The 61815-nt window shown below is 34.8% G+C and overlaps 2 protein-coding genes and 1 long non-coding RNA gene across 3 annotated transcripts; 1 reads left to right on the forward strand and 2 right to left on the reverse strand.

Annotated features, from left to right (window-relative positions):
• Positions 1–11676: 11676 nt before the first annotated feature.
• LOC139430301 (jerky protein homolog-like) lies at positions 11677–13724 on the reverse strand. Its single transcript, XM_071197099.1, has one exon. The coding sequence runs from the start codon at positions 13484–13486 to the stop codon at positions 11900–11902; it is 1587 nt and encodes a 528-aa protein (XP_071053200.1). The 5' UTR covers positions 13487–13724; the 3' UTR covers positions 11677–11899.
• Positions 13725–13806: 82 nt separating this feature from the next.
• LOC111417196 (neuralized E3 ubiquitin protein ligase 4) lies at positions 13807–40191 on the reverse strand. Its single transcript, XM_023049411.2, has 7 exons — positions 39759–40191; positions 34407–35022; positions 33456–34344; positions 16120–16746; positions 14621–16065; positions 14444–14569; positions 13807–14388 (listed from the first exon to the last, which is right to left on the reverse strand). The coding sequence occupies exons 1-7, from the start codon at positions 40095–40097 to the stop codon at positions 14147–14149; spliced, it is 4284 nt and encodes a 1427-aa protein (XP_022905179.2). The 5' UTR covers positions 40098–40191; the 3' UTR covers positions 13807–14146.
• LOC139430302 (uncharacterized) lies at positions 27004–28572 on the forward strand. The gene is made up of 2 exons (XR_011640771.1): positions 27004–28370; positions 28428–28572. It is a non-coding gene; the product is annotated as an uncharacterized lncRNA (long non-coding RNA).
• Positions 40192–61815: the final 21624 nt, after the last annotated feature.

Below are 61815 nucleotides of genomic sequence, written 5' to 3' on the forward strand. Positions count from 1 at the left end.
GACAAAAAAAAATGAATTAATACGATACCTTTTAACATCCATAAAATAGCAATCCCTAATATCACCTAACACTTAGCATAAATATAGCACGCATTTATCACTTAATTCAAATAATAAGTTTTATTTTTCTAAACTACTTTATCACCCTTAAATGCCCGCATATCAACTAAAATGCGTTATTAGCGATCAACTTCCAAACATCCCCTCCTTAATTTATTGTGGGAAGAAGGAATACTGGAGGTGAATAAACAAAAAATGTAAAGACGTCGGGCCGAAGCGGTTTTAAATCGTTTTTTGGTTTTAAAACTCAAACTTTCAATAAAAAAATTACTCGTTTTCTCGAAACATTTCAAATAAAACTTACGTCATTTTACTAAAATAAAACGCACTAATCGAATTTCAATGTCCTGCAAAAGAAAGTCTATCCCCCAATATAAAAAAATTAATTTAAACTAAATCGACTATAATTAGAGAACGGTTTGAGTGATTTTAATGTTTTATATCTCAATCGAAAGTTTGGGGGCTAGACTTCCAGTCGGCAGATTCACGGGATCATTTCAATAGCCGTACGCAGGAATTAGCAAATTTTGAAATCGGGCATTTCCACCTTCGCATTCATTGAAGCTCATACTTTTGATCGAGATGTTGATGACTAAAATTGGTTAATTAGTTAAGGAGATAATTGATGTGTTTGATTAATTCGTTTTTTGTGTTTTCATTAAAATCCCTAAATATTTAGAATCGGGCATTTCGACAACCGCATTCAGCCAGACACAAACTTTTAATTGAGATATAAAACATTAAAATCCGTCAAACCGTTCTCTAATTATCGCCTATTTAGTTTAAATTATTTTTTTTATATTGGGGGCTAGACTTTCGGGCGTTCACACGTGCATAACCAACGAGCCGAACACGGTGTCAATCCGAGGGCTGTACAAGGTTAATGAGAGCGAATTGAAATCGGGCATTTTGTGATTTCGATAGAAGACACTATGACGAATCGAATGACGTATAGATCATGATCATCGCGTACATCGTTTACGAGTTATCACCACTTAAAAAAGGTCATTTTTGTGTTATTTTCGCGTACCTTCGCATTATGTGGGCGTTTTAGCAAAATTCGAAAGAGATTTCGAATCGGGCATTTCCACTTTCGTATTGGTCAAAGATTAAGCTTTCGAATGAGACATTGTTTATCGAAATCGGTTGACTGGTTCTCTTGTTATAATCAAAATACTATACATGTAAAATCCTATCTAATTGGGGGCTAGAAAAAATGGAGGCTAACTTCGCATAGGTGTACAAATAGATTAACATCTCTCATCTTATCCATTTTACAAACGACAGCGGTAGGCAGCGCTAGTTAGCATAAGATATCACTATGTTGCATATTTTTATTGCACTAAGGGTCGGTTCTTCAGTCCCTAGATAAACTCCAGTTAAATAAATCTCGGTATAACTTGAAAAGTCAATTCTCGTCAGTTTAAAGGTCGATATATAGAGAACTGTCCGATAAAAGAAATTGCGGTTAGCTTTATTGTATTCACTGAACATTTGTACGTAACATATCGTCTGTGAAGTTCTAATACCTTGTAACCCTAAAAACTTTTTTTTTCAGTAGACATAAAAGACGTTTTTATATTAAACTGGGAAAGTATTTGTTTGTTTGTTTTGAAACTGTCAGTTACACAAGGGCTTAGATACAAACATATGATTTTGAATTTTTTAGTAAATATTGTATATTAAAATTTGCAGTGGTTTACGAGTGATTAGCGTTAGATTTTGTCAAATTTGTGGGTTAGGATATATTATATTATTTTTACAGAAATAAAACACTATTTAGGAAAAACTACTTTTATTACGAATCAATAAATTCTCTAAAAAATTTTACTCTGAATCATGTTTTAAGCTGTCATAAAAACTATGACAGTCAGTAGGTATTACTGACTTTAACAGCTGCAAATGTTGCCATTTTTGAAATTTTATTATTCGTTTCTCTTTATACATTTGTGGCCATTCTACCATTTGAGAAACAGGTTTTTGTCGTTGTGGGAGTTCTCGCCATTCATCATCAAAATCCAATTTGTAATAAATGTTTCCATTCGGCAAATATTGGAGAGCTCTAATATCGGTGACCACAGGATCATTTGTGACCTTAAAGGGAAAATGACAGGCAGTTATAAAGAATGTTTCATAGTATTACTAATTTTTACCTTTCCAGGTCTAATAGATGCATATCTTTGATATTTCTTAATTGAGTAATCTTTAAAATTAAAATATTGCATACATTTAACTTCATATGGAAAGGGCTTCATTCTTGCTTCCTTTGTTATTCGTAGATAATCACTAGGTAAATGAATGTCTCGTCCTTTTAATTTCCTTTCGATGCAGCTGTGAACTGACTCGCATTCCATTTGTGTGTGTCCAACTTCGAGAAATTTTTGAATAATTTCTATGTTATTATTTACAGAATAGTTTAATAATGCATTTGCTATAATATTATTTCTATTTTGGTAAGTACATCCATCACTGTAAATTATAATTGGTCCAGATTCATTCTGACAGTCTGTTGTTAGGTATTCCATAATGCAAGAAGCAAAAGTCGATGCAGTCATATCTGCTTCAGTTTCACTAAACCAAAAACACTTTGCCTCATGCGTTACTACATTATAAACTGTAAAATTGTGGCAACACAGTTTTAACTTAAAAAATATTGTGCTGGCTTGGACATACGGACACACTTTTACAGCTTGTAAATCCATTGTTAAAACCCGACCTTTTTTGTTCATTTTTGCTTCTTCCTTATCTCTCTTTTTTTCTTCACGAGCCCTTTCTTTTTTACGTCTGTGCGTATTTCATTCTTTGTCTGATAATTGACCAACTTCATGTTTTGTGCACAAATCACATTTATCCTTTTTAATGGGGTGAATTGACAAGTTCATAGAATAAAACATTTTGCTAAAAATTGTTCTCGACAGGGTTACTTTGTTTTCTTCTTTGCACTTAATTTCGTATAACTTAAATAATTGATTTAGGCTCCGGATTACCGTTTCTAAATACAATTTACTTGAATTTGAACGTCCATAATGTGGAGGCAACTTTGGTAAACAATCAAAAAATTCTTTTAGTAACCTCTTATCTTCCACCTTGTCCTGTCGAGTGGTTCGTTTGTTTGATTTGTAGGTCAAATCGAAGCTAGAAGTCATATCGTAACATCTCAGCAAGTGTTTGAAGAAACATTTGTTTACAAACTTGCACTTTGTTCATATTTATTGTGAGAAAATATTTTAAGGAATATTTTCGCCTACTCTCAAAGTTTTTAGTATACGTTCTTTTTGTGACAGTTTTTTCTATGTGATTGATTACAAACACTTTTCGTTGATCCCAATTCATTTCACTCCAGAATTTAGTAAATATGGCATTGCGCTGAACGTCATTAATTTCTGAACAATTCCTGGATTTTACTCTAAGGCACTCTTTTGATTTGCAAGAAGAACCCATTTTTCTTGCTTCTTTTGGGACATTCTGTTTTACTTTACCTTCTTTAGTTCTGCTGTACCCCATGTACGCTTTTCCTTCCATTCGGCTCCTTTTTGCAGAATTTTTTGCCCATTTATCAGGTTGAGCAGTAATACTTCTTTTCCTTCCTTCCGTTATATTGCCATGATTCATATCATTTTCTGTTAATGTCTCATCCTGTTTTGTTTTTTCATCTTTTTCAGCATTATTTCCTTGCTCTTCGTCGCTATCTGATGTACCATTTTCCTTTTTAGGTTCGTAGTCATCGTCATTAAAATCATTGTTAACACATTCTTCGTCTTTTCGTGCATCTAGCTCCAACATTTGAATATCTCTTAAATCCTCAATTATAATATTTTCAACAGGTTGCAGATGGCTTATATCCTTCAGCTCCTCTAGCTTCAAATTCGTAATTACATTCAAATTAATTAAAACGCAAACAATGTTAGTATAGTAATGCAAAATAAATAAGTGCAAATATTTTTTGTTAAATATAATAGACTTCGTTATTATACATAATAATTCAATATACTTACCGTAACTATTTCCATCACTCAGTAAATTTATAGATATCAAGTACTAGTTTAAACACACTTTTGACACAGAAATCCACACCAATATCAATTATTTTAATAAAACAATAACATTAGTTATAGCGGACACAGCTTACTACAACATTAGTTTATTTTAACAATGCCTACTTTTTAATTATTTTTAAACCAAATTACCAAAATTGTTTCTGTAAACAATATTTATTCATTTTTTATTGATTCAATTAAAAAAAAAACATAAAAAACAATGTATTTTTAAAAAAATACTATTTACAGTATTACAAATCGATTATTTTTTAAATAAATACCTTGTATACCACAGTTTGACTTATACCAAATGTTGCTTAAGAGGTATTCAAATTTTCATTGTGGTGTACGAGGTATTATTTTCTTGTTGAGGTGCATTTGGGATACGTGATGAAAGAAATCCCTTTTATCTAAGTAAATGCGTATTTGTGGATTACTAGGTGTTACTAGTACTATGTATAATTCTGTAGATTTCATAAAAATATAATAACACAATTTTAGATTTTTTGTGGGTTACAAGGCATTAGAATTTCACAGACGATATGTGAATTTGAAAATTTTTGATTCCGCGGTTTTCCTAAAATCGCGAGTTAAATGAAAGAAGTAGCCTATTTTTGACGGTGCCGGCAACTTTGTCCAGTTTGCGATTTTTTTTCCCAAAAACTATCCGACGAAAAAAATTCAAATATCAACAGGTGGTATCCTGATGTGTTCTTAATGGTGTGCATATTTAATTTTTTCGATATTCCATAATATAGTTTCGCTGAAAATCGCGGTTTAGTAAGATGCGGTATAGTCGAAAACGGCTGGTTGGATTTTAATACGGTTTTAACCAAAATTAATTTAGCAAATAATTGTGTTTGTCGAATCCTGTTGTGGGTTTTTCAAAGTTTTGTCTCTTTAATTTATTTAGAACAATTTACGCGAGCTATAAATTAAAAAGAAACAGAAATAATTCGTTCAGTTGGAAAAGATGGTGTTGGTGTGTGTTCCAGACTGGTTTCGACGTGGCGTACTGAAGTCTAGTCTGAAGGGATTCCGGTAGTTCCGTTTCAGAATGTAACAGACGCTCAAGACGCATTCCGCGCCCTGGAATATTTTTGGACAGAATTTATTTCTGGAATTTTGCAATTTTCGCCGATTAAGTTTTAAAAATTCGTATAAAATTCAGTTCTTGGAATATGAGTATGAAAATTTCCCAGAGTGTTAATAAAAGTGTCTTCTTTCCAATGAACCAACCCGTTTTGAAAAACAGCTTTTAGTTTTTGAGAAAACAATACTTGAAGTTTTGATAAAATATTCTATGTTGCAATTTTTATCGATAACTTCAAAATTCGCTATAAAATTCATTTCGTGAAGGATCCTTATGGAAATATTACCAATTATTAATTAAAATATCCCCTTTTTAATGCAACAAGCTGTTTTCAAAAATCGCTTTTAGTTTTTGAGAAATAAATTTTTGAAATGATCGACAATTTTTTCGAATTTTGCAATTTTCGCCGATTAAAATTTAAAAATTCGTATAAAATGCATTTCTTGAAATATGAGTATGAAAATTTCCCAAAGTGTTAATAAGACTGTCCTCTTTCCAATGAACCAATACGTTTTGAAAAACAACCTTTAGTTTTTGGGAAGACAATATTTGAAGTTTTGATAAAATTTTCGATGTTTGTAATTTTCATCGATAATTCTCAAAATTCTGATAGGAATTTTTTCTTTTGCAGCTTCAGAAATTGCAACGAATTCCGCCTCAGCAGATGATGTAGCTACCGTTCTTTGTTCTCTGGATTTCCAAGATACTTCCGCCCAACGAGAAACCATAACCTGAATGGGATTTCCTATCTAGCACATCATTAACCCCATCAGCACCTACAAAGCCTTTTAACTTATCTCTTTTCTTTGTAAATATTAATCCAACATTTTGAGTTCCCTTTAAATAACGTAGAACTCTGTTTGCTGCCGTCCAATGCTCATTATTGTGGTAATCATTAAATTGTGCCAAAACACTAACAGAATGAGCTTTATCAGGTCTTGTAGTTATTGCTAAAAATAATAAAGCACCAATTAATTCTTTATATAGTTTGGAAGAAGTTCCATTTGATTTCTGCAGTTTGGTACCATTAATCATCGGTGAAGATACTACATTTACATCTGACATTTTATATTTTTCCAGTAAACTTTTAATATATTGCCTTTGGATTAAAATAATTTTATCTTCTCTCTTAATAAATTCAATTCCTAAACAATACGAAGCTTTTCCCATATCCTTAATTTCAAAATTTGTGCTAAGATAATCCAAAAGTTGTTTAATCCTTTCTTGATTTTTACAGCATATTAGAATATCATCAACATAAACGAATATTAAAAGCATTCTTTCTTCTTCTTTGTCATAATTAGATTGTTACAATCCAAATACCAATAGTTTTTCCTTAAGTTTTAAAAATCATTGTCTACCTGACTGTTTTAACCCGTATAACGATTTCTTCAAAGAGCGTACCTTATTCCCATCTTTTAATTTCCTTTTCATTTTTATAGCTTCTTGCTTTATTTTCGTATCTAAACTATTTTCGCAAAGATAATTTAAACCCTTGTCAAAATAGTCTGGTAAACTCATAAATATCTCTTCATATAAAGTTCTGTTTAAATATGCTGTGGTAACATCGATTTGATGAATTTCCATATTACGTATAGCAGCTAATGATACCAGAACTCATATAGATTCATTCCATTTTTACAACTGGGGAATAAGTCTCTAATAAATCTATCCCTGGTTGCTGAGAAAAACCTCTTGCCACAATTCTTGCTTTCTTTTTCTCAATAGTTCCATCCTTACCTCGTTTTACGGTTAATATAAAACGACTACTAACCATTTTACGATTATTTGGTTTATCCAAATATATCAATTTCTGAAGCCATTGCTTCATGCCATTGCATATCACCTTCTCCTTCTATAGCATCTTTAATCATTATTTCTGCAGAAAAGCAAGATTCTAAATATGTTAGATTAGATTCATCCTCATTATTAATTACCGTAGATTTTCCATGATAAGATTTCCTTGGTCTTCCCGGTAATCCATTTCTTAAAATTTTGGGGCGACCACGACTTTTCTTATCTTGGTTTTCCAATTGTTCTAAATTCCTTTCTTCTTCTATATCTTTTTCGAGTTCAGTAAATTCTTCAGATTCTTTTCTTTCATCATTATCTATGTTTCGATGAACATTATTATTCTTGGAATTAACAATCCATATGTCATCAAATTCATTTTCATATCTTTTTTATTAAAATCTACTTCATTTTGTCTACCATCATTTAAATGTTTTGTAAATTTTGCATTTCTTACTATTGTTATTTTCTTTTGCTTTTCTAACCATATTTTATATCCTTTAATTCCTTCACAATATTCAATAAATATACATTTTTCACCTTTCTCTCGAAATTTGGATATTTGTGGATCAGTTCTTAGAGAGTATCCAAATTCTCGAAAATAATTAAATGAAAGTATTTTCTTATAAAATAATTCAAATGGTCTAATATTTTAGTGGGTCATCTGTTTCGAATATAATTTGCAGTATTTATAGCTTCTGCCCAAAAATATGTTGGTAGATTTGCTTGTAATAACAAACACCTCGACTATATCAAAAAATGTATTGGCGTGCTTTCTCATGTCATTCTCATCTTCCAGTTTCTTCAATATCAATTGCTTTAGTAACGTTGCCTTCCTTGCTGGCCCTTTTAACCGATAAATCTTCTTTAATTTTATCCAAACATCTTTCGCAGTTTTACAATGTATGATTTGTTTTAATTCAGAAGGCGTTTTTAAAAATTCGCATAAAATCCATTTCTTGGAACATGAGTATGAAAACTTCTCAAAGTATTAATAAGAGTGTCCTCTGTCCAATTAACCAACCCGTTTTGAAAAATAACTATTAGTTTTTGAGAAAACAATGTTTGAAGTTTTGATAAAATTTTCGATCCTGCAATTTTCATCGATAACTTTCAAAATTCGTTATAAAATTAATTTCTTGAAGGATTCTTGTGGAAATATCGCCATTTATTAATCAAAGTATCCTCTTTTTAATGCAAAAAGCCATTTTGAAAAATCGCTTTTAGTTCTTGAGAAATAAATTTTTGAAATGATCGACAATTTTTTCAAATTTTGCAATTTTCACCGATTAAGTTTTAAAAATTCGTATAAAATCCAGTTCTTGGAATATGAGTATAAAAATTTCCCAAAGTGTTAATAAGACTGTTCTCTTTCCAATAGGGGCTTTCACACGTACACACTTTCACGCAGTCTTGGAATGGCCCGTTCCAGTCGCGCAGGTTTGAACTTGCTTATGAACACATTTTGCGCGCGCATGCTAGGAACGCGTGATACAGCAGTCGTGTTTGGGACGCTTTTATCGCGGAGTTTTGTCTCTTTTGAAAAATACTTTCACGCGGTCTAAAGTGTGGGTTTGTTTTGCAAGTACTTGACATAAAAATAACTTATTATGACTAATACGCGATATTGGTCAAAAGATTTCATGATCAACTTCATAGAGGAATATAAATCTAATCCGTGCTTATGGAAAATAAGATCTAAAGAGTACATAAACAAAAATTTAAAAAACGATGCATACGAAAAGTTGGTGAAACTTTGCCAAAGCATATATCCAGAGGCAAATCGCGATTTTGTGGTTAAAAAGATTCAGAGCTTGCGAGGAACTTTCCGAAAGGAACTCAAGAAAGTAGAGTCGTCAAAGAGAAGTGGATCATCAACTGATGATGTTTATGTACCATCTTTGTGGTATTTCGACTTGCTATTATTCACGAAGGATCAGGAACTACCCACTGCTAGTATAAGTAACATTCCTAACACCGAGGATAATCAGATTCTTGAGGAGGATGATTTGGAGCAGGATCAGGAAGCATCGGTCGGATTTTCTGAAGAACTTGTCAGCACTCAAGGAAAATATTGAAAACACCGAGGTAAGTTTATCTCACATGTTATTTTATTACACAGGTAATAGGCATTCGTACAACTGGAGACCCTTTCAAGTAATGATAGATAAAGGTACTTATTTAATTAACAAAAAGTTTATGCTTTTCCTTTTCGAAGCATTTCATCTTGAAAGTCTATTTTTCCATCTCCATTGAAATAATGCATATAAGCTTCACGAACCATTTTTGCTGATGAACTAGCATTTCTCTTTGTGATACATGGCTGTAGATTGACCATATCTACACTATTATTTCTCCAGTCCCCAATTTGAATACATCCATCGGCATTATACTGATCGAAAGTTGAACTGGATGCATATGGTGTTTTTAGTTTTAACAAAAAAATGTGTAATGCACAAATAGCTAATACTACATATTTTATTTTTGTGGGAGCTGTGTGGAGAATTCTGAATTTAGCTGCTATTTGACCAAAAGCATTGTCTGTTACGTTCCTTGCCCTGGACAATCTATAATTAAAGATTCGTTTTGCATAATCAACTTCCTTTTGTGGAAATGGTTTTAAAAAATGTTCATGTAAATTGTAGACTAAACGCTTCGTCCCCAAGGAACACATAGTTTAAATTATTAACAGTTTCGAAGTTATCTGGTAAATTGAGTTCTGACTTCATTAATTTATCGTAAAAGTCCGTGTACTCGATAACATCACCATCTAATAGTCTTCCATTTTTTCCCACATCCACAAAAATAAATTCGTAATTGGAATTCACTAGCGCCATCAAAACTATTGAATAAAAGTTTTTATAATTGTAGTATTGCGCTCCTGAATGAGGAGGAGGCACTATTCTGATGTGTTTACCATCCAAAGCTCCTCCACAGTTTATGAAATGCCATCTGTCTTGAAATCCCTTAGAAATATTAAGCCATTCTTCTTTAGAAGTTGGAAACTGCAAAGAAAAAAATCAATTAATGATTTTGTTCCAGGCTAAGAAGACCACGTCGAGTGTCGTGACACCAGTTTCAAAAAAAAGGATCATTTCCAAAGAGACAAAAAAAGGCCAAATACTTCCACAGAAACCAGAGAATTCATTGAATTGTGTAAAACCGTATTGGAGCCTCAGAAAAGCGTTACGGATCTCACTGAATTTGATGCGGCAGGTGTGAGTGTAGCGAAAAAGCTGCAAAGGATGCCTCCAAGCCAAGCCATATACGCTGAAAGCCTTATCAATCAAGTACTGGCAAGAGGACTTTTCAACAATTTATCTAGTGAAACCAAATTGTGTGATGGATCCAGCAGAAGACCCCTCAACTCTTACACCAGTAGTGGTTCACGATCATCTACTGTATTATCGCCATTATCCTATCATTCTATTAATATTTCTGAGTCATCAGTAGGGCAGGCACAGTACTCAGCAAGTGCTGCATCCAATGATTCGCAGAATCAGATGAATCAATTACCCCAATCAAGTCACGATTCAAATGATACTGCTTTATCGTTTTACGAGAATTCGTTTAGTTTTTTGGATAAGAACGATTAATCGACATTTAAACTGAAAAAGAGTAATTATTATCATAAAGGGTAGTTTTTGATACGTTTGGTTGCCGAAACAGTTACCGGAAATAAAGTTTTGTTTTGAAGTATTTGCCTACTTTTTAAATCCTTTTCTTTAAATTTTCTACTGCTAAATGATTAATGAAAGTTATAAAAATGCTGATCCACTGACATTGGATGGAATTTGTACAATTAAGTATTATTTGTATTATTTGTAGGTTACTTTCTTTCATGTATTCTCCTTTCAAAGACTCAAACATGGCCTTACAAGTTTCCGGGATCAAATCACAAAGAGTTGATGTACCAATGCCTGTGGTGAAACTCAAATCTTGAAGTGATCGACCCGTTGCCGTTAATCTTTCCTCCTGACTAATACTCTGTCTCATTACAATATCTTGCTTCACAATTTTGGGACCAACAAGTTCTAATAATTTATCAAATGTGCTCGAATCCATTCTTAAGTAATTCTTATAGTCGTCTGGGTAATTTTCTCTCAATTGACGTAGAAGTGGCATATGTCCGTATACCTCACGATCTTGTTTCCATTGTTTGACCCATTCCGTTCTGTTTCGCTGTTTAGACTTTTCCAATATTTTTTTATAAGTATATATGGCAGCAACTGCAATAATCTGATTATTCCTTCGACTTTTAGGCATATTTAACCATCTAAAAAGTAAAAATTATTCAAAAATTTATCAACTCTAGACAAAAATTTCAAACTTACCTGAAATTCCAAACGCCACACTAATCGCGAATGATACCGGAAATTTTTACGTTCACACACACGAGATCGGCGCTTACAGTTTTCAACCGTAATGAAGAATGCGAGATAAAATTGTGTCTGTTTCTACTGCAACAGTCTTGGCAAGATTGCGTGAAAAAGTGTACGTATGAAAGCCCCTAATGAACTAACACGTTGTGAAAAATAACTTTTAGTTTTTGAGAAAACAATATTTGAAGCTTTGATAAAATTTTCGATGTTGCAATTTTCATCGATAATTTTCAAAATTCGCTACAAAATTAATTTCTTGAAGGATCTTTGTGGAAATATAATATAATAAAATATCCTCTTTTTAATGCAACAAGCCGTTTTGAAAAACCACTTTCAGTTCTTGAGAAATTAATTTTTTAAATAATCGACAATTTTTTCGAATTTCGCAATTTCCACCGATTACTTTACAACCTTTCTTCTACATGTAAATCACTAAAGACTAAAGTAAAGACTAGTAATAAACAAAAAATAATATGTACATATGTATTGTATCACTGTACTGTAAACAAAACTGTACTGTAGACAAAAACTGTCAGTTACATCTTTTTAAAAAAATCGGTCACTAGCTTTTGCTTCTTGCTTTGGAAACACCTTTTCTTTATTCTGGATTGTACGTTCCTTAGCATAAGTTTTTCTGCCAGATGTGCGTCGTCTTGCTCCTCTAAATATTGAAGCAATCCGTCTATATGCTGCAAAGCAGTTTCATGTGTCATCTGCGCAAGCACCTCGCCTTCTTCACTTTCAATTTCTTCGTTCACTCCCATTGCTTTGTTTGTTATTTCTACGTCAGATAGTCGTTCAAACCCTGGCTCATTTTTGTCACATTCCAGCCACTCTTCTATATTTTCTTGATTTACATTCTCACCTCCCGGAACGGATGTCACTAAGTCAATAAGTGCAGCGATAGGCATATCTTCATTATGTTGTTCACCAATGTTTTGGTTGACATTTACTTCAATATTTGGAAAGAGTTTTCTCCACGATTTGACGAGGGTTGACGGTTTAATACAATCCCATGCAAACGCAATATCGCAAATGCTATCCAAAATTGTATACATCTTCCAAAGCTGCTTAAAATCGTAACCTTCTTCAATTTTTGTTTTTTCCAACTTTGTTCTGTATATCCTCTTCACAGTTGCAATGACCCCCTGGTCCATAGGCTGTATGAGCGCAGTAACATTTGGGGGCAAAAACTTTGCAAAAATTTGTTCATCAGAAGATTTAAGCACACTTGCGGCAGGGTGTCTTGGTAAATTCTTTGAATCAAGGTGTTTACGTACTTGAGGCACAAAAATCTTTTCAAACCATTCTTGAAAAATCTGCTGGTTCATCCAACCTTTTTTTTGATTGAAATAATCGACTGGTAAATTGTCTGCTCTTGTCCCCTTAAAAGACCTTGGTTTCTTAGATTCTAAGAAAATCGGTAAATTACAACCGATTACAAGAAGTTTCAGTTTGTGGGTACCAGCAGCATTGCTGCACGGCAAGATTGTGATTCTTTCCTTGCTACTTTTGTGTCCTGCCGCTTTATGTTCACTTTCAAATGCTAAAGTGCGAGTGGGAAGACACTTCCAAAAAAGCCCTGATTCATCAGCATTATAAATTTGTTCTGGTGACAAATCTTCCGACATTATAAACTTTTCAAAATCACGTTGAAAATCGTCAGCTGCTTGTTGATCACCGCTCAGCTTTTCCCCGTGAAGACCTATCTCCCTAATTCCATAACGTTTCTTAAAACGATGTAACCAACCGGACGACGATGCATCAAAATTTCCTTCCAGTCCTAACAAATCAAAGAAGACTTTTGCTTTAGCTGCAATGTTAGGACCGGATACAGGAGTGCCTTCACTTCGCTCTTGAGCTAGCCACTCCGCTAATGCCGAGTCAAGTTCACTGTACGTGGATTTCTTCATTGTTTTTCGTTTTTTCATTCCAGAAACACTGTTTGAAACTGTTGCAAAAGCCAATAACTTTTCTTTTTGCTTTAAAACATCTCGCACTGTTGTTTCCCCAATCCCGTATTGTAAACACATCTGCTTTCTTGATGCGCCATTTTCTATTTTAGAAATCATTTCTATTTTTTGTGGAATCGTTAACACAACCTTCTTTCGTTTTTCAGCCATTATTTATTTCAGGAACAAACTAATAATCTGCTAATAACCACCGACAAAGAAACACGACTGTAGACGGTGTGACAAGTCGAAACACGCTTTAAAATGAGTCAAAACACACGTTCGTCTGATCAATATCGAGCGCAATTCGCATAAACACACGAGCACACACGAACACATTTCGATATATAATGAAAATCAAATTAAATTTAAAAGAAAAGAATATTTCACGGCACTCGCGGATAATCCGCACTGCGGATAATTGGGGCTCTACTGTATTACCAGTTATATGAAATTTCTGGTATAAACTTGGATTTAATCAAACTAAAAGCCTCATTTGAAACTATATTGCTCCTTTTTTCTACATATGTATTACTTTTTATTACATTTTAACTCCCTACAATGAACAAGAAATCTAACATTCTTTCTTTACTGAATTAATTACTAAACAAATACAACAAAAACTGTCTTTTTTATTTTAAACTAACAAATTTACAAAAATAAATACAATAACTTAACCTTAAAAAGAACCTAAATTTCGACATGTACTTTTCTAATTTTTAAATTTGAGAAATGTTTTTTTATTATCACAGCAGAAACATAAAAATAAACACTAATTTCAAATATTTCAAAAGGGCATTAACACAGACAAAAAGTCTTTGGAGAACATTTCTAAGAAATTTTCAATAAAAGTGCTTGTAAAACCACAGCGCCTGTTTCTTTGGTGCTCCATTCGACGACATTCCTAGAATGCGAATAAGACCCTGGTTTTACAAGCAATTGGAATGCAGCGGAAACTTCTTTTCCGTCCGGTAATTTAAACGGAACAATATCGCAATGTTGTAAAGAAGGACTAAAACTTATTTGAACGTCATCAGGACGTTGACCAATCAAATTGGAATATTTCATTTGATCTAAAAGTGATTAGATGTCTTTTTAGCAAACAAAAACGATTTTTTTATTACTTACTTTTCGTTAATGGTTGTCCCTTATCTAAAATACATCTTATTGTGGATAATTTACTACCATAATAAGCCAAATGCCACATGTCTGTGGGAGTATTGTGTAAATTCTTCAAAGGAAACTTTACCCAACCTAAAAAATTACCAAAATTATTTTTGTAACGAAAAAAAAAAAATTTATTACCAATAACATGACTATCTTTATATCCTTCAATATCCAGTCTCATAATTTTATAACAATTATTGCAAATACAGGTAGGTTCTTCCAAACTAAAAAATTCATCTGGTAAATAAAGTGTCTTTTTAAACGCTACACATTCTTCTTGATATGCACAAGGTGTTATGCTCCTAATGGGAGTTATCGGACTGATTTTAGGTAAAACGGCAGTTGTTGTTGCATTATTATTGCTCGTTGTGGGTATAGGAAGCGTTAAGTGTTCCGTATTCGGCCTTTGCTCCTTCTCACATATTTCCAAATCGGCTTTTTCACAATCTTGACTTGAACCACTTGCCAATGATTCTTCTTCAAACTCATTAAAAATTTTTATTTGCTGACATTGACCATATAAGTCGAATATAGCGAAAGATTGTTGACCATCATTCGGAACCCAAGGTAAAATTTCTTCGCATTCACCGTTAATAAAAATATGTAATCCAGTTTCTGTTACCATTAAACCAACAGTCGAACCCGGTTTTAACATGTTAAGACGTTCACCAGACGTTGATTGCGATTTTAATCCGTTTATCGAAATCCAATCATTCGCAATTATGCAACAGGTACCTTTCATTGAAATCGCAGTTCCAGGTAAATTTAATTTTTCTGGTTGTCCACAAACAACTCCACACATAATGGATGAATTCCACCGAGAATCTAATTGTTCAATTTGAACTTGCATGATTTGGTTAGGAACTAAAGCTGGATAAGCAATCACGATTCCTTGGTTGTAAGAAGCGACTCTTTTAGCGGTGGTTTTATCGCCGGAAATTTCGATATTTCTCCCATGATTATCATGAAATTCATATTTCGTCGGGGTACAACAAAGTATTTCTAACGAAGTGTGCTCTTCACTTGCGATTGGAGCCTCCAAAGAATTGGGTTCTTGATCTAAAACGATCTCCAAACTATCTTGAAGCATCGCATTTGCTAACGGAGTAACTGGAACTTTTCGACTTGTAACTTGAATTTTCGAACACGATCCCGATAAATCGACGAAAACGTACAAATTTTCCGACATTAAAGGAAAATTTACAAAAACTTCTTCGCCGTTAATAAAAGCTTTAAGTGTATCATGAGTTTTTAATATTCCCAAACGATCGTTATCGCGTAACCAATTTAAATTCGGCGCGAAAAGTTGAATTATTTTATTTTTATAGTGAAGCTCATTAGCTGTTAAATAACAACTTTCGGGGGGTATCATTGAGGAAGTTTGATCTGGAATCGAAGATGTAACCCCCATTGAGAGTGATCCAGCAACGTATGGAGTTGTAGAAACTATAGAAATTTCAAAAAGTTCATCGTGAGCTAAAGGAGTCGCGCTATAAACGAGGCCGTGGTGAATATCTTTTGAGCGAATCGCCAAACAACCATTTTCTGATATTGTAATACCTTTCGAACAATATTCTGATAATCTAAAAATATACCAACAAAAGTAATTTAATAAAATGCTTAAAATAAAATTAAACCTGTGTAAATCAGTTGGTTCTAAAGGGTGTTGTAACACCACACTTGTCGCTTGCAAACTCGGAGAAGTATCCGAACGGATACAACTTCCAATTTGATTAATACTACCAGGAAAGTTAACAGGAGTACTTCTATGAACACTAATCTGAGCACACCTCCCATACAAATCAACAACCGCGTACAAATTTCCATTTGGAACTTCGCACGCCGCCCCTTGAGCAACCCCATCCAAATAAAACTCTAAAATTTTATCCGATGTTCGAACCACCCCGATTCTAACACCCGCTGAAAGTCCATCCAAATCCAAGCTATAATCATTCTTCACAGTTACCCCATTTTCCATTACGGTTGTTCCACTTAATAACCAAGTGTCCCGACATAAATCAGTTGCAGTTCCTGGTAAATCAATTTCTTCTGGTTTAACCGATGTAACCCCTAGCTCAATACTTCCCGACCAACGATCCACGGTATTATCGAGGATCACCTCGAAGATTTCGTCATCTCTTAAAGGTCGATTTGAAAAGACTATTGCGTCGTTAAATTCTGCTTGGGGACGAGGACGAACTGCTGTCATCCCGTTGTTTATAACCCGTGCGTTTTTACCATGAATATGATGAAAACGAAGTTCACTAAATCATCAAAATTACAGTTAAAACATCGATATAATGGAACTCGATATAACGGACAAAATATTTTTAATTATCATTCTCCAAGTTCCTCTATACGATGTATAACTCAAGGAGAGTAGTTCTAATTTTAATTATTATTCAGCGCTAGATTGTTTATATTTTTATTGAATAAAAAATAGAACTAACACTAGAATTAGAATCATTCGGGTTTAGCCGGGTCTAGTGTTCGTTTTAATGCTGGTGTTAATTGCTATTTAGCACTGACGTCACGAACGGGCCTTTAAACTGTGCACCTGTTCGCGAGATGTAGCAGTTCTTTTAGATTCTACCACCCTTGCTATTAATATAGCCATATAACGCAACGGTGTGGCTTGGTCCGAATTTGTGTGCATTAGAATTAGAAATGGCGTGAAAATCCGGCCTTGATATTGATTCGATTTGATTGCAGATCCGGTTCCGGCCGAATCATCCAGCAAATTTGGCCGGATCGTAATGTATTATTACGATAATTATTTCGCTTTAAATAAAATTTTATGTTTACATTTATTAAAAACGAATTAATTTTTTTTAAATATTTCAATAAAAAAGATTAATCTAAAAATTTTTGTAAAGTGTGATGTATAAAAAGTAATTTTTCTCCGTTGGAGTTAATCTAGATCAGCGGTTCTCAAAGCTTTTTTATCACGCCTTCGTACTCCATAAAATTAAAATACCACGTCCCCCTTGTCGTAGTTTTGTAATAAGTATAATAATATACAGGTGATGTAGCAGTCCTGGGAAAATAAAGTGTTTTCATGTTTTTTTGCACGTTTATTACGATTTTTATAACAAATGTTGAAATTGTCGACCTTCTTCGGTCTCGCAATGACCCATACGCTCATAAACCATCAGGAGCATATCCCTAGTGATATTGGTGATTTCTTCAAATATGAGATTTTCCAAATCATTTATTGATTCTGGTTTTGTTGCATAAACTCTACTTTTCAGAAACCCTCAACAGAAAAAATCCAGTGGTGTTAGATCAGGAGATCGTGGTGGCCACTCAATTTCACCTGTTCTACCAATTCAACGGTTTGGAAACGTGCGGCTTAAAAAGTCTCGGACTGTGCGACTAAAATGTGGAGGAGCACTATCTTGTTGGATCCACTTATTGTCAATACTATTAGAGCATACGGCACGTACACTTGGAACTACCTACTTGATTTTCTAACAATTATAGATATCTGTTTCCGTCCAAATTTTCATTAATAAAAAATGAACCAATTACATTCTCTCTCATAATACCAGCCCATACATTAATTTTTTTGATCTCTGAGTATGATCTTCTCTTATTAAACGTGGATTTTCGTCACTCCATTCACAAGCCGAGACCAAAGAAGGTCGACAATTTGAACATTTGTTATAAAAATCGTAATAAACGTGTAAAAAAACATGAAGATATTTTATTTTCCCATTTGGTAGTCAACCCTTCATAATTCTTGAAAGAATTAAGATATCGGGTTTTGGTTTATGGAGTTGTGTTTCTTTTTTAATTACCTTTAAAATAAGGTAAAACTCGACAAGGGTTGCTATTTAAAAATTGCATGGAACTTGTAAACTATCTAAGAATGTAGGTTTTATGACTCTTTAGTGATTCCCAAATTTTCAAATTTTTTTCTTCACTCGTTCAAAACTTATAGCTCCGTCCCGGGAGTTTTGGGTAACCCTGTAGTTACAAAAAACATACATATTCCGTAAAAGTATTATTACAATGGAATACAGCTTTCATACATGCATTAAGAAAGAACAAATCAATCAATGAATTGGATGAGCTTGCATACTGTTGACAAGAGTTTCATATCTAGGTTGAATATTAAGTTTATTTCTATATTTCAGTTTTATTGCCACAACTGTAAAAACGCCCTTTCGCACACATAGGTGTTGGAATAGGGCAAATACAGGTGCAGCGCTTGTTCTGCTATGCTGGGAAAAACTTTGAGATATTTTACCCAAAATAGTGACTTATTTATCTTCTCAAAATCGTATTTGGCAGCAGAATCATTTTTAATTTCCAAAACTTGCTCTTGTAGTGTTTCTGGTAGGTAACGCATCTATTTTAACATAAATAGGATCCGTGGCCAACTTATAAATGTTATTATCGCACTAGTTAGAGAAGTAACCCTTGAACTTATCGATGAGGTGTTGCAAATGGATTCATATTTTATTCTTCATATTATCAGTGTCCTCAAAAACCTCCTTAAAACGTGCTTCTTTTGAAATTGCAAATAATTTGGGAAAGCAGAAATAATTGTATGCTAAAATTTGGCGATTCCAGACTTGCAATTTTTCAATATACGCCGTGATGGCATCTCGATGATATATTATGGTCGAGTCTCCACCTTGTAATTTCAAGTTTAGTGAATTCAAGGAATTGAAAATATCTGATAGACACGCCAATACTGCTAGGACAGTTGGTTTTCTGAATACAACGTACACTTCAGTTTGTTCAAAACAAAATTACTTCATCTTGAAGCCAGCGGAGTTCTGAATGGGTCAATAATGTTTTATCTTCTGTGACCAAATCTGCACAAAAGACTGTAAAAAGTCGGGTGTTTAACGCACTTTTTTTTTAACATAATTGACAATTGTAATAACGGTTATATTAGGATTTTTTTCTTTGGCCACCTGTACGAATCCTGTGCGAGAGCCAAGCGTTGAAGCCGTCTGTGCATATACCTATCAACTTTTCAGCCTTGACAGTTCATGTTTGTCAAAGAATTCAGAGATAGCTGTCATTATATCAACTGCTTCTGCGTTTTCTACAAAGTTGTCGTTAACTCTGTAGAAAACGGTAGAAAACAGCATTTCATCTTTGATTGTTTCGTTGTATATGTATCCATTGAAAACTAGCAATTGATAACAATGTGCAACGTCTGTAATCTCGTCCCACTGCATTGCGTAAAACTTTCATTCTTTCACGGCCTCCACTATCTGAATTTTTATGTTTGCGGCCATATCATCGATGCGGTATTTGTGAAGATTTTTGTTTACTTTCTGCTCCAAGAAGGATATCAGCGGCTTTTAACAGGCAAGGTTTGATAAGTGTTTCATCGATAAAGTGGCTTTTCTTGTCTTTGCGGTGAATAGCGATAATTCATACGAAGCTTCAAGCGGCTTTTCAGTTGACTGAGCAAAGGATCCAGCACTATGCAATTTTATGCGTTTCAAACTTATAGATTTGGCAACAAAAAAGTCCTTTGGTTTATCCTTTAACGCACTATGTTTTGTTGACAAATGTCGCTCTAGACGAGAAGGTCTCATAGCATCGCTTAACACTTCGTAACAAATAACACACTGCGGCTGGTCGACACTATTTTTGAGTGTAGCAACAAAACCATATGTAATATAGTCATCACTGTATTTGCATTTTTTAGTCAAGCTCATATCGAAGTAAAACGTACACTTTAGTGATTCGGGACACCCATAATGTCATAGCCATCATACATTCGGGTATTCCCCGTAAAACGTAAACAAGCGAAAGCAGTTATAAGCACTAGGAAATATAAAATATTTATTTTATTGTGAAAAAATTGTTAGGTTGCGGTATTTGAGTAGGACAATCCCCGATCTGTAGAAATACCAAAGTCTAAAGATTCAAGCGCTGTCCGCTAGGTGCAGCATTGTTTGTTATGTTTATGTTGCGTTTGTATTTTAACATCATATTTATATTATAACACATCGCGATTAAATTTTTATTAATGAAATGACACATAAAGGACCGCGTCATCTGTTGGTAGACAACGAATTAAAACAGGTTGAATTACTATTAGAATATAAAAATGCAATGATTTTACATCCTTTAAATTTTCTCATGATTTTTGACCCGTTAAATCTAAACCATTAACGATAAAATTTTAATTATGGTATTGGTATTATTATAAAAATGGATGGTATAACAGTGCCATCTATTGGAATTCTGTAGAAATGCCAACCTGAAAAACGTTTCACTGAACGGTCTTCAGAAAATTACTCCTATTTCAGAAAATGTGCGTTCGTTTTAAGCACTACTTGCAGGGCTTGACAAATGTTTTGGAGCTATTTTGTTTAATTTTGGATACAGTTCTCTATGGTCTTTACACCAAATAATAGGATCAAAACTTTTGTCTACTATAGGTACACTCAAAAATGTATTAATTTGTTGCAGAAATGTATCTTCACTTTTTGTGGCAGTTTTGTTTGTCATTGACTTGCTGTGATGATGAACTGGTAGTACCAATATCATTATAACAAAAGTAATATATAAATAAAAATATTGAATATTTTGCTGTAGCTTTTAGGTATTCCAAAAAAAAAGAATGTGTACACTGAGGATCAAGTTAGGTTGCAAAATTATTATTACCTTCGCTTATGTTTTGCGCTAATGCACTAGAAAATATGTTTATTGATTTTCGTAATGTAGCTATTGAAAGAATAACATCTGAGATAATTGTGGAACTTTTCTGCTTAGTGTATTCTTCAAATGGTTTTAAAATATTTATAATTGTTTATAATAAATTCCATTAATTTGTTGTGAGATCAAATGCAGTATTATTTTGTGATAAATATATAATTAAATAAAACATCTTTGTTGTTGGTACAGTCGCTGAAGCTATAAAAGGCGGAATTCCATCTAGTTAATACATCTTATACAACTTTTCTTTGTGTCATGTTTAAATCATTCTGAATAGTTTTCAATTTATCACATGCTAAAGAAGAGTGATTAAAATGTGTAAGAATTCTTCTCGCGCAAGCTATCATATCTAATATAGCACTTTGTGAAGTTGTAGTGTATGAATGAAACAACTTTAGCTATCTATTTTAGTATCATTGCAGCTTTTAACCATGTTGTCGCCAGTATAGAAATATGATTAATTTGTATTTTCCATAATTCAGTAAAATCCAAAAATGTGTTGTGCAACAACCAATCCAGCATGATTTCAACAAAACTTTCACAACTCAACACGACGTTTCCCCTCTCCCATTCATTTGATATCTAAGGTCCTGTCATACTTATGAAACAAATATTGTTTTTAGAACATATCCTAATATCAGAAGTTGAATGATTTAAATTTTAGACAATTTTCTTGCAATTTCAGTTTGAAGTAAGTCATAAATATTAGATATTATATTTTTTATATAGTTACAAAGAAAATCTTTTATCTTCTACTGTTACATATGGTTGATTATCAAAGCAGATGATCTCAGCAATTTTGAAAGAAATCTTTTTAGTTTGTTGGTCATTAATATCTCAAAATTTATATTTTGCTAGATATTATTGTAATGTCAGTTATTCAGTACTAATTTTCAGTTATACCTTTTCCATTAATATTTCATCAATTTTCTTATCTTCACATATTTTTTCTTGATATTCAGATTTTCTTTATCTTCAGCTTCATGGTGTCTTATTAAATGAAGTATTAATGGACTAGAAGCTGCTTTTTCTTTCCCTCTTCTTGATATTATTTGTTTCTATAATTTACAATTAACTTTTGTTTCATCAGTTTTAATAATGACAAAGTATAACCAAACTTTACTATTTTTAATAGACAGTTTAAAATATTTGTAACTTCAGCCTTTTATTCATGTATACAACTATAGACCTTGGCTTAAACTAACTTGGCTTAACTATCACGATTTTTATTAAAAAGTATCGTACCATTCGGCAACCGAAATCTCGCTAAACGACGATCTGTGCCATCTCTAATTAAAATTATTCATATAACGGACGATGATTTTCATTAACGATGAAAAAAAATCGATTTTTTTTTTGCTTAAAAGTGTTCTTTATACTGTCTAGAATGAGAATCCATTGACAGAAAACATTTGCGGAATGTTTTTCTGCCTAAAAAATTGATTTTTGTAACACACCTCACCGAAAATTCTAAGATTTCTGTAACCACTTTTTGTTATCCATTGTATATGCAGGTATTTTGACCTTGTTGTACAAAAAAGTTAAAAAAAACATAAAATATCATTTTTCAAAAACACTATTGAAGTAGGCTTTCGGGTACCTGAATAAACAATAGCATCACAAAAACTCATTTTCGTAGAAAACTTTACCCGACTTCTATCGAACAAAGGGGTAATTCCAAATATAAAGTCAAAAATTTGTAAGAAGTGTAGTTACTGGAAAAGTAAAGAAGATACTGCGGAATTTCAAGATTGAGTCGAAGATCATAAAGAAATATGTGATATAAACCATGTCGGATCTTCAGGAAAAATGGAAGTGGACTCCGCCATAGAGATGTTTGAAGTACTGTTTTTACGTAGGAGACGGAGACAGCAAAACCTTCAAAGGTATTATGAATGCTCAGCCCTATGACAGTATAATAGTAACAAGAAAAGAATGCGTCGATCACGTTCTGAAACGAATGGGCACACGGTTACGAAATCTAAAAAGAAACACCCGCGGATTAGGAGGGAAAGGAAAATTAACAGGAAAATTAATTGATGAACTTTCCTTATATTATGGATTGGTTATTCGCAGAAATTGCGATTCCGCGAAGGACATGAAAAAAGAGATCTGGGCTACTTTGTATCATAAAATTTCAACAGATGAAACTCCAAAGCATGACAATTGTCCAATTGGTGCTAATTCCTGGCAAAAAGCGTACGCTTTGTCAGAAATCGATGAGTACACTCACAAGCCAGCAATCGGCAATGATGTTTTCAACGCAGTGAAACCTGTGTACGAAGAACTATCAAGGGAAGATCTTTTGACAAGATGTTTAGGGGAATATACGCAAAACAGCAATGAAAGTTACAACGCCGCGTTATGGTCTATCGCACCAAAAACTATTCATAGTGGCAAGACATTGCGTCTGATATAGCTGCTTGCAATTTTAATGACGGTCTTACAAGCATTATGGAAATAATGTAAGCACTAAAATTAACAATTGGAAAATCGTGCTTCGACTTTTGGCATGAAACGGATTTAAATCGCATTACTCGCGCTGAGCGCTCCATGACTGCTGAGGCTAAAGAAGCTCGTAGAAGCCTACTGTCAGACAGAAAAGCTGCAGAAGATGAAAATAAGCTTCAGGAAGGACAGCTGTATGGTGCAGGAATCGCTGATTTATTTTTTTTATTATTAATTTTTTACATTTGAAAACTTTAACGTTTTTCTGGAAACTACATTTTTCAAATCTGTGCAACATTTTTCAACGGATTTTCAAGATTTTTTTTTTCAAAAGGTTGTACTTATTATCTTATTCTAGGTAAGTACGTAGCCGTTTTTCGCTATGTCTCAGATTCTCTATTTTACAACTATTTTTATGTACGTTTTTATCGATAAATACGACATTTCTTGTAAAATCGTCACCATTTCGTCAAAAATAAATATTTTTTAAAAATCCTACGTAGTTTCCTAGTTTTTGAGTTTAGTAAACTAATCGTATTCAAGTTTTAATTATTCGACTTACGCGTTAGGAGAAATCCTGCGCACAATTTAACCCTGCACGATTTGCAAGCCTAACATTATCGACATCTAGCGGGTGCAATTTTAATAACTGTTAATAAATAAAATATGTATTTAAAACTAGAAAAGTGGCTTATTCACATCCTGCAACCCGATTTTAGAAACTGGTGTGAAGTTATCCATAAATCCCAGCAATAAACTTAAAACATTAATAATTCCGTAACCAATACGATTTGGGTAACCAAATTTCACACACAGGTCACTCTTATCCTCAAGAACAGCTAACCACCCCCATTTGGTAAAAAAAAATTTTTTCAACCCTCACCCCCGAAAAAGGGATGTTTTCGCCCTGATGGGCACCTTCGAATTAAACGAAATTCTACCACATAATAGAACACACTTCTAAGTATTTTTATCAATTTTCAAAACACCGTAAGCCCTAACGGTTTTCGAGAAAAAAAATCAGTATTATAAACCGCGGATGGGACTTTAGGGGTGAATTTGACCCCGTTGGGCACCTTCAAAATTGATGAAATTTTAGGATGATTTAGAGGATGCCTTTAGCAATTGAAATCAACCATCCAAACACCGTAAGGTATAACGGTTTCCGAGAAAAAAAATGTGTTATTAGACACTATAGGTACACAGCGCGGCGCGGACATTGGGGGTGAATTTGACCCCGTTGGGCACCTCCAAAATTGACGAAATTTTAGGATGATTTAGAGGATGCCTTTAACGATTGATATCAACCATCCAAACACCGTAATGTATTACGGTTTCCGAGAAAAAAAATGTGTTATTAGACACTATAGGTATACAGCGCGGCGCGGACTTTGGGGGTGAATTTGACCCCGTTGGGCACCTCCAAAATTGACGAAATTTTAGGATGATTTAGAGGATGCCTTTAACGATTGATATCAACCATCCAAACACCGTAATGTATTACGGTTTCCGAGAAAAAAAATGTGTTATTAGACACTATAGGTATACAGCGCGGCGCGGACTTTGGGGGTGAATTTGACCCCGTTGGGCACCTCCAAAATTGACGAAATTTTAGGATGATTTAGAGGATGCCTTTAACGATTGATATCAACCATCCAAACACCGTAATGTATTACGGTTTCCGAGAAAAAAAATGTGTTATTAGACACTATAGGTATACAGCGCGGCGCGGACTTTGGGGGTGAATTTGACCCCGTTGGGCACTTCCAAAATTGACGAAATTTTAGGATGATTTAGAGGATGCCTTTAACGATTGATATCAACCATCCAAACACCGTAATGTATTACGGTTTCCGAGAAAAAAAATGTGTTATTAGACACTATAGGTATACAGCGCGGCGCGGAATTTGGGGGTGAATTTGACCCCGTTGGGCACCTCCAAGATTGACGAAATTTTAGGATGATTTAGAGGATGCCTTTAACGATTGAAATCAACCATCCAAACACCGTAAGGTATTACGGTTTCCGAGAAAAAAAATGTGTTATTAGACACTATAGGTATACAGCGCGGCGCGGACTTTGGGGGTGAATTTGACCCCGTTGGGCACCTCCAAAATTGACGAAATTTTAGGATGATTTAGAGGATGCCTTTAACGATTGATATCAACCATCCAAACACCGTAATGTATTACGGTTTCCGAGAAAAAAAATGTGTTATTAGACACTATAGGTATACAGCGCGGCGCGGACTTTGGGGGTGAATTTGACCCCGTTGGGCACCTCCAAAATTGACGAAATTTTAGGATGATTTAGAGGATGCCTTTAACGATTGATATCAACCATCCAAACACCGTAATGTATTACGGTTTCCGAGAAAAAAAATGTGTTATTAGACACTATAGGTATACAGCGCGGCGCGGAATTTGGGGGTGAATTTGACCCCGTTGGGCACCTCCAAGATTGACGAAATTTTAGGATGATTTAGAGGATGCCTTTAACGATTGAAATCAACCATCCAAACACCGTAAGGTATTACGGTTTCCGAGAAAAAAAATGTGTTATTAGACACTATAGGTATACAGCGCGGCGCGGACTTTGGGGGTGAATTTGACCCCGTTGGGCACCTCCAAAATTGACGAAATTTTAGGATGATTTATAGGATGCCTTTAGCAATTGAAATCAACCATCCAAACACCGTAAGGTATAACGGTTTCCGAGAAAAAAAATGTATTATTAGACACTATAGGTACACAGCGCGGCGAGGACTTTGGGGGTGAATTTGACCCCGTTGAGCACCTCCAAAATTGACGAAATTTTAGGATGATTTAGAGGATGCCTTTAGCAATTGATATCAACCATCCAAACACCGTAAGGTATAACGGTTTCCGAGAAAAAAAATGTGTTATTAGACACTATAGGTACACAGCGCGGCGCGGACTTTGGGGGTGAATTTGACCCCGTTGGGCACCTCCAAAATTGACGAAATTTTAGGATGATTTAGAGGATGCCTTTAGCGATTGAAATCAACCATCCAAACACCGTAATGTATTACGGTTTCCGAGAAAAAAAATGTGTTATTAGACACTATAGGTATACAGCGCGGCGCGGACTTTGGGGGTGAATTTGACCCCGTTGGGCACCGCCAAAATTGACGAAATTTTAGGATGATTTAGAGGATGCCTTTAGCGATTGAAATCAACCATCCAAACACCGTAATGTATTACGGTTTCCGAGAAAAAAAATGTGTTATTAGACACTATAGGTATACAGCGCGGCGCGGACTTTGGGGGTGAATTTGACCCCGTTGGGCACCTCCAAAATTGACGAAATTTTAGGATGATTTAGAGGATGCCTTTAGCAATTGATATCAACCATCCAAACACCGTAATGTATTACGGTTTCCGAGAAAAAAAATGTGTTATTAGACACTATAGGTATACAGCGCGGCGCGGACTTTGGGGGTGAATTTGACCCCGTTGGGCACCTCCAAAATTGATGAAATTTTAGGATGATTTAGAGGATGCCTTTAGCGATTGAAATCAACCATCCAAACACCGTAAGGTATTACGGTTTCCGAGAAAAAAAATGTGTTATTAGACACTATAGGTACAGATCGCGGCGCGGACTTTGGGGGTGAATTTGACCCTGTTGGGCACCTCCAAAATTGACGAAATTTTAGGATGATTTAGAGGATGCCTTTAGCGATTTAAATCGACCATCCAAACACCGACCACGGCTTCAGAGAAACAATTTCGTTATTAAATTGTACACGTATGTAGAGCAGATAGTAGGTGCCTTTAGCGATTTTAATAGATTATGAAAACTGCGAAACTCTTAATATTTCATGGAAAAAATAAATTTTGTTAAGAAAGGCATTTTGTAGTTTTATGGGCTTTTAGTCGTTACTGGCAAAGGGTAAGAACTCCGCCACGTGCAGTTACAAAAGGCGCAGGTATTAAGGAAAAAATATGTCCATATTTTTTGCATTATAAGTGCATTCCGGGAAAATAGTTGCCGACTTATTCGGTGTTGTTTTAGAGCGTCATACACATTTTTTAGATTTTGCCCGAAAGGTGAGGAGTAAACTTATAATATATAAAGATTCCTCAGCTATTGCAGAGATCAGCTGTTCTAGTTATCTCTTGTTAAAACCAGTGACCAGTGAAGATGTCGACGAAATTACTGTTTTTGGGCGATAGTAATTTTTGCCGAATGCTACGTACTAGAACTAACTACAAAGTATTTGTTCTAACAGATGTGAAATTAATTCCTACTAATGGTATATATTTTAGGACGACAACCAAAACAGTCAAGCAACGGAAAATATTTCCTCGACTTAGCAGTAGGCGGTCAAACAATACTAAAACTTTTGCGGCGCGCAAAGTGTATTCCAAAAACATGTTACCCTTGCTTTTGTGGAGATATTGTTGAACGTCATATCGTTATAATGATAAGAACTAAAGATATACTCCATAAAACATCACCATCCCAACTGAAGTCCCAATATTCTCACCTCTTCCGCTTCCTTCTTTCCTTAAATCCTAAAGGAATACAAATTTGCACAATTCCTCCCTGCAAAAACTTCGAGTCTGTGAACGTAAGATATTATAACTTCTCTGTCATGCTATAAATAAATACTCTCCATGCCTTTATAGGAAATCAATCATTACATTCGACGGTTTTGTGCTGAAAAGCAAATCAATTGTACCGACATTGAAGCGATTGTTAACAGAACCATGATGGAAGGGTAACAAAACGTAAAAATGTTTCTTTTCTTATGTATTTAATACAAATTTCTACACAGGGATGACATTTACTTAAATGAACAAGGGTTGGAAACGGTCTGGAACGCGGTAGCAAGTAATTATAATCATATTCTCAATCCATTACACAATTTAATTATAAGTAAAACAGACCATTAATATAATAAATTTCTTTCTCTATCAAAAGTTTTTTTTCTATCAAAAGTCCGCCCTCCAAATCATCCTAAAATTTCATCAATTTTGGAGGTGCCCAACAGGGTCAAATTCACCCCCAAAGTCCGCGCCGCGCTGTATACCTATAGTGTCTAATAACACATTTTTTTTCTCGGAAACCGTAATACATTACGGTGTTTGGATGGTTGATTTCAATCGCTAAAGGCATCCTCTAAATCATCCTAAAATTTCATCAATTTTGGAGGTGCCCAACGGGGTCAAATTCAACCCCAAAGTCCGCGCCGCACTGTATACCTATAGTGTCTAATAACACATTTTTTTTCTCGGAAACCGTAATACATTACGGTGTTTGGATGGTTGATATCAATTGCTAAAGGCATCCTCTAAATCATCCTAAAATTTCATCAATTTTGGAGGTGCCCAACGGGGTCAAATTCACCCCCAAAGTCCGCGCCGCGCTGTATACCTATAGTGTCTAATAACACATTTTTTTTCTCGGAAACCGTAATACATTACGGTGTTTGGATGGTTGATATCAATTGCTAAAGGCATCCTCTAAATCATCCTAAAATTTCGTAAATTTTGGAGGTGCCCAACGGGATCAAATTCACCCCCAAAGTCCGCGCCGCGCTGTATACCTATAGTGTCTAATAACACATTTTTTTTCTCGGAAACCGTAATACATTACGGTGTTTGGATGGTTGATATCAATTGCTAAAGGCATCCTCTAAATCATCCTAAAATTTCGTAAATTTTGGAGGTGCCCAACGGGATCAAATTCACCCCCAAAGTCCGCGCCGCGCTGTATACCTATAGTGTCTAATAACACATTTTTTTTCTCGGAAACCGTAATACATTACGGTGTTTGGATGGTTGATATCAATTGCTAAAGGCATCCTCTAAATCATCCTAAAATTTCATCAATTTTGGAGGTGCCCAACGGGGTCAAATTCACCCCCAAAGTCCGCGCCGCGCTGTATACCTATAGTGTCTAATAACACATTTTTTTTCTCGGAAACCGTAATACATTACGGTGTTTGGATGGTTGATATCAATTGCTAAAGGCATCCTCTAAATCATCCTAAAATTTCATCAATTTTGGAGGTGCCCAACGGGGTCAAATTCACCCCCAAAGTCCGCGCCGCGCTGTATACCTATAGTGTCTAATAACACATTTTTTTTCTCGGAAACCGTAATACATTACGGTGTTTGGATGGTTGATATCAATTGCTAAAGGCATCCTCTAAATCATCCTAAAATTTCGTAAATTTTGGAGGTGCCCAACGGGATCAAATTCACCCCCAAAGTCCGCGCCGCGCTGTATACCTATAGTGTCTAATAACACATTTTTTTTCTCGGAAACCGTAATACATTACGGTGTTTGGATGGTTGATATCAATTGCTAAAGGCATCCTCTAAATCATCCTAAAATTTCATCAATTTTGGAGGTGCCCAACGGGGTCAAATTCACCCCCAAAGTCCGCGCCGCGCTGTATACCTATAGTGTCTAATAACACATTTTTTTTCTCGGAAACCGTAATACATTACGGTGTTTGGATGGTTGATATCAATTGCTAAAGGCATCCTCTAAATCATCCTAAAATTTCATCAATTTTGGAGGTGCCCAACGGGGTCAAATTCACCCCCAAAGTCCGCGCCGCGCTGTATACCTATAGTGTCTAATAACACATTTTTTTTCTCGGAAACCGTAATACATTACGGTGTTTGGATGGTTGATATCAATTGCTAAAGGCATCCTCTAAATCATCCTAAAATTTCGTAAATTTTGGAGGTGCCCAACGGGATCAAATTCACCCCCAAAGTCCGCGCCGCGCTGTATACCTATAGTGTCTAATAACACATTTTTTTTCTCGGAAACCGTAATACATTACGGTGTTTGGATGGTTGATATCAATTGCTAAAGGCATCCTCTAAATCATCCTAAAATTTCATCAATTTTGGAGGTGCCCAACGGGGTCAAATTCACCCCCAAAGTCCGCGCCGCGCTGTATACCTATAGTGTCTAATAACACATTTTTTTTCTCGGAAACCGTAATACATTACGGTGTTTGGATGGTTGATATCAATTGCTAAAGGCATCCTCTAAATCATCCTAAAATTTCGTAAATTTTGGAGGTGCCCAACGGGATCAAATTCACCCCCAAAGTCCGCGCCGCGCTGTATACCTATAGTGTCTAATAACACATTTTTTTTCTCGGAAACCGTAATACATTACGGTGTTTGGATGGTTGATATCAATTGCTAAAGGCATCCTCTAAATCATCCTAAAATTTCATCAATTTTGGAGGTGCCCAACGGGGTCAAATTCACCCCCAAAGTCCGCGCCGCGCTGTATACCTATAGTGTCTAATAACACATTTTTTTTCTCGGAAACCGTAATACATTACGGTGTTTGGATGGTTGATATCAATTGCTAAAGGCATCCTCTAAATCATCCTAAAATTTCGTAAATTTTGGAGGTGCCCAACGGGATCAAATTCACCCCCAAAGTCCGCGCCGCGCTGTATACCTATAGTGTCTAATAACACATTTTTTTTCTCGGAAACCGTAATACATTACGGTGTTTGGATGGTTGATATCAATTGCTAAAGGCATCCTCTAAATCATCCTAAAATTTCATCAATTTTGGAGGTGCCCAACGGGGTCAAATTCACCCCCAAAGTCCGCGCCGCGCTGTATACCTATAGTGTCTAATAACACATTTTTTTTCTCGGAAACCGTAATACATTACGGTGTTTGGATGGTTGATATCAATTGCTAAAGGCATCCTCTAAATCATCCTAAAATTTCGTAAATTTTGGAGGTGCCCAACGGGATCAAATTCACCCCCAAAGTCCGCGCCGCGCTGTATACCTATAGTGTCTAATAACACATTTTTTTTCTCGGAAACCGTAATACATTACGGTGTTTGGATGGTTGATATCAATTGCTAAAGGCATCCTCTAAATCATCCTAAAATTTCGTAAATTTTGGAGGTGCCCAACGGGATCAAATTCACCCCCAAAGTCCGCGCCGCGCTGTATACCTATAGTGTCTAATAACACATTTTTTTTCTCGGAAACCGTAATACATTACGGTGTTTGGATGGTTGATATCAATTGCTAAAGGCATCCTCTAAATCATCCTAAAATTTCGTAAATTTTGGAGGTGCCCAACGGGATCAAATTCACCCCCAAAGTCCGCGCCGCGCTGTATACCTATAGTGTCTAATAACACATTTTTTTTCTCGGAAACCGTAATACATTACGGTGTTTGGATGGTTGATTTCAATCGCTAAAGGCATCCTCTAAATCATCCTAAAATTTCGTAAATTTTGGAGGTGCCCAACGGGATCAAATTCACCCCCAAAGTCCGCGCCGCGCTGTATACCTATAGTGTCTAATAACACATTTTTTTTCTCGGAAACCGTAATACATTACGGTGTTTGGATGGTTGATATCAATTGCTAAAGGCATCCTCTAAATCATCCTAAAATTTCGTAAATTTTGGAGGTGCCCAACGGGATCAAATTCACCCCCAAAGTCCGCGCCGCGCTGTATACCTATAGTGTCTAATAACACATTTTTTTTCTCGGAAACCGTAATACATTACGGTGTTTGGATGGTTGATTTCAATCGCTAAAGGCATCCTCTAAATCATCCTAAAATTTCATCAATTTTGGAGGTGCCCAACGGGGTCAAATTCAACCCCAAAGTCCGCGCCGCGCTGTATACCTATAGTGTCTAATAACACATTTTTTTTCTCGGAAACCGTAATACATTACGGTGTTTGGATGGTTGATATCAATTGCTAAAGGCATCCTCTAAATCATCCTAAAATTTCGTCAATTTTGGAGGTGCCCAACGGGGTCAAATTCACCCCCAAAGTCCGCGCCGCGCTGTATACCTATAGTGTCTAATAACACATTTTTTTTCTCGGAAACCGTAATACATTACGGTGTTTGGATGGTTGATTTCAATCGCTAAAGGCATCCTCTAAATCATCCTAAAATTTCGTCAATTTTGGCGGTGCCCAACGGGGTCAAATTCACCCCCAAAGTCCGCGCCGCGCTGTATACCTATAGTGTCTAATAACACATTTTTTTTCTCGGAAACTGTAATACCTTACGGTGTTTGGATGGTTGATTTCAATCGCTAAAGGCATCCTCTAAATCATCCTAAAATTTCGTCAATTTTGGAGGTGCCCAACGGGGTCAAATTCACCCCCAATGTCCGCGCCGCGCTGTGTACCTATAGTGTCTAATAACACATTTTTTTTTCTCGGAAACCGTTATACCTTACGGTGTTTGGATGGTTGATTTCAATTGCTAAAGGCATCCTCTAAATCATCCTAAAATTTCATCAATTTTGAAGGTGCCCAACGGGGTCAAATTCACCCCTAAAGTCCCATCCGCGGTTTATAATACTGATTTTTTTTCTCGAAAACCGTTAGGGCTTACGGTGTTTTGAAAATTGATAAAAATACTTAGAAGTGTGTTCTATTATGTGGTAGAATTTCGTTTAATTCGAAGGTGCCCATCAGGGCGAAAACATCCCTTTTTCGGGGGTGAGGGTTGAAAAATTTTTTTTTTACCAAATGGGGGTGGTTAGCTGTTCTTGAGGATAAGAGTGACCTGTGTGTGAAATTTGGTTACCCAAATCGTATTGGTTACGGAATTATTAATGTTTTAAGTTTATTGCTGGGATTTATGGATAACTTCACACCAGTATTTTAGAAAACTTCTTTGGTCTGATTGCAAAAAAAGTTTAAAAATACCTATTATTTTCGGGTCTTCAAGGTGGCGTACCCCCTTAATGGACACTCCCTTCCCTGTATTAATCCGTTATATCGAGGTTTTACTACATTATTAAAAATTAAAATTACAAAAATATTACCTATAAAGAGTTGTATTTGAAACACTTGTATCAGCGGATGTGGCGTGATCCTCATCGATAATTGTAGCTTCAACAGCTTGTCCATACAAATCAATAACGCCATAAACATTCTCGACAACATTAGAGGCTGCAATTCCTTGATCGTTACCATTAACGAAAAAATGCAAATTTCCATTTTCTTTTCGCATCACCCCAACGCGATCTGAAACCTGCAAACGGTCCAAATTTGTGCCGTAATTCTCTAAAACTGTTGTCCCATTGTGCATAATCCCACTTCCGGTCATCATCCAAGTTCCAGATCTAACATTAGTCATTGTGAAGGGAAATTCGAGTTCTTTAGCGCTGTGCGTAGTCACTCCAATTTCAATTGAACCCGCCCATTTAGTGATTACCCGTTCTAATCTAACCTCAAATAATTCCCCAGCTCGTAAAGGTCTTGATGTTAAAACCACACCATTATTGAAATCATCAGTTGCGTTGGGTCGATGAGCTGTTTTTCCATTATTAATAACTTCCGCGTGCGATCCACAGTTTGGATGGAATGTTAACGGTTCGTAAAAATCGATCGGTTCAGGAGAAACCGATGTTTGTTGTTCGCGAATCGTACGGCGCGTTATCAAATTTTGTACTTCCCGAGGATCTCTGTCGACCAAAGACACCTTTATAGTCATACCATAGAGATCAATTACGCCCCATATTACTGGCGAAACTTGCGGCGCTGCAATCCCTTGATCTAAACCATTTATAAAGTAGTGAAGATCACCATTTGGTTGACGCATTAAACCTACTCGATCGCCTTCTGATAATTCATCTAAATTATACTCTCCATATTCACGACGTGTTCCTTTTCCATTCGTTAAAATTCCACAACCAGACATCATAATTGTACCTTAAAGAAAAGAGATAAAGAATAATTTATTTATATTTAATTATTTTCAATAAATATTTTACCACTTCTCATATTTGTCATTGTCGCTGGAAAAACTAAGCTATCAGGATCATGGGTTGTGACTCCCATTTCAATACTTCCACTCCATTTATCAACTAATCGATCAATTCTAATCTCAAATAATTCAGCATCCGCTAACGGTCTATGAGTCATAACAACCCCATTATTGAATTCATCCAAAGGTCTCCTTCTTTCTGCAGTTCTTTGCGAATTAGATAATTTTATTAGAGATCCACACCGATCATGGAAATGCAATCTTTGGGATGTTTGTCGTGGAGTTGGAATCTCTTCTTCAGGTAAACCCATGCTAACATTCATATCCATTCGAATATCTAAACTATTGCTACTACTCAAACTCAGCTCGCTTAAATCTCCCGCTAAAGTAACATTTAATAGGTCATTATCTATGCCTAAAACTGAGCTACCACTCATGCATTCGTCATTGTTGTGCTCTCTCCCCAAAGGATTTGTTATTGATACTTGAACGCACTTTCCGTAAAGATCAACAATAGCGTATAGAAGGGGTGGCACATTTTCTACAGCAACACCTTGCGGTTCTCCGTTTATGTAAAAGATTAAATCGCCATCCGATGTACGCATAACACCCACTCGTTCATCCTAATTAAATCATAAAAATTACAAAAAAAAAATCAAAGGTATAATTTAAGAATCATCATCTGGCTTAAAAATTGACTCAGGTTTGACTAATTCTTGATACTCTTGATACTTTCTAGTTCTAGCTCTAGTGTCAGTTCTAGTTTTACACAAACACTAACACTAGGCAGTTCTAGGTCTTGTGTTAGTTCTAATGATAGTGTAAAACCACTAGACCAAAAACTAGCATCATTCGTCTTTAAAGACGTGCGGCTAAACCCGAAAGTTTCTAGTTCTAGGTCTAATGATAGTTTACTTGACAGTACTAGGTAGCGCTAGTTAGCATAAGATATCATTATGTTGCATATTTTTATTGCACTAAAACTAGAACTAACACTACACCTAGATCTAGAAAGTATCGGGTTTAACCGTGCGTCTTCAGACAGAGTGATAGTGCTAGTTTTACTCAAGCACAATCTACTTACCACTGCCACTAGAACTAGCACAAGACCTAGAACTAGAATCATTGGGGTGTAGCAGCCTTGAGAGACGTGCGGCTAAATCCGAATGTTTCTAGATTTAGGTCTAGTGTTAGTTCTAGTTTTAATTGTTATTCAGCGTTAGATTCTAGTATATTTTTATTGAACGAAAAGTAGAACTAACACAAGACCTAGAACTAGAAACATTCGGGTTTAGCCGCACATCTCTCAAGACGGCTAAACCCGAATAATTCTAGTTCTAGGTCTTAGGTTAGTTCTAGTGGCAGTGGTAGGTAGTACTAGTTAGTATAAGATATTACTATGTTGTATATTTGTATTGAATTTTTAATTAACTAGAACTAACACTAGACCTACAACTAGAAAATATCGGGTTTAGCCGTGCGTCTGAAGACAGTTCTAGTTCGTAAAGCTGATGGAAGCTTAAGAATATGTTTAGATCCAAAAGACCACGTAATAAAGTCCAGAAAATTCACACTTTCCAATACAGATGAAATTTATAATAATTTGAATGGTTCAGTTAAATTCAGCATTTTAGATGCTACAAGTGGCTTTTGGAACATGTGTTTAGATGAAGAATTTAGCAATTTATGTACATTTGGAACTGCGAGTGGAAGATTTAAATTTTTAAGATTACCATTTGGTATTAAAACAGCGAGTGGGGTTTTTCAAGAATACTTTAAAGAAATATTTCAAATTCCAGGAGTAGAGCTATATATTGATGATATATTAACGCATGCTATGACAGATGAAGAACATGATAAAATTTTAGAACAAGTCTTTCAAATAGTTAAAGCAAAAATGTAAAGTTCAAGTTAAAAAAGTGTAAGTTTGGTATAAATGAGGTTACTTATTTAGTAGTGGTGGAACGGATATCTGGCAATTATCCGGCATCCGGCCATTTTTTAAAATCCGGCCGGATACCGGATAGTTACCAAATATTCGGCTTTGGATATTCAAAAGCTATCACTTAGTACTTCGCCATTCACAGCAATTAGTATCTCTTTTAAGTGTTGGACACTGCAGATAATAATCAGTTCAACCCCAATAGGACTTTTTTCATTGAATACAACTTTATTTATAAAAGGTTTGTCTTTAGTAATCTCATTGTAACAATCCCAATACGATATACCGGGTGTCCCTCAAAAGTCAAAAAGAATGATTTCATGTCGTAATAATCCGTTTTAGCGGCCTAACTATGTATTCCAAATGGTTTTCTTATATCACCAATAATAAAGAAAAATATGGGGGTGAGCCACTTTTGAGGGACACCCGGTATAAAACATCTTGTTGCAGTTTCGTCTAGTTTCCTTCTCTTCGCTTGTAATTCATCATCATATTCATTACTAACAGAACTGTCGCTTTTATCACTTTCGATTATTAAATAAAGTATCCTCTTTTTAATGCAACAAGCCGTTTTGAAAAATTGCTTTTAGTTTTTGAGAAATAAATTTTTGAGAATATGAGTGAAAATTTCCCAAAGTGTTAATAAGAGTGTCCTCTTTTCAATGAACCAACACGTTTCGAAAAATAACTTTTAGTTTCTGAGAAAACAATATTTGAAGTTTTGATAAAATTTTCGGTGTTGCAATTTTCATCGATAATTTTCAAAATTCGTTATAAAATTCATTTCTTGAAGGATCCTTGTGGAAATATCACCAATTATTAATTAAAGTATCCTCTTTTTAATGCAAAAAGCCGTTTTGAAAAGTCGTTTTTATTTTTTGAGAAATAAATATTTGAAATGATCGAGAATTTTTTCAAATTTTGCAATTTTCGCCGATTAAGTTTTAAAAATTCGTATAAAATCCATTTCTTTGAATATGAGTATGAAAATTTCCCAAAGTGTTAATAAGAGGGTCCTCTTTCCAATAAACCAACCCGTTTTGAAAAATAACTTTTGATTTTTGAGAAAACAATGTTTGAAGTTTTGATCAAATTTTCGATGTTGCAATTTTCATAGATAATTTTCAAAATTCGTTATAAATTCGTATCCTCTTTTTAGAGTTGCTTCGTTAGTTACATCAGCATCAAAAATGTTCATTTTGTATCTTGGATCCAAATATGTTGACCTATCTTATCAACTTTCTTAATAATTTCATTTTTATTCAAATATCCCAATAATGTGGCAATGTAGGGTATCACTTCAGAAATGTACCAGAAATTATAACCATAATGGACGGATAGATATGCCGGATAACCGGATATCCGGCCGAAGGGGATGCCGAAGAAAAAAGTAGAGCTATTTCTGAAATGCCTAAACCAAAGTGTAAGAAAGATGTTCAAAAGGTTTTTGGGATTTATTATTACATATATAGGAAAATTCATAGAAAATCTGTCGCAAAAAGCAAAATCACTACGAGATTTAATAAAAAAAGAACATATATTTAATTGGGGTCAAGAGCAAGACAAGGCTTTTAATCAATTAAAACAATTAGTGACAAAAAATCCAATTTTATATTATTACGACAATAAAAAACAAGTAAAAGTATCTGTAGATGCATCAAGTTATGGATTAGGTGCTGTTTTACTTCAAGACGATAAACCGTGTGCATAGGCCTCTAGAGCTTTGACAGATGTTCAGCAGAATGATCCGCAAATAGAAAAAGAAATGTTAGCAATCTGCTTTGGGTTGGACAAGTTTTATCAGTATGACCTTGGAATCAAACAATCTAGTATACATGAATCAAAGAATAATAATACCTTTAAATTGGAGATCAACAATTTTAAATAACATATATACAAGATATTTCGGAATAACCAAATGCATAATGAAGGCAAAGAATTGTGTTTCTGGTCCAAAATAAACGAACATATTGAAAATTTGGTAAATAGATGTTTAATTTGCAATAAATATGGAAATTCAAATTCAAAAGTAACATTGATTTCTCATGAAATCAATGCAACCCATGGCAGAAAGTGGGTATTGACATTTATCAATTAAAAGCACAAAATTATATATTAATAATTAATTATTACTCAAAGTATCCAGAAGTAATGACTTTAAATAATGACATCACAACAAAAAACATAATAAATAAAATTAAATCTATATTTTCACGACATGGCATACCAAAAATAGTTATATCAGATAGTACTAAACAATTCACTAATGCAGAGTACCAACATTTTGCAAATACTTAGAACTTTCAAATTAGATTATTGTCACCACATCATCAACAATGCAATGGACAAGCCGCACAAAAAATACAAACTATAAAGAAATTAATTAAAAAAAATTAAGAGGGAAAAGAGGATATTTATTTATAGGTATTATTAGCATACTGAAATACACCCCTAAATAATTCAGATTACATGCCAGCACAGATATCGATGTCAAGACATCTCAGAGATACATTAGTGATTGGAGATAAGAAATTAGACCCTAAAACAATAAACAAATACACACAGATATTACATGATAATAGATTAAAAAATAAAATTAACTTTGATAAAACAACTAAGGATAGGAATGAGTTAGAAATAGGTAATGATATTTGGTATCAACTAAAACCTAAATCAACATGAAAAAAAAGGAAAAATAGTAAGGCAGGTAGGTATAAGAAGTTAAAAAATTGTAAGTGAGGATGGAAGAACTTTGATTAGAAATAAACTGTATTTAAATCTTCCACACTCACATTCTAAGTTTGTGCTCATATATGGAAAAATGTAAATAATCAAAATGGTATTCAAAATGAAGAAAGTGTTAGTAGATATGAGACTCAAAATAAAAGACTAAGAAAATTACCAGTGATTTAATGATTATATTATGATGAAATAATATTTTGTATTTATCTTGACAAACAGGATGTAATAGATAGAGATGTGGGCAAATCAATGTACAATGTGGTCAGTAGTAATCGAATGGTTGTTAATAGTAAGTGAACAAGTTAATAAAGAAGGTAAATACAAATAACAGTGTTTTATTAACAAACACAACAGTCTATCTAACAACAGGTAGTCAGTCTTTATGCATTGAAATCCTAAGAAAAACAAGGATATTTCATCTGAAAATATACATTGCAATCTCGCCTAGTTTAGTGAAAATAACTTTACTTTTAAGTTTATCAGATTGATTTTGTAGGTGGCTATAAAATAAACAATTTATAGTTTAGTAATTCTACACTTTTCTGTACTTTCTTTTTATTTTTAACGTGTTTTTTGGATCATTTCACATCTATTAAAAAAAATCGTCGATTTTTAAGCCACATGATAATTCTTGAATTTATCCGAAACAAATTAGTATTGATAAATATTACTTACTTGCTCCAATTTATCTAAATCAGTGGTATAACGTTCAATTAACAACACACCGTCTTTCAAAACAGAGTTTCCTGCGAGCATCCAAGCACCACATTGCAATTTTGATGCACACGGTGGAAAAACGAAGTCTTCCGGATGAATATCGGTGACTCCAATTTCTAAGCTACCCGACCAAGAATGTACTTTTTTGTCGATGCGTATCTCGAAGAGGACATCGTTTGTTAAAGGATCGGCGGTAATGACCATTCCATGGTCGAATTCCGAATCGTTTCTTAAAGCCGTGCAGTTCTCATTAGTCAAGGTTATCCTCTCACCGCATCGGTAATAAAAATATGCCATAATTCAACTTTCCGGGACGCATTGGCGCATCTTCACGCCTTTTTACCGTTCTTCGTCGTTTCGTTCGCTCGATCGAGGTTGTTTACTAATTTGACAGCTAGCTGTCAAATTTCAAAGAAGAACAAGATAATAATTTAAATGATTTAAAAAAATTTTACATCCATTGAGATGTTTATGCTTTTTTTTATGTATTGAATGATATTTCTGTTGTATTTATATTTATTTTAAATTTTTTTAAATGAATTGTTTTGACGTAAATAAGTTAGGTTACTTATTGTTAATGATAGCATTTGAGCTATTTATTTCTAGATGGCGCTAAGATGAAAAAATTTTTATTTTTTCAAAATTTATAAACAATTTGTTTGAAAATTTTTATAATTATTGAATGTAATAATTATTATATATTTAAAAATTAAAAAAGAAACGATTTTCTTGAATTAAAATTTATATATATTAATCTCCATGATTTCTTCTGCTTTATTAGTGTCATGATTTGCAAATTTTGGATGTGGTCAAGTCAAAAAAGTCATCTCTATATCTCTTTCCATTTGGTAACCTCTCTTTTTCTCTGCAGAGTGTAGTAACGGCGTCGAGTGGCGTCCGTCAGGCAACCCCGTTGGGGTCGGGGGTCCGCTAATTGATGCGCATCACACGCTCGGGTGCTGTGCCGAGTGAGGGGCGCGAGCGAGTCGCCCCCGACGGACACCGTCGGCTGCACCCCTAAACGCTCCCGCCGCGCGACCGACAGCACGCGTCGCGGCGCCTCCCCCTCGACGGGAGCGCCGACGCTATCATCCGCACGCGCTGCCGGTCGCTGAAATATTAAGTTATAAGCCAGGGGGCACGACGAGGAAGGGGTACGGAAGGGAATACGAAACGACGACGCCTGGAGGTTTTTTTAACGCCTAGAGGGTTACGAGGGGGAAAGGGCGCAAAGCCGGCGTCGCTATAACTTCCGCCGGCCGTTAACTGTTCGGTATTATCCGCGTCTCGCCTAGCTCAAGGTGTCGTGGTATGAGTTTCAAATTTTAAGGTGGATTAGAAAAGAATACTCCTACTACACTTTTTATTATGTACTTACTTTTCACTTTTACGAGATCATTGTTAACCCAGATATAGGCTCAATGAAAGCTATTCAAAATATGTCAGAATTTACAAAAGAAACAGAAGACACAGAAAAGTCTCTACGGTTACAGTGCAAAACAAAAACATATTTAGAATATTTCCTCTGGACTATTTTATGACAGACTCTGTAAAGATAAAACAATGCCAGAAAGCTAGAGAGGAATACATTTATTCTGCACCACCTTGAAGTTAACGACAACAATCATAACAAACGAAGTAAATGAATGTACTTCAAAAAGACAAACAACAAAGGTTCAGATCAGGAAGATTCTGCAAAGGTGTCATCTTTGTCAAGATCAAGACTTTTCCTGCACAAATGCCTGGAAATACAAAAATTGAGTGAGGCTTGAGACTCTCTAAGCCAGTCTAAGCCAAGTACGTGAACTAAGAGGATAGCTAAATATAGGGTGATTCTGACCCTATACGCATAAACTTGGACATGTATTCCTCGTTACAAATAATAACTAATAGGTGAAAAAGATTGCAGCAAAAGTTTTTTAGTTTCCTAGATATCCATGAAATTTATTTTCAAATCAAAAATAGGGTTGGCGTACCACTTATAGCCAGTTTAAGGATTGTTTTGAATTCCATGCATTGTATTTTGCAAAGAATTAAATTGTCATTAGGTGCTATGATTCTTAATGATAGATAATATAGTTTTTTTACGATCATTGGTGGAAAAGTATTAAGAAAATACAACGTAAATTCAACAAAAAACATAAAAAGGAAAAACTACCGTTTTTCCTATTATAGCCACTTGATCACCATTTATAGCCTGGTGTATGCACTATATTTAGCCATCATACTTAATCTAAACTGAAATTATTGATAAATTGGGAATTTAATGATTGAAAACTACTATATAAAGATGTAATGATTTGAAAAAGAAGTGCAACGATTAATAATTCTAATATACATTTCTTAATAAACAATCTTTACATTTTTTTCAAAAATTTTCTTATGTAAGGGTACAAAAATTTTACGCCATCGTAAAGAGAAAAGTAATCTCTATCAAATAAGCCTAACGAAAGAATAAGTTGCCATTTAAAAAAAAATGAAGTATTATTCGTTACTCATTTGTTTTCTGAATTAAAAACAATTGAATGCAGTCTTATTATGGCAAATAAAATATTAAACACCTTTTGTATAAAATGTTTTTTTATAAAGTTGATACCTACCAAGATATATATTATATTCCATACATAATGGGCACCCTGTATGTATATTCAGATAGATGTATAAAATATATATATATCCAGACTCTTTCTGTGTGACTAAAAACTTCACAGTCTTCAATTGAACCTCTTGAACTTCTGTAATCCAACCTCTAATTTTTCTTCGCTAACAGCGGCGCGAGCTTTGTTAATACACTGACCGGCAAAAAAAAACGGCCACTAAAATGTAGCCACAATTTCAAAGCTGGCTTACTCGCGAACCACTCATTCGATTTTGATGATTCTTTTTTTGATCGAAAAGTTGATTCTTCTGTAATAATCCTGCGATAGAAATTTTTATTCGGATATTAATTTGAGCATATACGAGGTGCAAGAATGAGGAAAGCTTTTTTTCTCGAAATTAGTAATACCCTGTGGGGTGCAGCTGCTACAGCAGAGGGTGTTAACTGGAATCAAACGGTAGCCCAATCTTTTCTGAGCATTTTGTTTTTTTATTCACTCTATTATCTCTGTTACTAACGAAGATGCAGTATTTTAAAGCGATCGCCTGTGAAAACAAGACGAGTGACAATAATAGCTGATGACCGTTTTATTGTTCTAAGCAATCGTATAACGACAGCTGTAGAAACTCGGTGTCGTCTTCAAATGGTGCATGTTGTTGATGTCAGTGAGAGAACCATTCGCTGAAAACTTGCTAGATGTGGTCTCGCTGCAAGAAGGCTGCCAAAGGACCGAGGCTGCTTCCAAGATATCTGCGCGGTTACATGTAAATTGGGAGATCGAGCAATGGAGGAAAGTCCTTTTTACGGATGAGTAGTGGTTTTGTCTATCACCCGATGGTCGATGAGCGAATATGAAGACGTTGAAATGAAAGATTTGTAGACTATACAATTATGAATCGCGAATGTTTCGATGGTGGTTCTGGTCGGGAATTTACAATGAAGCCTGTACAGATTTTTAATCTTTGTTAAAAATGGCGCCTTAAATCACTGACCTTGAAAACAAAAACTGGGCACCCGAAACAGTTTTGCAGAAGCACTTACATTTTCTTAGAATTACAGAATTACTTACGTCCTTTATTATTGTAAACATCTGTTGACAAATAAACAAGAAAACAAACTTAATTTAATGTAACAATTAATAATAACACGAAAATTAATAGCGTGTGTGCCCCCCACGAGCTAAAATAACCTCATGTAGTCGCAACGCGGCATTGAACTGATTAGGTTCGTAATTGATTCTTGAGGAATTGCGGCAAATTCTTTTTCAAAAGCAATTCGTAACTCTTGAAGGCTGTCCGGTAGGACAGGACGACGACGAATGCGTCTCTCAAGTTGGTCCCAAAGATATTCGATAGGGTTAAGGTCCGGGCTGCACGCTAGCCACTCTATCCGTTCAATACCCTACTTCATCAAGATATTCGTTAACCACACGTGCTACGTGCGGTCGCGCATTGTCATGCATTAGCATGAATCCGTCACCAATAAAATGGGAATAGAACCTCCATGGAAAGGTACTCTTTCCGAAATGGTGCAGGTCGCAAACCTTTCATTACGACGTCTCCACACTCACTCTCGACCATCAGGTGACCGGAGACAAAATCGGGACTCGTCAGTGAAGAGCACCTTACCCCATTGTTCCATTCCCTAATTCATACGTACGCGCCCAAATTGAAGACGTGCTCGCCGATGTCTCTGCAGCAGCCGAGGTCTTTTGCCTGGTCTTCTTGCAGTCAGATCACTTTTATCAAGTCTTTGATGAATAGTTCTTTCACTTACGTCAACCCTACGCACCATTTGAAGACGATGTCGAGATTCTAGAGCTGTCGTTGTACGATTCCTCAGAGTGTTTAGAACAATAAATCGGTCATCAACTGCTGTTGTCACTCGTCTTCTACCGAAACCTTGCCGCCTAGTGAAATTTCCTGTTTCCACATATTGGTTCCAGGCATCCTGAACTGTTGTTCGGGGTATACCCAACGTATGGGCAATGTATTGCTGACTTTTGCCATCCTCAATTAAAGTAACAATACGCGCAACATCAGTTACTGACAACGGGATTGCTACTATGTTAAAAGACTAAAAATCTTTAACAACTGTCAATTTGCTATTCGAAACAAATGGCATACGCTACCTAGCGCGCCACCTTAGATTTTTATGCTTGTGTGTCTTGTTTTTACAGGCGTTCACTTTAAAACACTGCATCTTCGTTAGTAATAGAGATAATAGAGTGAATAAAAAAACAAGATGTTCAGAAAAGATTGGGCTACCGTTTGATTCCAGTTAACGCCATCTGCTGTAGCAGTTGCACCCAACAGGGTATTACAAATTTCGAGAAAAAAAAGTTTTTCTCATTCTTGCAGCCCGTATATACTCAAATTAAAATCTAAATGAAAATTTCTATCGCAGGATTATTACCGAAGAATCAACCATTCGATCAAAAAAACAATTATCAAAATCGAATGCGCGGTTCGCGAGAAAGCCAGCTTTGAAGTTTTGGCTAATTTATAGTGGCCGGTTTTTTTTGCCGGTCAGTTTATATTCTGAATGTTTTTGGCTTATTCGAGGATAACGTTTCAAAAAGGATTCGAATCATTTCCTTCCTGGTTTTTTGTTTGTGAAAGGAGTGTCTAGACGGTTCTTCTCCAATATTTGCTGAACAGAATACATTAGTCCTTCCTTGTTCACTGGAAATCCATGGCTCGCGTTTCTCAATATCAAGTGTTCAAGTTGATCTTCAATATCCTTACCTAGAAATAATATAGGAATCAAACTGCCAAAACATGGGCTACTATTTGACATTGATTGGCTATAAACACTGCTGTCCAAGTAAACTTGTAGTTTCTTTACAGAAACAATGTTGTTTTTAGTTTTTAATCAGTGGTTATCTATTATTCTTAGCTACAAAACACTTTTTTCCAACTTTTTCCATCTTTGCTGAAGTTTTACCACTTAACTTACCACTCAAAATTGTTTTAGGCACTGCAAAACTACTACTGGTCTTTGCCACTGCCATTCCATCTTGTTCTACTGCTTGAAGTGCGTGTGCAAGTTGTTGTGAAGAGTATTAATGAATAGGCCTTTATTTCTTTGCATAGATCAATTAATATTTTCCTTTTTGGAAAATGGTGCCATTCTCAACAAAATACCAAAGCTAAAAACTAACTTGGCTATAATTGATCAATAGCCTCAATAGTCTAAATATAACCATATCCTGGCTAAAATTGGCACAACATTTGTCTAAATATAGCCATCTAAGTGACTATACATAGAAAAATATTTTACATGTGTTCTATTTATAGCCACTTTTAATTTATAGACACTAGTGAACAAAAATCACTAAATAAACGTATCTTTATAAGCTCAAACAAGATATAAATGTACAGACATTTACATAGTGCCAATCAAACCGAGCAAACCGACAAGAATTTAGTGAAAACACGACCGGGCTGGAAACACAACCACACAAATATTTAGGTTAGACTTTCTGTTGCTATGCACTTGTGTGACGTCAGGCTAGATTGTTTGATTAACGATTTTAAACCTTAAGCGAAGGCAGTATAAAGCACATGTCTTAGGTATAAGGGAAAAACCTGGAAAGTGGCTATAACTGGAACAATGGCTATAATTGGTACACTGTGTACATTGGTACACATATAACATTTAAAAATGACAAAGCAAGTGTTCGAAGTTATTTTCCATATATTCTATACACAATTAGGCTAGCTGAATCAATGACCTCCCATTAGTGCGGCCTAAACCAAGGTGTTGGCGGATTGTCTCGGAGCACCATGTATCTGATTTCGCAATCCTTGCTTAGCATTAACTTCGGTAGCGTACATAGTGTACCGTAAGAATTGACATCTGGATACGGAGATTTTGAGATTGCAATAAAGAACCAAAACGCATAAGCGCGAAGGGCAGCGGCATACCTAACTGATATAATATGGTGAAAGAATCATATTCGAACTAAAGCCAAACCCCAGATCTACAATACAACGACCCGGGACATGCAAAATACATAGATAGGACTAAGGAACATCGGAATCCTAGAAAGAGATAGATCGATAATCTTCCTAACGACTACTTAAATAGAAGCAAAGATGTGAAAAAAAACAGGCAATTATGCTAAAAGCAGAAAAAACAAGAAAAAACGTTTTTGCTTTTTCTGCCTAAGGAGAAAATAATTCTAAGTATTAAGATGAGATTCAATATTTTATAAAGATGAAGACCTTCCTCTCTTCCTATTATTTGTGTGGATTTGTAAGAGAGTTTGTGTAATTTGTCTTCGAAATGAACAATAAGCAATTAGACAGAAATACCATTTTTTTCTTCTTATGGATGTTCTAGGGACTAACATTTTAGACGAAGTGATCTAGACCAATCATAAAACAGTTGTATACAAAGAGATTATGGGGCTGATTGACATTTATCGTTTTCCTCTCGTTTTGTGAGTATCTTAATAGTTAGTGTAATGGCTGTACCGGTAAACTGTTTGATGCAACGTTTACACTGCTAACGAAACTGTATTAACGCTATTGCTAACAAAACTGGACATTTGGATATCTTGTTTTCTCTAAGTGTTCTAGTTCCAAGAATTTACAAAGAAAAACATAATTTATAAATTAGAAAACAGAAGACACAGAAAACATATTTAGAATATTTCCTCTGGACTATTTTATGTCAGACTCTGTAAAGATAAAACAATGCCAGAAAACTAGAGAGAAATAATTTTATTCTGGACCACCTTGAAGTTAACCACAACAATCATAACAAACGAAATAAATGAATTTACTTCAAGAAGACGAACAACAAGGGTTCAGATCAAGAAGATTCTGCATAGGTGTCATCTTTGTCATAACACAAATAACGGAAAAGTCGATCGAATATAATTGACTAGCTAGGGTCAAGACTTTTCCTGCACAAATACTTGGAAGTACAAAAATTGAGTGAGGCTTGGGACTCTCTAAGTCAAGTACAGAATGGGAAAAAGGAAGATCATATTCACCATATATTATCATATCAATTCTATGGTAAATAGATATAGATGATTCTGAACCTATACGCATAAACTTGGAAATTTATTCCTCATTACAAATATAACTATATATACAAGGTGTCTAACGTAACTGGTTCGTTACAACTTTTTTAGTTTCCACTATTCGTACAGTTTTGAAATTTTGTTAGCATGGATTGAACATTCGGAACTTTCGATCTAAAATATTTTCAAGATGGCTGCCACTTCCGGTCTACCGGAAGTAGACCATAACTTGGTTATTTTAAATGGAATGCTATGGTTTTCATAACACCTTTTAATTGTACGTAAAAAAATATGTTGACTTCTAGACCTAGAACTAGAATCATTTGGGTTTAGCCACACGTCTCTAAAGACGGCTAAACCTGAATGATTCTAGTTCTAAGTATAGTGTTAGTTCTAGTTTTACACTAGTACTATCACTAAAAGTAACACTATACCTAGAACTAGAATCGCAGGTCTCTAAAGACGGATACGTTCATAGGAAGTTGGATAACCTTATACAGTATGTTTACTCTATGGACCTTGATTCTGTGTTTTTGGTAACTCGTGATAAGATGGCGGATTTTAAATCGATATTATGGGGCTGATTGACATTTTTTTTTCTCTCTTTTTGTGAGTATCTTGATAGTTAGTTGATGCCTCTACCGGTAAACCGTATGATGCAACGTTTACACTGTTAACGAAACTATATTAACGTTATTGCTAACAAAACTGGACATTTTGATATCTTGTTTTCTCTAAATTTCGAGTTCCAAGAATTTCTCTATTCCTTGTTCACATAGAAGTATGATGGTTTTGAAGAAATTGTCACAGTAGACGCGATATGGAAAAGTATCAAATTAAGGTAAAACAGTGTATGCATCCATGTTTACCAAAATATGGTATAATACCACCACTATGGGTTTCAAAATGTAGGGCACAAATATGAATGTTCTTGTTCAAGTTGGCAAATTAAAGTCTATAGCAAATCATCATCATAGGAAGTTTCCCAAAACATGCCACTTCTGGGCATTGACAAACAAAAAAGGTAAGCCATAAAACTAACTCTCTCTTTTGACCCTTTGTTTCCAAATCATTTTTTTTTTATATTCTCACTTTAAAGAGCTAAGAGGAGTATTGTCCTGTTCCTCCTTCTTCTCCTCTCCTTGGTCTTCATGGTTTCCTAAATGTACGATTTCCGCCTAGGTTTGGAGTTGCGTTCCAATCATCCTCATCAGTTAGATCTTGACAGGAATTTACTGGAGGTACCATGGTTATATCTACTTGATTCATATTTGATTTTCCTCATCACTGTCTTCCAAATTACGAAATTACAAATTATAACTGTATCCAATACACATGTAGCCACCCGTATGTGCCTATCGTACTTAAACAAGGACACTGCTGTTTTGCATGCTGTGTGCTCTCATTAGTTAACATTTCAAAGAGATATTGGTGGATCATTTTATACTGGTATTTTACATGCATAATGAATTGAACAACAAACGAAGTAAAAAAATCATCTAAAAATCGTTATGAATCGATCAAATAGCACTACAATAAATGGCAGAATATGCTAAATCTCTCTTTCAAAATGATGCTTCTTACTAAACGGACGAAGTTGACACATGAATAAAGAAATCTGTATCGGACGTCCTTTAACTAAGATGATTCAGAGCAAGATTCAAAATTATTCTGCATTGTTGTTCTATTTCATATGGTTAAGATAACGATTTAAGAAAAAAAAATTAATGAAAATAATAAATATATGCTTAACCTTTTTGTTATATTGTGACACTATTGGATATCATGGTGGTCTTTAAACACATTAGAATTATATTTATAAATTTATGAATTTTAGTTTTTAAAGGATGGCTAGTTTTACCGATATATATAGACCATTTAGGCATCTAATACCGTAAACGCAACATTTATTAAAAATATTTTGTCATAATAATAGATGTTCGCAAAAGTGTTTCTAACTACAGTAGGTAACAAGCGTGAATTAAATAGATTCCGTTAAAAAATAATCTATGGCGATAATCTGCTTTCCTTCATCCTATTCACATGACCGTATCATTTTTTGTACATGTGATTATGGACAACTTGCTTATAGCTTTTCATGGACTTTGACATTGATACGTTTAATTTCCATATCAATCGTTTGGTCGATAAGGGTTCGTTTAAGCGTAGCCCTTTTCTTGTTTCCCCCTTTGTTAACCCCTCCGTGTGTGTTGCCTCTTAACTTACAACATTTCACATCTTGATCCTCTCTCTTCATGAGCCTCTCCGTTAGGTTTACTAATTGATTTGGAAATTAGGTTGTGATGATTCCAATTTTATCCATATCTTCAACCATAAAATGTGGCTGTTGGAGACTTGCGGTGTCCGAATTAAAAGTGTCTAAATTCATTTTATGAATAAGTTGAAGAAATTGAACCCAATTATTGGTTTCTTGTTTATGAAGGAGGGATTTTGGGATTTGTATCACTTTCTATTTTATTAATTACTTTGTTATGTTGAGTGTTTTAACATGGTACTTCATTCGTCTAAGAAATTTGTTTCCAGTATCATCATACAACCATCCTTTCCGATCATGGACAAACCTTATTAAATGTATCAATATAAGAACAGACATTGCAAAGAACGATTTTACCTCCTATGGCAGCCCGATTAAAATCAATGTTACCATCAATGCATAAAACAGATTTATACCTCTAGACCAATAAGCTTATCAACCGGGAATAAAGGAATATCAATGAAAGTAATCAAGACCTAATCGACATTTTCACGAAACTCGATACAATCTCCGCAGAAATCAACATCGATGGAAGTAGACGGAAGCGTAATAAAACTTGCCACTTCATCAGTATTACAACTACAGCCAAAAAGATAACAGTTCTTGAATAACATAGGAGCTCATGCAAAAACAACCGGGACTAAAAAGATTACTTGTATTATTACGTTTTTGGAAGAAATATATACAAGGAATATATCCAAAAGATTCCATTTAGTAAACTTTTAATTCAAAAGTCTTTTCGACAAAACTGTTTTCACTACTTAATGTCAGTAGGCTTCATCAACTATATTTAGAACGTCGTAGAAATAAATCTTTGGAAGATTAATATAAGGCCAAAGTCTCTCATATTTTTCAACTCAACACACCTTAAACACCATAGCATCACTAATCTTTGTGATGTTCGGGACAAGTCGGATGAGAATTGATAAAGTTGGGAATATGCTTTTAATGTCCAAACAGTAATGAGGCAAATTCCAGAAGTTAAAAGATCAAAGTGCACTCACTAATCGATAGATTTACAGCAAACGATGCCTTTTTCTATGTTACCATTTTCTATTATAAAGATTTCTATTTTTGACAAATATGGTTTTATTGTTATGATTCATTGCATGTATAACTAACTGTACTTGTTGATATTTTGCAAGCTGCTTTAAGAAAAGTACCTTGGTACAGAGCACATTATAATCCAGCCGGACTCCTACAAAGGTCAGAACAAGAACTTCAGCATCTCTTAATATTTAATACTGAAAAACTTTTCCAACAATATTGATCCTAAGTTTCGCAAGATTGGTTACAGGAATCCCGATGGTGATTGAGACATTGATCGCATTGAATCAATTAGAAAACATCAAAATATTTCACTTCCAACCAATACCGCTAGATTATCAAGTTTAAGTGAGAACGATGCAAGGGATATTCATACCTAACTTGAAAGAGCAACTAAAGTTTATGGATGAGAACTATAGATGATGTTTTAATCCGAAAGAGATGTGAAGAACACGTTATTCTTTAATAATCATCGAATTTATTGTTTAGATTCACTTCTTTATATGATTCTTGAATAAGTAAGAGATAAAACCACGAACTTTCTTCATTTTGACATTCTCCTTTTTCCCTGCGTTATAAAAACTGTTGTTATTAAAGAAATCATACTTGTAGCTGAAGTTGGAGGTTTTACATAATATTGCAATACATCACAAAAAATGCTATACTTGTGTCCTTCTAATAATATAATTATTGAAAACAGAATGCAAATAAAAATTACTTTAAAATTAAAAACTATAAAGTCAACATATTCGAAACATTGAAAATATTACGCAACATTGGAGCGATATATCTTGAGAAGACTCACATGGGTTGGGTTTTACTATTACATCCTATATCGCTCCAAAACGTACTTTGTACGCTGGTACTCCTCGAAAACTTTCATGGCAACAAGAAAACTAGTTATTGCGTATTGTTACGATGTTGAGACCAATCTTATCATCACTACACGTTTATTACCAAGATTGTCAGCAAAATGCTGCATCCGGGTGATGATTGGATAATAAATTTGTTTACTAAAAAGTGCATTTCAACCAACGAGTTTACAATCACCACAACCATCACTACTGGCACTGTGAAAATCATGATATTGTACAGTACCGCTCAAAAGTGTATCATATTTGTGAATTATGTGTGTAATTTTTTCCTTCTTAACTTTTTTAGCAACAATTTTCACACAGTATTTTGTGAGGTATATCTTATGTTTCAAGCATGTTTTGAACATCAAACACACACCAGATTTTATAAACAAAATAATTTATCAAAATGACAAATCCAACAATCGTGAAAACACAAGATATTTCTAAAAGCTTAGAACTCTGTAGTACTCAGTAACAATTTTATGTGAACACCAACTTAATATTTAGTGGGATATCCCTTGATGTCTATGGTCGCCTGATCTCTCCGCCCACAGCTGCCGGAACTTTTCATCGGCAGATGTGACCGGAACACTCTTCAGCTTGCATATCAGAGTGTCCCAGAGCAGTTCAATGATGTTGAGGTCCGGGGACTAGTTGGCTAGTTGAACACCTCCCTTGGAATGATGTTTCGGGTCGTTGTCTTGTTGGAACACCCAACCCCGACTAATGTTTTGGCGTGCCCAGGGAAGCATATCATTCTCTAGAATGTCCCTGTACAGGTGACAGTTCTACTCGACTCGGTTATGCTCCGAATGCGGAAGAGGGGAGCCGTTCTAATGGCGCTGAAGCACTCTCACATCATGATGCTTCCACCAGCGTGCTTCATCGTGGACAATTGGTACTTGACATCGAATCGGGTGCCAGAGAGACGGCGTATCTACGATATGCCATCAGTTCCAAACATCAGAAACTTGCTCTCATCGCTCCCGATGACTTACTCCCACTGCTGTCAGGTCCAGTTAAGGTGAGCCTTCCCTCACTCCACGCCTGCCTTTCTATTCTTGGCTGACATGAATGGTTTTTTCACTGGTCATCGCCCAACGGGTCCAGCACCATTCAGTCTCCTTCTCTTGATCGTCGCCACAGATGGCTGACCCTGAGGTACTGCTGTACCTGGAATTTATTAGTACAACGTTCCTATCCTCAAGGCGAGTGGTAACTCTTGGTCTTTCTGGACGTTTCTTCGTCACAAAGCCTCCCCGAGTTCGCCAGTTTTTAAGAACTCCGGATACAGCAGACTGTGTGATTAAAAACTGCGCTGCTAGCTGCCTCAACTTCTGACGATGGTCTTCTACGACCGGCTTCCGCATCGCTTCAGACAAATCACGACTGTTCATTTATCTTCCCAGCTTTGTAAATACAGAAAAGTTAATTTGAAAATGCATTTTTGGAAGAACATCGATTTTGTACCTAAAATTTCGTTATTCTTGCGACCATAAAGCAGCTGAGAAATAAGCTAAGAAATGTTGTGTTAAAAAATGGGTTTGATGGTGTAACCACAAAAAAGTTATGCAAAATTTTTCAAAACATGATACACTTTAGAGGTATCTAAAGAGTCTCTTAGAAGACATACTTCTTAGAGGATTACAATAGTCTGTAACAATGTTTTTGCAACGCATGAAGCACTTGCGCATGTTTTGTAATCGCAACATTACGAAACAGAAAATTTTGAGTCATTGTTTTCCTCATAAATGGATTGGGTGGGTGTGCCAATAGGATGACTATCTTTACCAACTTAACTCCAATCGATTTTTGGCTATGAAAATACATAAGATTTCCGAGGCAATAAACAAATATCAGAAATAAATTATTCTGTTATCAACTTTAGTCGCGGGATACAGATTATCTTAACGAAAATAGTAATAATTTTCTTTAGAAATTAGAAGTTTTCTTCTGAAATCAATGTTTCTATCATGGAATATCAATAAGTTGGTCAATAATTCGTTTTTTAAATTTTTCTCTATAAACTAGAACATTGTAAACTCACAGTTGTATAAACACGTGGAATAATTGGTCAATAAAACAGTAATTTTATACATCACAAGATTTTGATTACTCGTTTTTTATGAAAACCTTGTGATTGTTCTACACATGCGTGCACGCTCAGCGTTAACGTAAACGCATGCCTTGTCGCAATAATTACAGTTACAATCACCTTCCTTTGTTTAGTTTGATGTCGAAATAAGATTCTTTATAAAGGTTGCACGTAAAAAAATGCATTGAGTTCTTATATCACAAAAACTACATTATTTTGAAGGTGCTAGATATAGGTTTTAATAACACCACCTATGTGCTTTGTTCGAAAAGTAAAGGACCCTCCATTCCTATATCCATAAACTCCTATTTCTGAAGGGATCCATAATACCCCTAATAATACAGGGTTTCTGGTCGAAGACCCCTAGCGGTCACGGGTCCAATTTCAATAAGCAACGTCCGCAAATAGGCCCAAAATACAATAAAAAAAGCTTTTGTTTCGTTCACGAGATGTATCGTAACGAAACCGACGCTTGCCGTACCGACGGCAACCGACGCTCGAACGGGATGTTCCCCTTTAAGGCCGCCGACGCTTTACACATTTATGCGATTGCGGACGCCGACCGACCCTCTTAAGAACGGGGGCGGAACACAACCGACCTCACCCCCGTCGCGTGAACAGAAGCGCCCCCATGATAAAGAGCGTCGCGGTGACGCACGCCAATGTACTACAAAAAATTCCAACGGAATAACGGTGACAAAAGGGCAGCGCCATGCGGAGAGTAATATTTAACCCTTCGAGAGAGATGTTGTGAGGGCGGTTTTAATTGAAAGGCTATCAATTTTCTACACCCCCAAAAATTCTGCGTGAAATCGGTATGATGTCTTGATTTTATTATTTACGAGATGGTACTTTTGATGTGATTATTTTTGGTAAATCAAGTTATCAAAACTTGACTTTAAAAAATGTCATCTAAACCTATCAAAAGATCTCAATCATAAGTTAAGTCATTTGACTTAACTTGTGTTAAATATTTTTAGATCTAGTGTTATATCAATAGAAATATACAACAATTTAGCGCTGAATAACAACTAAAGCTAAATACTAGTACTAGAACTAACACTAGACCTAGAACTAACTTCTAGGTCTAGTGCTGATTCTACTTTTAGTTCAACAAAACTATACAACAACCTCTCTTAAGACGGCTGAACCTGAATGATTCTAGTTCTACGTCTAGTGTTAGTTCAATGAAGAATATACAACAATTTAACGCTGAATAACAGTTAAAACTAGATCTAATACTAATTCTGAAGACGCACGGCTAAACCCGAAACTTTGTAATTCTAGGTCTAATGTTAGTTCTAGTTTTAGTTCAATGAAAATATACAACATATCGATATCTAGTGCTAACTAGCACTACCTAGCATAGTCACTAGAACTAACACTATATCATTTCAAGTTCAAAATGGCATTAATCCATCACTAATTAAACTCAAAATGGCATTAAACAAAACCAATTTGGCAGCTGTCATAATCAAATTGAACTGAAAGAACCAACACCGTCGAAGTGAAAACTAAAACATCTCAATACATAAGAAATTTGCTTGAACATCACACAGTGAAAACAGGCCTGTAATTTATTTAGATGAAACTAACATTAATTTCTTTATCTCGCAATGGTGCATCTTTCGGATGTATCAGTAGCTTGGGATTGATTTATCATGAGTTAAGTTAGGCAATGCTTAAGGAGAGCTCAAAGATAGCTAATGCTCAGTGGCTTTAGTCATTCATAATGCTCCTTGCCATTGTGGTGTTGAACAAGTGTTTGAAGAACAAGATTTTCTTCATCATAAATTTGTAAGGCTAAAGTCTTCAGACGCACGGCTAAACTCTAAACTAAAATTTGGTAGCTGTCATAATCAAATTGGCATTAATCAAAATCAAAATGACATTAATTAATTACAAATTGTCGTCAAATTTGTGCTATTTACAATACGAATTGCGTCTGGGATAACTTAGCTGAAATTGTTGGTGTGGCATAAAGAACAGTTCAGATGGGTAAAAAATCAGGAAGATAAAAACCAAGAGAAGGGAAACGTAAGATAAGAATTACAGATGAACATCGCCGTTTCTTTGAACTTAAAATTGAAAAAAATCCTAAAATGACACTTAAGCAGTTGCAAGAAACATTACAAAATGAGTTTGAGCTTAATATAAGCAAAAAGACTCCTTGCTTCCACAACACCTTGATGGTCTCATGTTTACATTGAAACAAATACGTTTTGAATCGGAAAGAACCAACACCATCGAAGTGAAAACAAAAACATCTCAATCCATAAGAAATTTGCTTGAACATCACAGTGAAAACAGACCTGTGATTTATTTAGATGAAACAAACTGTAATTTCTTTATCTCGCGAAGTCAAGGTTGTTCAAGAAAAGGAAGTCGCAATTGGTGCCGGGGAGCAAATGTGCATCTTATCGGATGTATCAGTAGCTTGGGATTGATTTATGATGAACTAAGAAGGGGGTCATTTAAAAGAGAAGAGGCTAATGAGTTTGTTAGGCAATGCGTAAGAAGAGCTAATGTTTAGTGGCTTTAGTCATTCTTGCCATTGTGGTCATAAAATTGTAAAGCTAAGTCCTTAGAATCCAATGGTAAACCCAATTCAACATGCTTAGTCAATTTTGAAAGCAGGTGTAAAGGCGGACTTGGCAAATGAAATTACAAATATTTTGGAGGGAAATAGCCGGGAAAATTTGTCTCAAACAAAGTGCAGAATTCGAAAATTAGAAAATATAATTAGGAACAATATTCCAAAAATTAACAGGTTTATAGCCGGAATTCAAAAGCATATCACCTCTATTTTAAACATAGAGGATATCACCTTTTGAATTTACAATATTGTTTATTACCAAGTATAAAATTATGTATTTAAAATGTTAATCATGAATTAAAGGTAGTTTTGTTAAATTATTGACTGCTAATTTGATGTCGATTAATGCCAGTTGCCAAATTGGTTTTGTTTGATGTAACTTTAACTTTGATCAGTGCCAATTTGAACTTGAAAAGGCTTGTACATTTTTATTGATCTAAAACTAGAACTAACACTAGACCTAGAAATATTTGGGGAGACACAGAACGGGTAAACCCGAATGTTTCTAGTTCTAGGTCTATACTAGAACTAGAAATATTCGGACAAACCAGAATTGGACAAACTATATAAATTACACGAGACTGTATCCATAGACGAATCAAAGATTCTTTTGATTCGTTTAAAAGCCGTTCCGCGATCCGACAATACATGCATAACAAGCCCATAAAATGGAGCTATAAGGTTTGGACTCGAGCAGATGCAAGTGAATACATCGACAAATTCCAAATATACATAGGAAAAGTTAGTGAGAACGCAGAAAAACAATTAGGATTGTCCAATTCAGATACCTGGTCAAATCAGTAATAACCCGAGGTATTACTGATTTGACCAGGTATCTGATTGGAAAGCAGCATTTTGTGTATTTTGACAATTTCTTTACATCCAGTTGGAGAAAGACAAGAGTTACGCCACAGGAATCATCAGGAAAGAAAGAAACTTCAAAGCTGATAAAAATTTGAAGCACGGTAATTTTGATTGGCGGATCACTGACGACGGCATCCCCTGTGTCAAATGGATAGACAAGAGAATAGTTTTGTTGGTCTCCAAGCGAAAATCCGTCCGAAAGAAATTATATTATCAGCAAGAAGAAGAATGACAAGATGGAAAATGTTCCTTGTCCGCTGGTCTTGAAGCACTACAACCAAAACATGGGTTTTGTCAATAAAGCAGATATGTTGAAAATACCTATGAAATAGATAGAAAGAACAGAAAATGGTGGCCACGCATATTCTGGCACTTTATCAACGTGAACGTAGTCAATGCGTTCATAATTTTCCAGCAAAGATGTAACAATACCTTTACCTAGCAGTGACATGAGTTTGAAGGCGTTTCGTCTAGCAGTAGTTGCAGGATTGGTAGGAGCTGGAAGGGAAGAAACAAACAAAGGGAAACCTAGTTTGGGACAGAATAACCCTCCTAGTAGTAGTAATTATAAACCAATGGTCCCTTGTGAAAAGGTGGGATGAGGCTCTACATATGCCACTTTATTTAAGTTACAGAAGATGTGCCCAATGGAATACTTGAGATCAAAGGACGACAAATTGGGCTTGTGAAACTTGTGGCATCATTTTTTTTTTTTAAATAAAAAATTTTAGAAAAATTCACGACGTTTCTTTATTAATATTCTACAAATCATTTTAGGTATAACGATACCTGAAAAACGGTTTTTTTCTAAATGCTGCCCGCAAAGGGTTAAGACTAGTGATGGAACGGATAGTGATTTTGCGAAAAGCCGGATACCAGATATTTATTGCGATATTTGAATAAAAATGAAATTAATAAGAAAGCTGATAAGATATGTCAACTTATTTGGATCCAAGATACAAAATGAACTTTTTTAATGCTAATTTAGCTAACGAAGCAACTCTAAGAAGAGTATACTTAAATTCATAATTGGTGATATTTCCACAAGGATCCTTCAAGAAATTAATTTTATAGCGAATTTTGCAAGTTATCGATGAAATATCGAAAATTTTATTAAAACTTCAAATATTGTTTGTAGTTTTTAAATGTAGTTTTTTTAAATCAGCATTAAAAAAGCAATATAAAATTTCTATTATTGTGGGCTGTGTTCGTCTTGTTGTACGTTTCATTTTAAGTTGTGACATATACATTTAATTTTAACATTTTACCATAGTTTATTTATTTCAATTTTAATATTCAATGTGTTATTTTTATAAAATTCACCGTTAACATTTTCTTCATTTATGACGTAAGTTATATAATTTTTATAACGAACTTAGATTTTGATGTGATTTTCTTTTTTGTTTTTTTTTATTTTTCGCTTACAAAGGTTTTGGCTGATGATGACCTTTATGTGTCGAAACCGGTTCCAATAAATATTTAAAACATAACCAAGTAAGAAGTTTTTTTATATTTTTATATGTATATACAGTGTGTCCCAGGATAGATGTTATAAGAGGTATGACTTAAAAATTTTTGAATTTTATTTTAAGGCTGAGGAATTAAGCCCTGCTTAGTGTGGAGAGAATTTTAAGTATATTTTTATATTTTGAAAATTAACTCAGCCTTGATAGTGAAGCGAAAACTGTTTTTAGTTCAGGCAAAGTAACCTTTTTGTTCATTATACTGAAAAATTTTATTAAGAAAAGTTGTTCAAAATGTGAAATTATGGTCCTGTGCAAAATTTCAGAAGGAACTATCTATTTTGGTTGAACCATCACATTTTAATTTATAGAAAATCGAACGTAAACTTAACTGTCGTTTATTCAACATAACATCCACCTTTTGTTGCACACTTTTCTATACGATGCCTAAATTCTCTAAAGCTGTTCTGAATTTCTTCGATACGTATTTGTCGTATAGCATTTGTTTTCCGTTCTTTTAATATTTTTCGATTGTTGTTGTGTGTAGAATTTAACGATTCAACTACACGTGCTGTAGAATGTGCAGAGCATCCATCATGTTGGAAGTAAATTGCCTATCTTTCTACCAGTAAAAAAAAAATTCTTATCTAAAATATGGTGGTTTAATCAAGATCTTTATGAAATTTAGCATAGTGCCATAATTTCCCCTTCTGAACAACTTTTCTTAATGATATTTTGCCGTATCAGGAACAAAAAGCTTACTTTACCTGAACTAAAAATAGTTTTCGCTTCACTATCAAGGCCGAGTTGATTTTCAAAATATGAAAATATACTTAAAATTCTCTCCACACCAAGCAGGTCTTAATTCCCCAGCCTTAAAATAAAATTCAAAGTTTTTTAAGTCATTATACCTCCTGTAACATCTATCCTGGGACACACTGTATACATATACATTTTCCCATATTCAAATATTGTTTTCTCAAAAACTAAAAGTTATTTTTCAAAACGGGTTGATTTTTTGGAAAGAGGGCACTTTTATTAATATTTGGTGATATTTCCAAAAGGATCCTTCAAGAAATGCATTTTATAGCGAATTTTGAAAATTATCGATGAAAATTGCAACATCGAAAATTTGATCAAAACTTCAAATATTGTTTTCTCAAAAACTGAAGGTTATTTTTCAAAACGTGTTGATTCATTGGAAAGAGGACACTCTTATTAACACTTTGGGAAATTGTTATACTCATATTCCAAGAACAGGATTTTATACGAATTTTTAAAACTTAATCGGCGAAAATTGCAAAATTTGAAAAAATTGTCGATCATTTCAAAAATTTATTTCTCAAGAACTGAAAGTGATTTTTCAGAACGGCTTTTTGCATTAAAAAGAGGATACTTTAATTCATAATTGGTGATATTTGCACCAGGATCCTTTAAGAAATTAATTTTATAGCGAATTTTGAAAATTATCGATGAAAATTGCATGATCGAAAATTTTATCAAAACTTCAAAATATTGTTTTCTCAAAAACTAAAAGTTATTTTTCAAAACGGGTTGGTCCGTTGGAAAGAGGATACTCTTATTAACACTTTGGGAATGTTTCATACTCATATTCCAAGAACTGGATTTTATACGAATTTTTAAAACTTAATCGGCAAAAATTGCAAAAGTTGAAAACATTGTCGATCATTACAAAAATTTATTTCTCAAGAACTGAAAGTGATTTTTCAAAACGGCTTTTTGAATTAAAAAAAGGATACTTTAATTCATAATTGGTGATATTTCCACAAGGATCCTTCAAAAAATTAATTTTATAGCGAATTTTGCAAGTTATCGATGAAAATTGCAGCGTCGAAAATTTTATTAAAACTTCAAATATTGTTTTCTCAAAAACTACAAGTTATTTTCCAAAACGGGTTGGTTCATTGGAAAGAGGACACTTTTATTAACACCTTGGGAAATTTTCATACTCATGTTCCAAGAACTGGATTTTATACGAATTTTTAAAACTTAATTGGCGAAAATTGCAAAATTCGAAAAAATTGGCGATCATTTCAAAAATTTATTTCTCAAGAACTGAAAGTGATTTGTCAAAACGGCTTTTGCATTAAAAAAAGGATACTTTAGTTTATAATTGGTGATATTTCCACAAGGATCCTTCAAGAAATTAATTTTATAGCGAATTTTGAAAATTATCGATGAAAATTGCAAAATGGAAAATTTTATCAAACCTTCAAAATATTGTTTTCTCAAAAATTAAAAGTTATTTCTCAAAACGGGTTGGTTCGTTGGAAAGAGAACAATTTTATTAACACTTTGGGAAATTTTCATACTCAAAATTCGAAAAAATTGTCGATCATATCAAAAATTTATTTCTCAAGAACTGAAAGTGATTTTTCAAAACGGCTTTTTGCATTAAAAAGAGGATAGTTTAAATAATGATAGTTTAATGATGAATTCAGACGCACGGCTAAACCCAAATATTTCTAGTTCTAGGTCAAGTGTTAGTTCTAGGTTTTGATCAATAAAAATGTACAACATAGCGATATCTAGTGCTAACTTGCGCTGCTAATTAATATTAGATTTAGAAGTAGAAACATTCGGATTAAACACGAATGTTTTTAGTTCTAGTGTTACTTCTAGTTTTAGTTGTTATTCAGCATTAAATTCTTGTATATTTTTCATTGAACCAAACGTAGAAGTAACGCTAGATCTAGAACTTTAAAGTTTTAGGAAATTTTTCGATTTTCCAAAAACACACCCTTATATTTTCCTTTGTTTTTGTCTTTTTTCCGTTAGCCTTCAGACCGTATTCTTCTTTTTATTCATTTTCTCTCGTATAATTTCCGTGGCTCCGATATTTTTTCCGTTTCATAAAAAATCCCGGGCGGTGGTGGTGCTGGAGATCGAGCGCGCCCTCGCTTCGCCTGCGACTTTTTCAGACCGGCAAACTACGACCGACGCCCGGCATCTCGCCCCCTTACCCCCTAGAACTCCCGCTACGCCCGCGTCCCGACGACAGGACATCGATAGGCGGCGCGGCACGCGCTTCAACGGCTCGCCACCTTACGGCCACTACGTTCACCAAATCAACAACAATTTTGAGTTTTTATATCCCCAAAATAAAATGTATCAAGACGGCTACATTTTGTTTTTTATGATTTGTTATTGATAAAACGAT

This window comes from Onthophagus taurus, chromosome 6 (assembly GCF_036711975.1).
Source record: "Onthophagus taurus isolate NC chromosome 6, IU_Otau_3.0, whole genome shotgun sequence".
NCBI lineage: Eukaryota > Metazoa > Arthropoda > Insecta > Coleoptera > Scarabaeidae > Onthophagus > Onthophagus taurus.

Coding starts and splice junctions, on each gene's coding strand:
- LOC111417196 (XM_023049411.2), bottom strand. CDS start 40,097: ATGGCATATTTTTATTACCGATGCGGTGAGAGGATAACCTTGACTAAT. Junction 34,345..34,406: donor AATGACAAATATGAGAAGTG/GTAAAATATTTA, acceptor CTTTTCTTTAAG/GTACAATTATGATGTCTGGT. Junction 16,747..33,455: donor TCAAATACAACTCTTTATAG/GTAATATTTTTG, acceptor TTGATGATTTAG/TGAACTTCGTTTTCATCATA.
- LOC139430301 (XM_071197099.1), bottom strand. CDS start 13,486: ATGGCTGAAAAACGAAAGAAGGTTGTGTTAACGATTCCACAAAAAATA.